Source organism: Xenopus tropicalis, chromosome 2 (genome assembly GCF_000004195.4).
Source record: "Xenopus tropicalis strain Nigerian chromosome 2, UCB_Xtro_10.0, whole genome shotgun sequence".
NCBI classification, from domain to species: domain Eukaryota; kingdom Metazoa; phylum Chordata; class Amphibia; order Anura; family Pipidae; genus Xenopus; species Xenopus tropicalis.
In genome coordinates, this window is record NC_030678.2 from 154,979,618 (window position 1) to 155,051,706 (window position 72,089).

General features: G+C 40.5%; 2 protein-coding genes across 2 annotated transcripts in view; both read left to right on the forward strand.

Moving 5' to 3' along the window:
* The first annotated feature begins 28,345 nt into the window (after nucleotides 1-28,345).
* On the forward strand, nucleotides 28,346-59,480 carry flt3 (fms related tyrosine kinase 3). Its single transcript, XM_012957932.3, has 23 exons — nucleotides 28,346-28,445; nucleotides 29,531-29,733; nucleotides 34,184-34,299; nucleotides 35,149-35,260; nucleotides 36,002-36,162; nucleotides 37,229-37,356; nucleotides 40,501-40,663; nucleotides 41,845-42,007; nucleotides 42,702-42,805; nucleotides 44,971-45,085; nucleotides 45,976-46,145; nucleotides 46,362-46,465; nucleotides 46,885-47,017; nucleotides 47,099-47,203; nucleotides 48,401-48,511; nucleotides 49,775-49,928; nucleotides 50,344-50,471; nucleotides 51,505-51,626; nucleotides 51,983-52,105; nucleotides 52,771-52,882; nucleotides 53,195-53,294; nucleotides 56,561-56,666; nucleotides 59,017-59,480. Exons 1-23 carry the CDS (start codon nucleotides 28,350-28,352, stop codon nucleotides 59,119-59,121), a joined length of 2,934 nt encoding a protein of 977 aa, XP_012813386.2. The 5' UTR covers nucleotides 28,346-28,349; the 3' UTR covers nucleotides 59,122-59,480.
* Nucleotides 59,481-65,030: 5,550 nt separating this feature from the next.
* The window catches only part of urad (ureidoimidazoline (2-oxo-4-hydroxy-4-carboxy-5-) decarboxylase), a 15,747-nt gene continuing 8,688 nt past the window's right edge, over nucleotides 65,031-72,089 (forward strand). Inside the window, exon 1 of the mRNA XM_012957933.2 lies at nucleotides 65,031-65,257. Within this exon, the coding sequence (XP_012813387.1) occupies nucleotides 65,083-65,257 (175 nt within the window). The 5' untranslated portion in view covers nucleotides 65,031-65,082. The remainder of the gene's footprint in view (nucleotides 65,258-72,089) is intronic.

The following is a 72,089-nucleotide window of genomic DNA, read 5'->3' on the forward strand; positions in this document are numbered from 1 at the left end:
CCATTGTATTCTACACAGTTTATCTGTTATCTTCTTATGTAACCTGTGCCTTTTCTCCTTTTTTCAATTTAAATGGCTGCCCCCATGGCTACACAGCAGCTATTTCTATTAACTACAGTAGTCTTTCTGAAGCAAACACACAACTTTTACCAGTGCAGGGCAACAGTACATTATATTTTAATTATTTTAAAACATTTTTATTTTTTAGTGTTACTGTTCCTTTAACTTTAGGGACCAACACACAATGTACTGTAGATACAGAATATAAATGTCACAATATGAGGCTAATTAGTAGTTAATACAGATTACTACATGGCAGCTCGTAAACCAGTGCAGCTAAGGCTAGTGCAACCAGTCCTTTTTCACATTGTTGATATGGTTTTTAAATAGGTTTATTTGATATTTAATTTGTTCTTAAATGCAGTAATTATTTAAAATGGTATAATGTGTTAACTCAGGTTCCCTTTGTAAGAGGTCGTAGAAAAGCTTTTGGCAGTCCCTCACTGCCATTAGAACTCAACAATATAGGCAGTCTCAGGCTTCACCGAAATAATTGCAGTTAGTGATATACACAATTATAGGGTAGGGATTATGTGAATTTGCAATATCAGTTTATGTAAGGTATCTTCATGAAGATTGTTTGGATGGAGTCACCTTCAAAGAATTTCATTTTTTATTATGCCCTTTAAAAAGAAAGGGCATAAAAAGAAAGGGACAATAGTAAGCAAATGACTGAGGGTACTAAGCTTTCCTGTCCAACTTTTGCTGTTTTTGTATTGTATATTAAATCTTCTGTTTTCCACATGTTAAACAAAAATGGCAGTAAAATAAGAACTTTATGTACACAGCTCTTGTCCTTTAGAGAGCACCATATTTATGGTTGACATAACATCAGCACCAAATGTTCTGTTCTGTAAGCATTGGAATGGGCCAACAGCCCCAAAAAATTTAAAACATTTTTATTGGGACTGGATATATATGAGGGTGGTACAGTCAAAATGGTACTAAATCCACTAACAGTACTAATTTCATTTTATGCAGCAAGTCAGAAGTTAAAAAGCAGTATGTTAGGCCGTCCATGTTTCCCACATGTTAAAGGGATACTGTCATGATTTTTATGGTGTACTTTTTATTTCACAATTACACTGTTTACATATCCAATAATTCACTCTACCATTTAAAATTGTATTTTGAACCAACAAATTTATTTTTTTAGTTGTAATATTGGTGTGTAGGCGCCATCTCAGTGCATTATGCCTGAGTCTCAGCTTTCAGAAGGAGCCAGCACTACACATTAGAACTGCTTTCAGATAACCTACTGTTTCTCCTACTTACATGTAATTTAAGGAGATCAAAGCCGGACTTGGATTTCTTACTATTGAGGGCTATTCTGTTATCTACTGGGAGCTACTATCTTGCTCCCTTCCCATTGTTCTGCGGTTCGGCTGCTGGGAGGGGGTGATATCACTCCAACTTGCAGCTCAGCAGTAAAGTGTGACTGAAGTTAATATAAAAAAAAAATCTGTTTACGCTTTTGAAAAATGGATTTAAATGCAGGATTCTGTTTGAGAAGCTCTAATAACTTATGCGTTTTGAAAAGAAAACTTGTTTTCCCATGACAGTACTACTTTAAGCTTAATGCATTGTGCTTCTTGCATTGTGCTTCTGTATGTGGTTTTTGCAGGGTGGTCCAGAGGATGACGAGCTGGGGATCATTTGGCTAGCAACAGGTAGGTGATGGCTTACATAGCACTCTGCTGTATAGCCCTTGGTGCAGAGGCAGTGTACTTAACTCTATCTTATGATTTGAGTAAAGTACAAGGCACTCCTGCCCCATTGTGCAGAATAATACATACACCCTGTGTCCAAGTTAAATGGACCTCTCTTTTTATTGTGAATGCTTTAAACCAAGGGGATGCGGTGTTCTATGTTTTAGCACTTGTACAAGTACAAGTGCTACAGTTGTCATGTCTCGTATACTTTCTTTGTGAAATCATATCTTGTGGATAATAGATTAGATCACAAGCAAAGAAATCGGACCACTGTATGAGAAGGGCAATGATAAAGCTTAAAAATGGATAAGTACAAATTTTAATTGCAAAAAAAAAACCCTGTTATTTTAGGTACAGGCGAAATAGCTTTATTGACATATGCATGCATCTAGCGGGTATAAAAAATATATACTTTTTCCATGCACTTTGGATATTGCATGATATATTTGCAACCCTATGTCATTTTTATGTAAAGCACCACAAAAGGGTTGTATTTCCTTATCGCTCTTGTTTACGACTGACTGATGCAGACCCCAGAGGGTTTAGAAATAGAGAAGTTTCTTGCTGTCTAAAAAAAAAGAGGTGCTTGTGGGTTTTTTTTTTTTTGACGTCTCAACTGAACAGAGGGGGATAGGGAGGTGACCTGCAGATGACTGCCATACAGCTTATTGTCGCACTAGGCTGTATGTACAGAGCAAGCAACATGAAGAATATCTGCTCGGCAAGGCCTGGCTTTTGGCTTCAAGGTAAGATAAATCACAATGGTACTGAGAGAGACTAATAGTTACTTGCTTATTTCTATATGGGTTACTTATGGTTTGGTTTGCTCAGAAATTCATCTGCATCCCTTCTCTGTATTATGTTTTTTTAAGTGGTAATATTAAAAAATGATTATAAGGTTTTAATCAGACTTGTGGCTTTGATGCTGCAATTGCAAATTCAATTGCAATTCAAATCTTGCCACTTGTGAAAATTAAGGAAAAAGGCATGAAAATGGCAATAGTCAGTGCCACTATACTGATTCCCCTGGTAAGAGACAAACAAAAATACTGCAATCTCTTCCCTCACATTTTGCATTTGGCTGTAACAATGCAACAGCCGCCTAGGGAATAATGAAATTTATTAAGGCAGTTTCATTTTCAGTGGAAATTTGCTAGTGGACAAAAGCCACAGGCCAAGGAAGTTTGTGTATGTTGGATTTTTTAATTGGTAATAACGTTGTAATGCTTAGTGTTGTAGGGTCTTAGCTATCAGAGCTCATCTCTTGATTCTTGATAGACCACTCTTAGCTTTTTTTGGGGATTTTTGAAGTGTATTTATCAAATGGTAAATTCTCCCCATTGATAAATTAGCTTCTAAAAATCCCATAGGAATGAAAAGAAAGTGGGTGAATGTTTCTGTGTTGAGCTCTAATCTTACATTTTGACAAACCTGCCCCTTGGTGTGAAATTTTATTTGATCTGTGATATTCTTGGAACTTTAGCCGAATGCCTGATATTGCAATGTTTTCCAATAAATGCAATCTTGGAGGTAAGAGGAGACCAAAAGTTGGAGAGTTTTACCCAACCCTACTTGGAGGTCCAACAGTCACTGCCCTAGGGCCATGGCCCATGGGGGGATTAGTCACTCCTGGTTAATCTTGGCTGCTGCCGGCAATTAATCTCTCAGAAGTCTCACAATTTTCCTGCAGGGAAGCCAGAAGCGGTAGCCAAGATTAATTTAGGCAACTTATTTCCCCATGGGCCATGGCACTTAGAGAGACAGTAAAGAAGCTGAACTTCTTTATATAAGTACATGCAAACTGTAATTAGAGGTTCATTAGAAAAGCCATAATTTAACCATTTTCTTTGTTCAGACACATTTTCTGCCATCATTCACCTGTCCAGCATCTGTAAATTCCATTCAGCTTCCAAAATTAAACTTTTTCAATGCCAATGATAAAAAAAATTAAAATGTGTTGGTCTTTATCATGACTTAACCACAGTATAAGGTGTTGTAAATCACAGAACATTGTATAACTGTCACTGTGCAAGTGGTTCCATTGCAAATGTATGTGTCTCAAATATGAAAATGATTTAATATGCATTTTTTTGGGTCATTTAGTCTCTGTGTTAGTATTGTGGTCACCCAGTTGTTCTAAGTTCAGCAGCTTCTAAAGAGCAGTGTTTGCTAGGATAGCATGTTGGCTCAGTGGTTAGCACAATTACCATGAAATAATATGGTCTGGCGTTTGATCCTGACCTGGGCAGTGTAAGCAAGGAGTTTGTATGTTTTATCACTTCTGTATGGGTTTCCTCCTGATTCTATCCTTTCACATTCCAACAACATATGGGCACCTTGATGAAGTTGATCCTAGAGTTTGTCCTTAACCTTTGTATTCTGCCTCTTTCTAAAGAATAGTTCTTATGGTCAGTGACCCCGGCAAGCAGAAAGCAAACTCCCTTTTAGCTTAGAGTTCTAATGTTAATTTTATTTGATTTTCCTCCTGCTTCCACATTTATCCTTTATTGTGGCATTCAGCATAACCCCAGTGTGTTACATATGCCAACAGTTTAAATTGAATACTGGGGAGCTGCAGAAGAAAATAAAACATTACAAAATAAATACCAACCATTATATGTTCAAGGATGTAAGTGGTTGCCAAAATGTTTTAGTTTAAGCCCCCTTGGAGGTCCAACAATTGGGCAGGCTCACCCCTCAGCTCATAACATGGTTACAAATGACTGTACAAGTCATATTTCCAAGAACATCCATGACAGAAAAATATGTTTTCAACCCAAATTGGCTGTCAAACTAAGATTTCAGATGTGTATAGAAAAACAAATTGGCATTCTCTCCAAATCTCGCCCAAACTGGCTTTTAGACATATTTACACAGTTCCTCATCCTGAATGAACGGGACAATAGAAAGGTAGACATACAATGTATGGCCCCTTGTATATTTTCTGTCCATTCAGCCTGAGGACCAGTTGTTTGTATAACAACAGATGTTGGCCATTGTATGGGCAGCTTTAAAAGAGGAATTTCAATTTAAGGTTCATCTACTTTTAGTTGTAACTGCCACTTTTGCCTTGGCCTTACAGAATGGAGGGTTATAAGCCAAAGTGTTGCAGTCTGCTTATGCAGAAAAGGGGTTAAACGCCAGTTTATATTTCTTTCTTTGGTGCTTCTTTGTCATGATATTGTGTCATTCTGAAACTCTCATAATTGAAGTAACAGTTCCTCATAATGCTAAAAATTCTGGTTTTCAGGTAGAACTGAGCACTATTTCATGGTATTATTACTTTCTACCAGGAGCTGATTTTAAGGAAATGCCTTAAAGGGGCTGTTCATCTTTGAGTTACATTTTAGTATAATGTAGAGAGTGATGTTCTGAGAAAATTTGCAATTGGTCTTAATTTTTTATTACTGTATATACTAGAGTATAAGCCTAGTTTTTCAGCACCCAAAATGTGCTGAAAAAGTCACCCTCGGCTTATACTCGAGTCGGGTGCCATGGGTCCCTCCAGACTAGCACCCTCTCTCCTTTGTGTGCAAATTAGGCCACCCACAACCAGACCCTCCATTGCCCTGGTCTGCTCCCAAATTCATCTTCATCTACCATCCTCACCTGTCCCATTCCCATATAAACTATATATAGTTTTGAAGGATTTTAACTCTTTGTGTTTTAGCTTGGTTGCTGATTGAGCTAAGGTGGGTAGTACTCTTAAGGTATCATTGATACCATATTGTTTTTGTTGACCCTCTTCTCCACTAGAGCTAGTTTACTGTTTAAATAAATATTTAAAAACACATACCCCACTCATTTAATGTAATTTTATTGGTATTTATTTTGATACTTGAAACTTAGCAGTAGCTGCTGCATGTCTATGAAGATTCTCATTCATCCAGGTCATGATATACAGTATCTAGTAGAATTAAGTCTAAAACAACTGGACTTTTCTGAGTTTTTCTTGAAAACGTTTCACCACTCATCTGAAGAAGCCACTCGGATGAGTGGTGAAACGTTTTCAAGAAAAACTCAGAAAAGTCCAGTTTTTTTAGACTTACTGTATATACTCGAGTATAAGCCTAGTTTTTCAGCACCCAAAATGTGCTGAAAAAGTCACCCTCGGCTTATACTTGAGTCAGGTGCCATGGGTCCCTCCAGACTAGCACCCTCTGTCCTTTGTGTGCAAATTAGGCCACCTGCAACCAGACCCTCAAGTGCCCTGGCCCACTCCCACTAGCAATACTTATTTGCCCTTACGTGTTCTCCGGGACTGGGTCTGCTGCCAGTTTGCCAATGTGCAATGAGCGTGGGGTAGTACTCATATTGTTTTTGTTGACCCTCTTCTCCGCTTACAGAGCTAGTTTACTGTTTTTCTTTGAAATAAATATTAAAAAACATATACCCCACTGATGCCTCAATTAATGTCATTTTATTGGTATTTATTTTGATTATTGAAACTTAGCAGTAGCTGCTGCATTTCCCACCCTAGGCTTATACTCGAGTCAATAAGTTTTTCCAGTTCTCTTAGGTAAAATTAGGTACCTCGGCTTATATTCGGATCGGCTTATACTCGAGTATATACGGTAATTCTACTAGATACAGTAGCTGCTGCATTTCCCACCCTAGGCTTATACTCGAGTCAATAAGTTTTTCCAGTTTTCTTAGGTAAAATTAGGTACCTCGGCTTATATTCAGATCGGCTTATACTCGAGTATATACGGTATTTATAGTTTTTTAGTTTATTTTTAGTTCAGGAGCTCTCCAGTTTGGGGTTCAGCAGCTATTTGGTTGCTAGGGTCCAAGGTACCTTTGCAACCAGGGAGTGGTTTGGTTGAGAGACTGGTATATGAAAAGGAGAGAGACTGAATAGAAAGTTCCAAACAGTAACAATAACAATAAAACTGTAGCAATAGTTTTTGGCTGCTGGGGTCAGTGATCCCCATTTAAAAACTGCAAAGAGTTGGAAGAAGAAGGCAAATAATTTAAAAAATATAGCAAATAAATAATGAAGAGCAATTGAAAAGTTGCTTAGAAATGGCCATTCTATAACAGACTAAAAGTTAACTTAAAGGTGAACCACCCCTTTATAGTACAGGTCAACCTAGAATATAATATTTGCCTAATAAAAGAAAACAGAATTCTAAGCAACTTTGAAATATACATTCCTTACAAGTTTGCAATGGTTTTTGAGGTACAGCTATGGGATCCCTTATACGGAAACCTGTTAAACAGAAAACCTGTTAAACTCCAGGTCCCGAGCATTCTGGATAACAGGTCCCATACCTGTATTTGTATATATAATTGCTATTAAAAGTAGTGTTTGTCTGTCCTTTTCTATTCTCTGCCCTGGTGGCTCTGACAGACCTGTATTGCTGGAGGAGACTGACCTTTGCAACATTGTTTAAAAAGTAACAACCAGGTGTTCAGCAAGTGCTGCTTTCAATAGCAACTACATTTACAAATAACTTTTAAAGCACTGAACATTTTTATTAAATTCATATTGGAAAGTTGCTCAGAATTATGTTTTCTGTTTTACATGGTTTGCATGTGCTTTAAGGTTTGGGCTTCCATTATTCTGTTTAAAGAAGGGTACACTAATTAAAATAGAGATAGATGTCTACACAGTTGTAATTAATGTAGAGGCAGGCACTGGCAAAGCTAGAAGCCTAATGCCCTGTTTAACAAAATAATGACATAACCCAGGTATACCCAACCTCCAGTGGTTTAACAACAGCAGGAAAGCCATAGAACACACCCAATATATATATTATTATGGCATTTGTACTATTATTTGTCAACAGCCCCACTGACTGGGGGGAGGTCTAGAGTACATGCCCTTTCTGTCCCATTCTAGAACTCATGCCTGGTCAAATGCTGCATTATTACTGAGTGCAGACCTGCTTGCATTGGACAGCACTGGATTCAGAGGTTGTGGGTAGCAAGTGCGCATCCCCTGGAATGCAACATAGCTTTCATGTTATGTTTTTCATGTTGTGGGATTTTCTGTCCATTCTCTGTGATTCTCTGTCCATTACTAAGCCTAGTCACTGTATGACAAATTAGCCCTTATATGTGTTAGTTTAACTGATACAAAGCCATGTTCATTCGTGTTCAAGTTTGCCAATGGAGGTTCTACCATAAATAAAGCTTTTGGAACTTTTTAAATCTGCTGTTCTGGAACTCGATGAGTGCGTGCTAAAATGTTGGGTTTCTCAAGTTTTCCAATGGCACAACATTGGTTAGGATGACAAGAGGCGTGCCACAACTGCTGGAAATACCAGGAAGGAGACCCACCAGCATCCTGGGTTTTTTTTTATAATTGTTTTTGTTTAAGTTTACAAATAAACAAGATCTTGAGATAAAGTAACATTGGTTGTTCAACAGATTGTTCCATAAAAAAAGAAGAGAGTGGAAATAATAAAACTTGTGACCTTTTGATTGGTAAGATGTATCTAAAACAACCCTAATTATAGTGGCGGGGAGGCGATTATAGAAATTTGGTTTTAATGATGTATCTATAGGCTCTCAGTTCATGGCAATCATTCTAAATAGTTTGTTAATCTGTCAGCATGATGACTTCTGGGGGTTGCATATGTTAAAGGTTACCTTGGGAGGTTTGGACACAAAAGTGCCTGTTTTGCCTTGTGGACAGGTGGGTTGTATTTCAGCACCAAGTGGTGTATTGAAAAACAAGTATTGTGTTTGATTGGTTGAGGTAGGGAGGTAATGTAAGAGAGAGGGAAAAGAGGGAAAAAATTTGTGATTGGAACCCCCCTCTCCTAAATTTAATGCCATTTTTTGTGCGTGTAATTGAGGGTAGACAAGTCATAAATTCAAAAATCCATTTTCTCTCCGTGATGTGACATCACTCATACTGGAAGTAGCGTCACACACATTGGAAGTGATGTCATGTGCAGTTAGTGACGTCATTTCCGCTGTCTAGGGGCATACTTCCCTGTAATAATTAAATGTATATTAGGTCTAGTTCAGCAACAAGTGCATATATAATAAATGTAATGGCACAACTTAGGGAACCTCCATGCTGTAAACTCATTTGTAGCAAATTATAAAACTAAAAGGGTTAGGTAAAAAAAGGCACTAAGTTTGCCCAGGAGCAGTAACCCATAGCAACCAATCAGCAGGCACATGTTAAAGAGCAACATCTTATTGGTTTCTATGGGTGTCTGCTCCTGGGCAAACTTGCTTCCTTTTATTACATACAGAGATAGTGTCATAATTCATGCCCTTGTTTGTGAATCCCATGTTGCAATGGACAATATAGCATTTACTGTCTGGTCAATTGCAGGTATAAAGTGCAGGTTGCATGCGCATAATTGTGCCTTAATCACACTAGGGCTAATGTCAGATGAGGCACAGTCTTGACTTCTCTCCACCTGGGTTTTTTCTGCGGGCAGCCCCCCACCCCCCTTTCCGCCATGTCTCTGCATTGACAGTTGCCTTACAGGTACACTAGGAAACGCACCCTCATGCTCTTTCTAAGTTTAAAGGGCACCTATCACCCCTATATTGTTTCCCCCACCAGAGGTGCGACCTAATGGAGTCTGCACTCCAGAAACAATAGTCTTTTTTTTTTTTTAAAAATGCCTCTGCCAACGCTGGGCTACCCACACCGAGGAGGTGCCACCGGTGCGGGCAGCCATATGGGGCACACATAATTAGTGTGTGATGTATAAGGGTGATTGACATTCACTGCCCCTTCGCCAGGTGCATGTGCATAGTAAGTGAGCAGGGAGATCACTTATTATGAGCATCCGCACCTACCAACATGGCTGCCCGCACCGGCAGCTCCTTCGTGTTGTGGGTAGCCCAGCGCTGGGGTGGGGAGCTTTTTTTTAAAAAAAAAAAAAACTATTGTTTCCCCCAACCGGAGTGCAGGCTCTGTTAGCCTGTACCGCTGGTTGGGGAAATATTATAGAGGTGATAGGTGCCCTTTAAGTCAGCCTTGTAACAAGAAATGGCAACCAGAAAGGGCTCCAGGGTGGGCTAAATGGAAGCAATAAGGCTTAAATAACTCATTAACTCAAGAACTCACTCACTCTGTTTTCCTCTTTCTTTAAAGTCTGATCCATTCTTTTCTTTGTCTCTGTTGTGCGAACCACAATGATCTGTGGTCTATAATATACACCCACATAGACCAGTACAGAAATTCCCTATCTTCTATCTAATCGTTCTCCTGGGTACGAGCGTGCTAACTGCAGTTTTAGAGCCTTATGTGAAGGAATGATTGGCCCGTTGCATTTAGATGGAAAATGCCGCACAGCTAGATTTGTAGATAAATGTAAATTTATTGAGAGAGCTCTTCTTTGACTACCAGTTTGGTAAAATGCTGCCACCTCTTGGTCAGATTATGCACATCCCAAGGTTCTAAAGAATTTTGTTACTTAATGTTTTATTTTTGTAGCAAAACATTTCACATGAATTCCAAGTTTTAGCTGTTACATTTCTTAATTTATAGTGCTTGAGGTGCATAGCTGCAGTGCCTGAGCTTTATAGAAACTACTTTTATAGGAAAATTATGTCAGAGTGACAGAGCTACAGTAAACTTTGCAAACATCTCCATCGTAGGTGGAGACGCATCAGAGTTTCAAATCTTCTGTTTTTTCCGCCAAATTTTGAATGGGGAAATGCACTTCTCGTATTTTTTAGTCTCCTTTTATCTTGAAAAAACCCCAGACAAGATTTTTGACTACGGTTAGAGTTTTGGTTAATGATAAAGAACATAGATGTTTCAGAACAACCATGGAGAATTCATAATTGTGGTGGACAAAGAAAGATTTTCATTCAACCAATGACAATGTGCCTGTGTGTTTAAATGGATTTCAGCAGGTTCAAGCTCCAGAATATTTTAGGCGCAAACACCTTCAAGATGACATGAATATAATTCATGAATAGAACATAAACTAGATTTGATTTTTAAAATAAAAATTTGGCTCTGATAGTGCAAAGAGCATATTAGCACTAGAGATGCGGCCCCCTCTGGACCCGCTCTGATGCTAAAGTTGTAAGCGGTAGAGAGGGAGCAGCATCCCCAGAATTGCCACTTTCTTTGTAGAAAGAATAAGATTTGCGTCTCCTTTGATAAATGACTATAAATATATGATTACAGTAGGGCCACCATATTGAGTATTTTAGGGCACCAAAAAAATCCAAGAAATGTAAAATCAGGGAAATGCATTATGCATTATATATATTGGTGGGACCATAAACATACAGTGTAGCATGAGTGTAAAATGGAGGTTTCACTGTATATATACATCCCTCAGCCAGAGGATTTAGACATTTCTAGGATGCAGCTGTCTCTTGTACGGTTGCCACCTTTTTATTCCATGAAGTATTGGTGGGATGGGTGATGCTTTATGGGCAAACCAGTGATGTCAGGGGGCAGGGCTATGATGTGGCAATTGGCTGATTGGCTGGACAGGTGGCAATTCTAGTCTCTGGTCTGACATAAAGTGCCAAAGGGGAAATACACACTTTACCATCTGTCCAATAAAAAAACCCTTGTTTTAGAAATACATTTTTGCTTATTTTTTTTTTTGAAAAAAATCTAAAGTTTTCCTTATATGTTGTTCCAAACTGAGCAGAAAAGGGAAACTGAAGACCACATGCAAACTGCTACCTCCTTGTTTATTCAGAGCAATTGTGAAAGGAGGAAAGTCATGTAATCTTATTTTTCCTTTAACACTGTCCTCAGTAAAGGGCAATGGCACATGAAGTGCTTCCCCCAGACCACAAAGTGCCAAAAATACTTTTTTTATGCAGAATAATATAAATTGCCACATGTAAAATACTGTCCATTTCCCTGTGATTAGGCTGGATTACTGCATGCAAAGCATGATGGTACATTGAGACATAATAAATGATGATGACTAGCGCTGTATTTTGTGCCGGACCGCAGTGCACCCACCCTCAAGCCCCAATGTGCATACACAGGAAGTGACGTAGCGTGCATTCATGTTAGGAAGTGATGTCACATGTAAGTGACTTCCTACCACTACGGCCCTCCAGGTTCCCTACTACCTCTCATTCCCCTACTCTGCCACCAGATTTAGAAGGCAGGTATTCGCGGCAATAGGGAGGATACCCAAGGGCATTCTGTATCAAAACTGATTAATAATCATCCCTATAGTATCACCTTCTGTGATAGATATAACTTCACTTTCTGCTAATGCTTTTCAGCAACCCCTAAACTAACCTTAGCTGCAGCCCAGAGCACACTGAGCATGTGCAGTGTCACTGACTCTTAATAGATGGCGTAACAAGATCCAAGATAGGGAGCTGCTATGCTCAACATTATAAGGCTGTTGAACCTCTGGGCTGGTATAGTCATTTCAGTACAGTACAGTAATGAGATAATCTGTAATACATTAGACAGAAAGCTTCAGATTATGGGGTGGACATCTCCCATAGATACTATATGAAGCAAAGGATTCTAGTTTATTAAAATGTACCTCTTTTCTCTGTAATAATAAAACAGTACCTTGTTCTTGATGGTAACTAAGCTGCATAAATCCATATTGGGGGCAAAACATTCCTATTGGGTTTATTTAATGTTGACATTTATTTGAGTTACGGAAAACCTGGATAATTCTGGATAATAGAGCTAACACCTGAATATAAAATACAGAATTTCTATCCATATTCTATTGGGCAGTAAAAAAAAACTGCTTTCTAATGGTTTCTGTGGACACACTTTACCAAACCCTCATAGAAGTATGGGAAAGACAGAAGGCAACTCTACTGTAGGCACTCTGATTTGCAGAGCCTAAAATAACATATTTTGCTCAAGACTTTGTGATCTTAAAAAATTATTAGCACTTGGGTCCTGCAAACACCGAAGGAAGTAAAACATTGTATTCATATGGAAGGTGTTAAGACTTTCTGCACCATTTACATCTGTCTGTGGCTATTTTTATTAAATGTGTCTTTATCAGCCTTTATATAACGATGTTTGTGCTTGCGAGCTGTGAGTGTTTAAATAGATTGTGTCATTTTGCATTATGAATAACACATCTTCTTTTCTATTTATGTCGTAGGTATATCCCCCTCCCTTACACACACATGCTCAATAAACTGTTTGCTTCAGAAACACTACTATAGTTTATACAGTATGGGATCTGTTATCTGGAAACCCGTTATCCAGAAAGCTCTGAACTATGGAAAGCTTGTCTCTCATAGACTCCATTTTAATCAAATCATTTAGATTTTTGAAACTTTTCTCTGTAATAGCAAAACAGTACCTGTACTTGATCCCAACTGAGATATAATTACCCCTTATTGGGGGCAGAACAGCCCTATTGGGTTTATTTAATGGTTAAATGATTTCCTTTTCTCTGTAATAATAAAACAGTACCTGTACTTGATCCCAACTAAGATATAATTACCCCTTATTGGGGGCAGAACAGCCCTATTGGGTTTATTTAATGGTTAAATGATTTCCTTTTCTCTGTAATAATAAAACAGTACCTGTACTTGATCCCAACTAAGATATAATTACCCCTTATTGGGGCAGAACAGCCCTATTGGGTTTATTTAATGGTTAAATGATTCCCTTTTCTCTGTAATAATAAAACAGTACCTGTACTTGATCCCAACTGAGATATAATTACCCCTTATTGGAGGCAAAACAATCCTATTGGGTTTAATGTTTTATTGATTTTTTAGTAGACTTAAGGCAGGGATCCCCAACCTATTTTACCCATGAGCCACACTCAAATGTAAAAAGAGTTGGGGAGCAACCCAAGTATGAAAAATGTTAATGAGGGTGTCAAATAAGGGCTGTGATTGGCTATTTGGTAGCTCCTATATGGACTGGCAGCCTAAATTAGGCTCTGTCAGTACAAGTTTTTTATGCAACCAAAATTTGCCTTCAAAAGTTATGAAGATCCAAATTACGGAAAGACCCCTTATCCGGAATTCCCTTGGTCCCAAGCATTCTGGATAAAAGGTCCTATACCTGCATAAAGCAGCTGCTGTGTAGCAAGGCAATGAAAATAAGGCTAAATAGCACAGCTTAAATCATGGTTAACGGATAAGCTCTGTAAAACACCACTGTATTCAATAGAGTTTATCTGTCATTTGCTATGTAACCTGAGCCTTTTCTCTAGCGTGAATGGCTACCCCCATGGCTATACAACAGTTAATTATTTAAAATATACTAACACTTCTGGAGAAAACACACCCAGTGTACCAATGCAGGGCAAAAGTACATTATATTTTAACTACTTTAAAACACTTTCAGTTTTTTGGTGTTACTGTTCACATCTAAATATATTGGATTAAATGACTTACTTACTTGCATCTACCCTAAATGACCTGAAACGCTGCCACTTTGCTCAAATTGGCAGAGCAGCCCACTTTGCAGACTTATCATGTGAAACATGCAAAACAGAGTGACGCAGCAATATATTTATATCTATGGGTGCCCAGTTATATGTGTGCAGCTGGGCTCCTCTCACTTTCTGTGAAATGCATCACATGAAGGAGCTTTTGTTTACTAAATGAAATGCAGTGGGTACAATGACAATTAAATGTGAATTCACACTTATATACCTTCCCCCCCCCCCCCCCCCAGTGACTATAATAGCTAACCTGGGGTGCTGGGCAGCAGTTCATATTACCACCCCCAGTGAATTTGTGTCACAAAGTCCTTTAAACATATATACAGGTATTATACTGAATGCTTGGGACTTCAGTTTTCTGGATAAGGGGTCTTTATGTAATTTTGATCTCTATACTTTAAGTCTACTTAAAAAATAATTTAAAGGAACAGTAACACTAAAAAATGAAAGAGCTTTAAAGTAATAAAAATATAATGCACTGTTGCCCTGCACTGGTAAAACTGGTGTGTTTGCTACAGTAACACTACTATAATTTATATAATAAGCTGCTGTGTAGCCACGGGGGCAGCCATTCAAGCTGGAAAAAAGGAGAAAAGGCACAGGTTACATAGCAGATAACAGATAAGTTCTGTAGAATACAATAGTGTTTTATCTGTTATCTGCTATGTGCCTGTGCCTTTTCTCCTTTGAATGGCTGCCCCCATGGCTACATAGCAGCTTATTTATATAAATTATAGTAGACTTTCTGAAGTAAACGCACAATTTTTACCAGTGCAGGGCAGCAGCACATTATATTTTAGTTACTTTTATACACTTTCATTTTTTGGTGTTACTGTTCATTTAAGCATTAAATAACCCCAACAGGATTGTTTTGCCTACAATAAGGATTAATAATATCAAAGTTGGGATTAAGTTCAGGGTACTTTTTTATTATTACAGGGAAAAAGGAAATATAATGTAAAATTTTACATTATTTGATTAAAATGGAGTCTATGGGAGATGATCTTCCCGTAATTCAGAACTTTCTGGATAACAGATCCCATACCTGTATATTACAGTGGTGTCAGGAGCATGATTACACCTGCACATGATGTTGTATTTATATAGAGTGTATAGATGTTTTATCAGTTTAATTGTAGATCAGTCAGTTTTCTATGTATTTCACATTGTTATGAAAGCCATAAATGTTGGGTTCATTTGATAAAAGAGACAAAATGCTGACGACTCAAGGAGAGAATAACTATATTCCTAGCTGTAACAACCAAGAAGTCTAAAGGTGGCCATACACGCTAAGATCCACTCATTTTGTGAGACTGCAAAACATTTGGTGGGAGCTGCAGTGATAAAGACTCACCAACTTGCAGATGTATAATGAGGAGCAGTGACTAAACAGATGCTAGAATGGAAGTTTGTGGGAAAGACAAAATGGACTTTAAGCTATCGCTTTGCATCAGCTATAACAGGCTTTCTTGACCCATAAACCATAATATGGTAAAATTATCAGGCAAGAAAACTTGGAGGCTAGTGATAGGATTTTCAAGACCTCCCTTCAGTTGGAAAAGGTAGTTAGTGTCCGTCAAAGTGGGGTTTGATATCTCCATGGACTTCACAACTCATTCTGTCAGTTGCTTCCTTTTCCAAAGTCCACCAAAAACTACTCAGTCTCTCACAGCCCCCCCCCCCACCCGCCAAAAAAGAGGGTGCTATTCCATCTTTTTATCTAATAACCTTTCTGGGCTGTAGGTGTGAAGACGTAGACAGGGTATGGACAGAAAAGTAGAGGATGAGCTCCCATATTGAAAGGTCTTAGGTTAAGTGGATGGAATGAAACCAGTGACTCTAAGGCAGGGGTGGCCAGACCTTTTTCCTCCTCGATCGACCTGGGGGATGCGGATGTGGAAGCGCCGTGTGAATGCATATGTACGCTGTGTTGTGTTTGTATGCATTCACACAGCACTTCCGCATCCCCGGCTTCATTGCGGTCCACCAGAAATCCACGGGGGAACGACTGGTGGACCAAGATTGACGTATTGACCACCCCTGCTCTAAGGGCTATAACGATATACTATCCAAATTTTAGAATAATTTAACCCTTTATAGCCTGTGACACATAGCACCAAATCACCCACATGAAATGAAGTCTTACTGTAAATACAGGATAACTACAAGCCCATGACATCAACATGAAAGCACTAATGGTGAAGTAACTGTGAAGATGACTACAGAAATCCATCTAAGGGACCAAAGGCAAAGCTATTAAGAATTTTGCAGAGACCGATACTGTACTACAGTGAAGTGGCAGTCCTAAAACCTCTAGCAATATGGTTATACTCATAAGCATTACTTTTCAGATGAAGCCCACAACTAAGGATGGAAGAAAACCTGCCATTCTCTGCCTTCCCCACCCTGTCTGTGTGTGCCATACTCTGCCTGCCCTACCCTGCATGTGTGTGCCATACTCTGCCTGCCCTACCCTGTCTGTGTGTGCCATACTCTGCCTGCCCTACCCTGCCTGAGTGTGCCATACTCTGCCTGCCCTACGCTGCCTGTGTGTGCCATACTCTGCCTGACCTATGCTGCCTGTGTGTGCCATACTCTGCCTGCCCTACCCTGCGTGTGTGCCATACTCTGCCTGCCCTATGCTGCCTGTGTGTGCCATACTCTGCCTGCCCTATGCTGCCTGTGTGTGTGCCATACTCTGCCTTCCTTACCCTGCGTGTGTGTGCCATACTCTGCCTTCCCTACCCTGCCTGTGTGTGCCATACTCTGCCTGCCCTCCCCTGCCTGTGTGTGCCATACTCTGCCTGCCCTCCCCTGCCTGTGTGTGCCATACTCTGCCTGCCTTACCCTGCCTGTGTGTGCCATACTCTGTCTGCCCTACCCTGCCTGTGTGTGCCATACTCTGCCTGCCCTATGCTGCCTGTGTGTGCCATACTCTGCCTTCCGTACCCTGCCTGTGTGTAGCATATTCTGCCTTCCCTACCCTGCCTGTGTGTGCCATACTCTGCCTGCCCTCCCCTGCCTGTGTGTGCCATACTCTGCCTGCCCTCCCCTGCCTGTGTGTGCCATACTCTGCCTGCCTTACCCTGCCTGTGTGTGCCATACTCTGTCTGCCCTACCCTGCCTGTGTGTGCCATACTCTGCCTGCCCTATGCTGCCTGTGTGTGCCATACTCTGCCTTCTGTACCCTGCCTGTGTGTACCATATTCTGCCTTCCCTACCCTGCCTGTGTGTGTCATGTGAACAGTTAAACAATGTGGGGCTTACAGTATAAACCTGAGGTGTGAACAATGCAGAGGGTGAACAATGTAGGCATTAAAAGGTGTGAACAACAGCCTGAATCAGAGGTGTGAACCATGCAGGGGGGCAGTTAATCACAGTCCTGATACCATTTAAACCTTACACAAAGGTAAGCCATCAAAGCAGCCAGACAGGTGGGGGGCCACACAGAGAGGGTCACAGGTAGAGATGTAGCGAACTGTCCGCCGGAGAACTAATTCGCACGAAAATCGAGTGTTCGCAAGTTCGCGAACTTTTAGAGATGTTCGCAATTTTGGGTTCGCCTTAGCTGGAGCCAAATTTTGACCTCTCACCCCAGAGCCAGCAGATACATGGCAGCCAATCAGGCAGCTCTCCCTCCTGGACCACCCCCGGACCACTCCCTTCCATATATAAACCGAAGCCCAGCAGCCATTTTACATTCTGCCTGTGTGTGCTTGATGAGTTAGCATAGGGAGAGAGCTGTGCAGGGGTTTGAGGGACAGTTTAGGTAGCTTTGCTGACTAGTAATCTACTTTCTACTGCTCTGTATGTAGCTGCTGTGGGCAGCTGTCCTGCTGATCTCATCTGCTGTAACCCAATAGTCCTTGTAAAAGCAGTTTATTACACAAGTTTAGAAATGTAGTGTGATTTCTGCCCTTTACAGCACAAAACGCAACGCTGTGTCAACAACGTATTTTTCAGAGAAATTTTTGCCCTTGATGCCCCTCCTGCATGCCACTGTCCAGGTCGTGGCACCCTTTAAACAACTTTAAATTCAGTTTTCTGGCCAGAAATGGCTTTTCTAGGTTTTAAAGTTCGCCTTCCCATTGAAGTCTATGGGGTTCGCAAAGTTCGCACTTTTTGGCAAAAGTTCGCGAACGGGTTCGCGAACTTTTTTTGTGAGGTTCGCTACATCCCTAGTCACAGGGCGCCGGTTGGGCAGCTCTGCACTATGGGAACCCTGGAAGTACCACTATATGCGGGGCTGCCTATAATTCCAGGGCTCCTTTGTGTCAAATTGTGCAAATGTGTGGTAATTGTGAGCAGGCGGAAGGTATGCATTGGCACTTACTGCAAGTTGCAAAGGAGCATCAGGATAATGATAGTTGTTAATTACTGGGTGTATCTGCTTTTAAATACTTGTACTCATTTTCATTAGCAGCTATTGATTGCACAGTACAAAGCTGTAATGTAGCCTAGATTTCCATTACCACTCTTTGTACTTTAGTCTGCAATTACATTTTAAACCTGTAAATCACATTCCAGCTAGAAGAAACTGCTTAATAGTGATGAGTGAAATTTTTTGGCAGGTATGGATCCACTGCGAAATTCCACATTTCACCATTGGGGAATACTTTATCAGAACTTCAGCAAAAATTCACCGAACTTTTATAAATTCTGAATTAATTTCTATCATTTTATAAAACTTATTGTCACCACGCCATCAAAAAACTGCTTAATGCGGGGGTTAAACTGAACAAGCTGTTGAGTTTCTGTCGGCTCAGTCCTTCTCTTCCTGCTCGCAGAACGCGGTTCATTCTCTAGATCCCACAGGAAATCGCAGCGTCTTCTGAACGGGAAGTGTGACCTGCTGAAGGACTCGCTGGAGTAGTGACAGTTACAGCCGCCTTGTCTGAAAATAACCCAACGAAAGGAAGTCCATCACAAAGGCATCATTTCTTGTTTCATGTAATTTATGACCTTGTACAAACATGGTAATAGTAATATGTATGAGCGGTAATAGTAATCTGTATGAGCGGTAATAGTAATATGTATGAGCGGTAATAGTAATCTGCAAGAGCGGTAATAGTAATCTGTATGAGCGGTAATAGTAATCTGTATGAGCGGTAATAGTAATCTGTATGTGCGGTAATAGTAATCTGTATGAGCGGTAATAGTAATCTGTATGAACGGTAATAGTAATCTGTATGAGCGGTAATAGTAATCTGTATGAGTGGTAATAGTAATCTGTATGAGCGGTAATAGTAATCTGCAGGAGCGGTAATAGTAATATGCATGAGCGGTAATAGTAATCTGCAGGAGCGGTAATAGTAATCTGTATGTGCAGTAATAGTAATCTGTATGAACGGTAATAGTAATATGTATGAGCGGTAATAGTAATCTGCAAGAGCGGTAATAGTAATCTGTATGAGTGGTAATAGTAATCTGTATGAGCGGTAATAGTAATCTGCAAGAGCGGTAATAGTAATCTGTATGTGCAGTAATAGTAATATGTATGAGCGGTAATAGTAATCTGTATGAGCGGTAATAGTAATATGTATGAGCGGTAATAGTAATCTGTATGAGCGGTAATAGTAATCTGTATGAGCGGTAATAGTAATCTGTATGAGCGGTAATAGTAATCTGTATGAGCGGTAATAGTAATCTGTATGAGCGGTAATAGTAATCTGTATGAGCGGTAATAGTAATCTGTATGAGCGGTAATAGTAATATGTATGAGCGGTAATAGTAATATGTATGAGCGGTAATAGTAATCTGTATGTATGTTGTTAGCTATTATACATGCTACTAGCAAAATATTATAAGATGAAATGAATTTCTAAATAAATCCAGGGCACAAAAATGTATTATGCCACCTTCCAGGAACATTGTTGATTAGATATAGCGTTCTAATAAGTTCTAATAAATCTTAGGGTGATGACACACAGAGCTACTTGTCACAGCTACAAAACGCCAGACAATACCCTTCATAGACAGTATTAAGAATAGTTTCTGTTGAAACACACTTGGAGACAATTAAGAGTATTGTCTATTTTATAGCCACGACAAGTAGCACTAGGTTGCCTCTTGCTTGCTTTCACAAGAACGGGTCCATTACATGTGAGCCTGATATTATTGACTTTCTTATGGATAACAGGACCATCCTTGAGCTTTGTTTCATGCAGTTATAAAGAATAACATTTCTTCTTTATATATAAGATATATATGCTGTATGTTTATTGGCTACATGGTTTTAATTCTTTACAGAAGTTAGGGATCATCGCTCTTTGTTAGAGAATACAAGTGATACTGAGCTGGAAAGGGATGTAGCTGGGCCTATTCTAGTCTTTAGGGGTCATCCCCATGTATAACACCATGGTGCTGCCTTCACTGCTACCTATTTGGGTAATGGATTCATCATGGTTTCAGAACTGACAAAAAGACCCTTGTAATGTTTCTAAAAGCCCAATTAAATGAAATACATATAACTTTTTATAGACCCCCCCCCCCCTTTTCTACACACAGATACTGTTTCTAAAAGAATAGGACACGTGACAATCACAAGCCACACATTGAAATGACACCAGAGAGAAAATATTTGGTGCAACTGCACCTAATTTGCAACAGAGCATATGCACAGTTGTGTTAATTTTGGCAAACCGAATGCAATTGTGGTTGGCGCAGTGCAATCGTGTCACGAACATTGCCCTTTTGGAACTGCGGTGACTTTGGAATTCTGGGAAAAAACTGCATTATGGGAAATGAAACATGGCAGTTGCACTCAAAATTACACTTTGCTTATTGCTCTTGCAATATACATGTGCCCTTTTATCTCACTGTTTAGCACATGAAGGGCCACTTTCAATTTTGATAGAAAAACATGGTTTATCTCTTATGGTTTATCTCATAAAAACTCAAAAGAAGCCAATGGGGAAATCTGGAATTAAATTAAGAGATGCGTTTCTATCATCATATTGAATCTGATTCGAAACTCTATTTAATTGTATGGAAATTAGGAGTTAAAACTGAATTAGAAGGAAAGTTTTTTGTCCTCAAGTTAGATTGTGCCCATAAGTTTTTACATGATATAACATAGTGTTTTCTCACAGAACTGAACCTGGCCCAAAGTGTCATGGTGTTATGACACAATGGCCCCAGCATTTCATGACAAAATAACTGCAGAATTTCAGAGAGACATCCCAGCAATATATGGCACAGTGCCCCCAGCACTTCATGACATAGTGGACCCAGCAATATACAGTACATAAATTCTCCAGCAATTCAAGATGCAGTGGCCACAATATAGCTCTCCTAATAGGCCTTCAGCTGCTCTAGTCTCTCAAAGTTTTCTCAGTGTGCTAAAATTAAAGGTGCAAAAAAGCCCCCATAATAAAGTAGAAAAATAGCTGCCTCTTGTCCACTGGGATGTCATTTAGTGGGGTAAAAAGAAGGGAGCAGGCCACTAACTTGTATGTGTGTTTACTAATATACTGCTTCCTATGCTGAGATAAAATTATTTATATATGTCATAAAATGGTATCGTGTTGCTAAATGCCACAGAAACTGTGCCACAAGCAGGTTGCACCATCATGAAAAATGACAGACTGCTTGCATACGGGTACCGCACACATTGTGGTGTGAGAAAACCATTTCAGATGTGGGAATCCTGTGGTTTATTGTTTCTTTAACCTTCTCACCCAAAGCCTGTCTCATGAGAGAGAAGAAGGAACGACTGTGGAACCTGAGGTAACCTTCGTAGCAGTGTGGTTATCACAGTCACCAGATCTGCAAGGTTATCTGAAAAGAACACACTTTCTCTACAGTGAAGCAAAAACAAAACACAACTGATCAGAAGAATGAGATTTTGGGCTGCTTTATCCTATTCTGGTTTGTAGCATAGGGGCTCCAGCCTAAGAATGACCCTGGTGATAAGATCAGATTAGTGAGTACAATCAGATATCAGCCATTTGAGGTCACTATGTTTTCATATTCTGTTCTTTTCTCAGAGCCAATATGCTTGTGCATTTAGAATTACTGCACATTAATCACTGTGTGACAAAGTATAGGGATGTCACAATCGTGTGACTGAAGGGGTTGCTGTTATTAAGATGTTTGATGCTTTTAAAGGAACAGTAACACCAAAAAATGAATGTGTATAAAAGTAAATAAAATATAATGTGCTGCTGCCCTGCACTGGTAAAAGTTGTGTGTTTACTTCAGAAAGGCTACTATAATTTATATAAATAAGCTGCTATGTAGCCATGGAGGCGGCCATTCAAAGGAGAAAAGGCACAGGCACATAGCAGATAACAGATAAAACACTATTGTATTCTACAGAACTTATCTGTTACCTGCTATGTAACCTGTGCCTTTTCTCCTTTTTTCCAGCTTGAATGGCTGCCCCCATGACTACACAGCAGCTTATTATATAAATTATAGTAGTGTTACTGTAGCCAACACACCAGTTTTACCAGTGCAGGGCAACAGTGCATTATATATTAATTACTTTAAAAGCGCTTTCATTTTTTAGTGTTACTGTTCCTTTAAGATACTGTATTTATGGGGTTATGTAAGAAAAATGCACTAAGTTTGCTAGCATTTACTGGTCACCTGTTTAAAAGCAAAAATGAAAGAATGAAGAAAACAGCAGCACTCCGGTTGTTTTGAAAATTGTGAATCTTTACTAAGTGCCAAAGGCAACGTTTCGGGCTTCACTCCAGCCCTTTATCAAGCCTATTAGTACAAATACAAACAAGTGTTTAAATACCCACAGGAAGAGGAGGATCAGTCCATATTCACCTCCATTTAACCCATAATATTCTGTGAATATATTTAGTGCACACAATGAAATGCAAACTAAGTGCCTATGTATACAATATAAGAAGTGCCCTGTGGCATGTATCACATATAACATATATAACAAATTAAACAAATCTTGAAATGGACAGCATCCCACTGCAGTGTATTTCATCCCTCAAATATCTTTCTGGCTCCAATGCCGAATTAAGGGGACAATTAACCCCATATTCACTTCCATTTAACCCATAAAATTTAGTGAATATATTTGGTAAATACAATAAATCACAAGATAAATGCCTGTGCATGCAATATACTAAGTGTCCTGTGACATGTATCACATATAGCAAATTGAACAGCTCGTGAAATGGACAGTATCTTACTGCAGTTTATTTCATCCATCAAATATCTCTCTGGCTCCAATGCCACATTCAGGGGACAATTAACCCCAGAACTAATATGGATCAGGAGCTCCCACATCTTTAAATCCTACTGTCCTAAAGAAAAATGAAACAAAACATATAAGCAAAAATTTAAGACATAAAACACAAGTATTTGTTAAAACCAAGCACTTAACATCAACTTACTCATATAAACATCATAGGGGTATATTCCCTATTGAGACCGCCAGGTGACAGGGTACCTAATGCATTAATCCAACGCATTTCCAATTTTTTTAGTAATCGCTGTCTATCTCCTCCCCGTCTAAGTGGATCAACATTATCTATCACTTGATATCTTAACTGTGAAATAGAATGTTTCATTTGATGAAAATGTGCAGGTATAGGTAATTGCAATTGTTTACAACGTATATTGGATTTATGTTGCTTAATCCTATCCTTTACCTTCTGTGTAGTTTCTCCTATGTATGCAAGGCCACACGGACACTTAATGAGATAAACTACATACATGGAGTCACATGTAAAATATTTTCTAATTGGCATAGTTCTACCCGTGTGTGGGTGTGTGAAGAACTCACCCTTTGTAATGTTATTACAATGTGCGCAGGATAAGCACGGAAATGTTCCCATTTTTGGGGTACCCAAAAACCGTTGTGTATATTTCTTTTGTGGACCTATATCAGCCCTAACCAAAAGGTCTTTCAAATTTTTATTCCTTTTATAAGCCATTAGAGGTGGTATAGAAAATTCCTTAACATTAGATATGCCCATTTTTAATACCTGCCAGTGTTTCCTAATAATGTTCCTTACGTGTTCACTGGCTACTGAGAATTGGCTCACAAATGCCAACCTTTCTCCCTTCTCTCTGGTTCCATTATCAAGGGGGATTCTCAACTGTGCATCACAAACACCCTTAGCTGTATCCAAACTCACTTGTAACTCCCTTTTTGCATACCCCCTTTCCACAAAACGCTCAGACATCTGGTTCAGCCTCATATCACACTGTTCCTTATTAGAAACTATCCTTTTCACCCTTTTTAACTGTGTAATAGGTAACGATTTTAACAAAGGTCTCGGGTGAAAGCTAGTATTATGTAACAAATTATTTCTGTCAGTGTGCTTTTGATATAAATCAGTTTCAATTTGTGTACCCATTTTTCTGATAGTAACATCCAAAAAATTGATACTTTGTGTATCATGCACCAAAGAGAATTTGAGTTTGGGAACAACCCACGACAGTAAGATTTAAAGATGTGGGAGCTCCTGATCCATATTAGTTCTGGGGTTAATTGTCCCCTGAATGTGGCATTGGAGCCAGAGAGATATTTGATGGATGAAATAAACTGCAGTAAGATACTGTTCATTTCACGAGCTGTTCAATTTGCTATATGTGATACATGTCACAGGGCACTTAGTATATTGCATGCACAGGCATTTATCTTGTGATTTATTGTATTTACCAAATATATTCACTAAATTTTATGGGTTAAATGGAAGTGAATATGGGGTTAATTGTCCCCTTAATTCGGCATTGGAGCCAGAAAGATATTTGAGGGATGAAATACACTGCAGTGGGATGCTGTCCATTTCAAGATTTGTTTAATTTGTTATATATGTTATATGTGATACATGCCACAGGGCACTTCTTATATTGTATACATAGGCACTTAGTTTGCATTTCATTGTGTGCACTAAATATATTCACAGAATATTATGGGTTAAATGGAGGTGAATATGGACTGATCCTCCTCTTCCTGTGGGTATTTAAACACTTGTTTGTATTTGTACTAATAGGCTTGATAAAGGGCTGGAGTGAAGCCCGAAACGTTGCCTTTGGCACTTAGTAAAGATTCACAATTTTCAAAACAACCGGAGTGCTGCTGTTTTCTTCATTCTTGAATTTATCTGCCCGGGCAGTGGGTACAGCGTGCACCTGGGGCTGCAAGAAGCTATTTTCACTGTGTAAGCACATGTTAACCGATTCTATCTGTTTAAAAGCAAACATCTTATTGGTTGCTATGGGTTACTGCTCCTGGGCAAACGTAATACCTTTTCATTCATATGGGGGTATGTTTGTTGAACAGCTGCCTGTGTGGTAAAAAAATTTTTAAAAAAGTTCATATGCACCAGAGATATGTGCACAAAAAATAACAGTGCAAGAAACGGCTATAGACTCCAATGTATTCTGCACAGAAAAATCGGCTGTGGAAAAAGTCCACCACTAAAAAAAAAGTTGCCATGACTTCAATATATTTTGTATGGAAATGGTAGTTGGTTAAAAAAAAAGTGGCCACAAAAAAAGCCCACTAAACACATTTAGTGAAGTTTCGCCAGTTGGCAAATTTTCCCATGGTTTCCTGAATTTTTTGGTGAAATGAAACCAGGCACATTTACTCACAGTCTACTTTGTTGCGAATAGGGCACAATTGCGCCAAATATTTTCTAAATCTTTCTGGTGTAGTTCTGGCATGCAGGTGAGGTATGTTCCCTATTCTTTTGACATAAATGTGCTGCAGTGACTGACGCAGGGTGCTGAGGGAACTCTTGAGCAACCATGGGATACTTGGATGACACATGGATGCTCTGTCAGTGCTGCTGAAACTTGGGTGCGGTAGTAGTGTATCTCAACTGCACCAGATGTGACTTTAGTTGACCTGACTAAAAGTGTTGTACACAATGTCAGAAATCAGTATTGGGGCAATGAATAGTTTAATATCATCTGCTCCTGGTCTTGGAAGCAACAGCAATGGGGCAATTTAATGGCAGGAATAAAAATTACTCTAGGACTAGTAAACAACAGCATGATGATTAGGTGTGTGCTTACAAAGAGCAGGTAATGCCACCATTTGGGTTGCTGGACCTAGAGAAAACTTTGCACTTGTGATTATATTTTCCTTCAAGGGTCCTTATTCAAGACTGTGATAAATACAAGTCGATCAGTCCACAAGATGGACACAAGCTTCACCTTCAGAGTTTGAAAGACTGGAATTTAGGCCAAGAATGGTCTCAAGCATCACAAAAATAAAACTGAGCTCAATGATTTGTAGACAGACTTACGTTGACCATATGCGAGAGAGGTTAGGTGTGTGTAGGTTTATTTTTAAAATTAAATTAGCACAAGGACATTGCTATGTAACAATGTAGAAAGAAGTAGAAATAGTTAGTGTAAATAGTGTTATTTATGTTCCAGCCACTAGATCAGGGGTCCCCAATCTTTCTAACTTGTGAGCCACAGTCATATGTAAAAAGACTTGGAGAGCAACACAAGCACCATAAAAGTTCATGGAGGTGCTAAATAAGGGCTAAGATTGGCTATTAGGTGCCTCTATGCACACTATCAGCTTACAGGGGCTTTATTTGGTAGGAAATCTTGTTTTTATTCAACCAAAACTTGCCACTAAGTCAGTTATTCAAAATAACTACCTGGTTTGGGGGCACTGAGAGCAACATCCAAGGGGTCGGTGAGCAACGTGTTGCTCATGAGTCAGTGGTTGGGGATCACTAGATGGTGCTGTTGGATAGAGGATCTTCCAAAGGAGGTCTGAGACTTGCCCCTTCTGTGAGGTACCATTGGAAGTCAATAGTTAGTGCAGATAGTGATAGGTTAGAACTGTGGCGCTCACTGTAGGTGGTGAGTGTTGGTGGTATTCCAATTAGTCAAGCAGTTGAAGCTCCAATGAGAAGAAAGGAAGAATGATAGTGCCTTACCATTACCTCGCTAGACAGGGTTCCAGCAAAAGAGGGAGCTAGGTTAAAGGAGGACTACACCCCCCCTCAGGTCGAAAAGCCCCCTTAACTGGCCTGCATAGACCCCACCCCACCTCTCCCTTCTCGCATAGTGTATAACTTTAAAAACTGGCCCTATCAAAAAACCCAACCTAAAAAAGCACAGCAGCAGTGTATCTGGGCCCCGTCTTCCATTAATTCGGATATGCTTGGGGTCTCACCGCCGACACAGACCCTACATGAGCATGCGCAGTTGAAGCTGATTTCCGGCTAGCCCCAACTGCGCATGCTCAAAAAAAAACATGATTTTATGTGTAATAGGTCTTGCCAGACTAATTTAATTGCCTTTGCTGAGGAGATGAGTAGAAACCTCGATGCTGGAATAGCAGTGGATGTCATCTACTTGCACTTTGCTAAAGCTTTTCATACAGTACTGCACAAAAAGTTAATAATAAAATTGACGAATATTGGCCTAGAACGTAATATTTATACTTGGATACAAAGAGTGGTGGTTAATGGAACATTTTCTAATTGGACCAGTGTGGTTAGTGGAGTACTGCAGGGGTCAGTCCTTGGTCCTTTGCTTTTTAACTTGTTAATTAATGACCTGGAGGTGGGCATAGAGAGTACTGTTTCTGTTTTTGCTGGTGATACTAAATTGTGCAAAACTATAAAATCCATACAAGATGCTGCCGCTTTGCAAAATTGGAAAAATGGGCAGCAAAATAACTTTTATTTGAAGCAGCACAGGGGATTTCTCACGGTGAGGGCAGTGAGGTTGGGGAATGCCCTTCCTAGTGATGCTGTAATGGCAGATTCTGTTAATGCCTATAAGAGGGGCCTGGATGAGTTCTTGAACAAGCATAGTATCCAAGGCTATTGTGATACTAATATCTACAGTTAATACTGATGTTGGTATATATGGTTTATGTATGTAAGTGTGTAGATAGGTTGGTATTGGTGTGAGCTGGGTTCACTTGGAAGGGTTGAACTTGATGGTCTTTTTTCAAAGCAATGTAACTTGGCACCTTGGGGCCAAGGTAGCAGCTTATTGACTTGTGTATATACCCTCCTGATGGTTTCGCCTGACAGAAATGTGGCTTAAAGTTGGTAATACACTGACTGTGCATATTAGAAAATCTCTTTGGACATGAAATGCATCAGACAGTAGATCTGCAGCAGCATGGGCCTCTGTTATTATACTCTCATTGGCCTGGGGATCCACTTGTTTAGTGAGGTCATACCATGGATTTCTTAAGCAACTTACACATGTGTATATTCATATAGCTTTTCTGTGCTCTTGTTTTTCAGTTGCCATCATGCTAACTCTGTTGTGCGTGGTTAGGAACCAAAGCTCTTTGGCAATCAGCTGTAACATCATAAAGGACTCCACACTAGCACAACCAGCAGCAATGGTAAGTATGAGCATATACTCCTGCTTTTATATATTTTTTTCACAAATCAAGCACTTTGCACTATATATTTTTGTCTCAAAGATGTATCATTAAAATGTCATATTCCATTGTTAGTATCCCAGTTAGGCTTTTTTTCCAAAATGATGTGGAAACTGTTGCATTATAATCTCATCAGGGAGGATTTGGGGTTATTTTATATGTAAGGACAACAGATATACTTTTTTTCCTCTAGGGTTCCTACAGGGACCAGCTGTCCACATATTGTGTGACTCATTTGGCCTCATTTTCTAATGAAGCCAGAACTTTTGAGGGGGGAATATACTTGGAACCAACATCTAGGCTGGAAAGTGGGGCTACTTGTTGCAACTTTTTTTCTCTTTATGATACTGTATTTAATGGCTACTTCATGGCTCACTGTAAATATTCACAATATCCACTCCGATACTTATTATCCAATTAGCCAGTTTCCAGATGGAAAGGACAGTTGCATAAAGTAGAACTAAACTTTAAAAAAATATGGCTAGAAATGGTATACTTTATTTTATATACTGAACTTTCAGTACCAGCCCACAGGTTCAGCAACCCTATAACAGTTATGATTCAGGCCTTCAAGTTGTCCACAGCAGCTCCGCATCTTGGATTTTGTTAGACCACCTTTGGGAGTCAGTGACACTGCACATGCTCAGTGTGCTCTGGGCTGCTGTTGAGAAGCGAAGCTTATGGGTTGTGGGACATCATCAAATACTAGCAAAAGGGGAGGTTACATCTGCAGGGAAAACTGATGCTACAAGGCTGTTTAGCAGTGAAGCACTTTAGCCCCTGCCGTGCAGGCTAAATGAATTGCTGCAGGTTTTTGTGCTCCAATATCAATTCCCATGAATACCGCTCTGCCTGCATTCATTAATGAGGCACAGCGGTTGGGCACTGTCCTTATATGCTTGCTACATATATAGAAGTGCTTTATATATAATTCCACATTTCCATTCTATAGGCACTACATGACACTTATTGCTGTAGTTCTCATAGATTTTTTTAAAATATAATCTATTTCCCATTCTGTTCATTTTTTTTACCATTAAATGTAGATTTCTAATATGAGAAAAGCAACTGACTTAGGCTGTTACTGGAACTCAGAAAATGTCACCAGAGCAAAACTGCCCGTGGAAGTAAATGTATTTGACTCTGTAACACTGGAAGTGACCCAGAATGTAAGTGGGATTGTATCTTGTGCCTGGGTTCTCCGAGACAACAGCGCGCCATGCAGAGTGTTACAGAATGGGAACAGCAGGTAAGGAGAGAAGTTCTTATATTGATCATATGAATCACTCTGTAATATAATATGTACACACAGGAGAACCTCCAGGGAAACAGTTATTAACATTCTCATTTTTGTGGTTTTAGAGGTTTGTTAAACCACAACTAAACCCATTTTCTCTAAAACTATGAATGTCTACACATTTATTAAAAGATCCGACTTGAAAAAGCATGAACGGAAAAAAAGAAAAAACCCGAAAACCGTGACTTTCCGTATTGTCGCACAAATGCATAAAAAGTGTCATAAAAACCCCAAAAACTTCTAAAACCACAAAGCATAGAAAGATCTTTCATTTGTAAAAACAAAACCTTCCATTGGCTTCTACAACTTTTAGATGGCGTATTTTTACTTTCGGATTTGTCACGGTTTTGTTGTATAATAAGTCTTTTTTTTCCACAGCAAAATTGTATTTTGCCGCAAAAAAATCTGAATTGTTAAAAAAAATAGAATGTTAGTAAATGTGTGAGTTAACTTTTAGTATGATGTAGAGAGTACTATTCTGAGTAAGTTTGCAATTGGTCTTCATTTTTTATAATTTGTTTTTAGTTATTTCATTTTCAGTTCAGGATTTCAACAGTTTGGAGTTTCAGAAGTTATTTGGTGCTAGGGTCCAAGTTACCTTAGCAACTAGGGAGTGGTTGGGATGAGAGGCTGGTATATAAATAGGAGAGGGGCTAAATAGAAAAAAGTTACAAAACGTAACAATAACAATAAAACGGCAGCCTCACAGAGCAATAGTTTTTTTTGGCTGCTGGGGTCAGTGACCCCCATTTAAAAGTTGGAAAGAGTTGCAAGAAGAAGGCAAATAATTAAAAAACCAACTGAAAAATCGCTTAGAAATGGCATTCTATAACATACTAAAAGTTAGCTTAGAGGTGAACCACCCCTTTAATATCACCACCTCAATCAAATACTATAATAAGCGCTCTGCAAATGAATTCTACATTATAGTACTTGTAGAACAATGATATAAACTGCTAACAGAACCAACATCAGCCATATAACCATATCATCAGTGTAACCCTTTCTTGGCACATTCACTTATATATGGGCTGTATTTTCAGGAGATGTGTGTTCTCAAAGAATATTGATACTGGGAACTGGGAACAGCGCAGTGCCTCCACCTAGTGGACACTGAGGAACACACCTCTAGGGGATTTCCACTAGGAAATAATCACACACAGGTTTGGCAGAAATGTTAAACTTTATATAACTGTTGGAGTTGGAAGTTAACACTTTATGTATAACTGATTTTCCTGCTCTGAGGAACCGATGTAGTTTATCCACAGCTGGCACAGACAGTCTCTATAGATGCCCAATCCCCACTTGGATCCGGATAAACCACAACCCTTAGGTTAGTTCAGTCCCTTCCCCAAGAGCTCTTTAGTCCCCCCAGGTAGCGCTACCTGCCCAGAGTACCTTCCCTTTATAAAGGTGGCTGCTCCCACATAGCAGGCAAATGAGCAATACCTGTTCACAGCAGGGGACACACACTAGAGACACCACAGAGGACTGATTCCTTCCTGGCAGCCCAGCAGACTTTTATTCTTTCAAGTCTAACACACAATATGGCTGCTCACACTGTATCTCTTTCAACTCTGGCAAACAACAGCAGGGGCTCCCTTTATAAGCTGCTGGGCCCGCCCCTAGATTTTTGGCTCCAAAGCTTAGGCACACCTCTCCCAGACGTGCACTGGGGCAGCCAGCCAACCGGATCCCTCCCCAGGCTGTAGCTAGGCTGGATGAGATCACAGACTGAGAAAGAGGGGACAGGGTTCTCTGATCCCCTACATTCTCCCCTTGGAAAAACCGGCAACGGCCTCGCTTGCCGTACCTCCTTACACTCAGAAACAGTACAACACTCCACAGGGTTCTCAACAGCGGTCTCCCTTTGACTCAACCCCTCATCTCCTTCAGGGGAGTCACTTTTAGATATGGAAGGCTCATAGTAGGATTTCTGTACTGTTGGGCCTTTGTAAGTCTTACAGTTCCGGGCCTGATGACCCATCACATGGCACTTGTAACATTTCCCTGGAAGTCTCTTACGCCGCCGGCGTACTTTACACAGTGCAGACTGGACCTGAACCTCATCAGGAACAGGGCAGTTTGGCTGTATGTGGCCTATCCTGCCACACCGGTAGCACGTTGGAGGTTTCCTCGTCTCAGTTGGGGTTTTGGCTCTCTCAGACAGTTGAGCTTTAAACGCTTCCAACTCTTTGCGAAGTCTCTTATTTTCCTCCAGCAGCTTTTCATTAGCAGGGGACTTCTCTGCATGCCCTAGGGTGGAACTCCTCCTCACCCTCACATAGGCATCAGCCTCCTCCCGCCGAACTCTCTCCATCAGAGCAACATAGCCAGGGGTTAGTGTATCCTGGTAGTAAGCTCTAATTGTCACGGCAACAGGGTCACTATTTAAAGTCCCTCTCCTCATTTGGCGAATCCTCAGGGAATCCATTTCAGAGCTTTGGATTACCCCACGACTCACCAGCAATCTCAGGCCTTGCTCCACCCGCACCAGATAGGCAGACAGGGCTTCCTTCTCTTTCTGGAAGGTAGAGTGGAAGTTGTGGAGCATCTCTGTAGTACTTGCTACAGGGCCAAACGTCACCTCTAGGACTTCTATCAGGTCGCCTGAAGTAGCATCAGGGTGACTAACTAGGTAGGATTTTACCACATCCACAGCAGGGCAGCGAAGGCTCTCAAGGATCTTCCTTCTCATGGTTGCCTCAGGGCCGGTCCAATCTCTCATGGACACCACAGTGGAGTCTCTCCAACTCTCAAATGAGTCCTCACCCGAGGGTACCGGATCTGCACCTGAAAACACTTTAAGTCTTTTAAAATTACCATTCCAGGCCAGCTGAGTCAGTTGGTCAGTCAGTAGTCCCAGCGCACTCACAATATCAGGGGTATCCAGCTGGCCTCCCGAGCTAGGCCGACTCCCCTTGGAGACCACGCTCTCACTGGATGGACATTGCTTTACTTGACTCTGTTCAGCTGGCGAATCAAACAGTCTCTTACTGGGCAGCACACCTCCCGGTGCTGTAACTGCAAACTGGGAAACAAGGGTGTCAACATGGGTAGTTAAATCATCTGCGTCATCAGACAGATCTGGCAGAACAACCTTCCATGGCCCTTCATCTCCCGCATCAATATCAGGGGGAACCCTCTCACGGTCTATCTCTCTGGGGCTGTCTATAAGGACATTCAGCAGAACCCCGGCAGAATCTCGCCGTGACGCAGCCACCCTTGGGCGGAAAAATATGGGCTCCCCATCAAGGATTTCATAAATAGAATCTTCCTTTACTCTTGGCATCATGGGCCCCACAACAGCAACCTTCCGGGGGTTAAGTCCCAAAGCATTGCACCACTGACGAACAGTTTGTGGGGTTTCATGTGCAGCCATGCTTTCATCCAACATTCCCAGCTTCCCAATAGACTCTCAGCAGTGCCTCCAAAATGTAACCCTTTCTTGGCACATTCACTTATATATGGGCTGTATTTTCAGGAGATGTGTGTTCTCAAAGAATATTGATACTGGGAACTGGGAACAGCGCAGTGCCTCCACCTAGTGGACACTGAGGAACACACCTCTAGGGGATTTCCACTAGGAAATAATCACACACAGGTTTGGCAGAAATGTTAAACTTTATATAACTGTTGGAGTTGGAAGTTAACACTTTATGTATAACTTATTTTCCTGCTCTGAGGAACCGATGTAGTTTATCCACAGCTGGCACAGACAGTCTCTATAGATGCCCAATCCCCACTTGGATCCGGATAAACCACAACCCTTAGGTTAGTTCAGTCCCTTCCCCAAGAGCTCTTTAGTCCCCCCAGGTAGCGCTACCTGCCCAGAGTACCTTCCCTTTATAAAGGTGGCTGCTCCCACATAGCAGGCAAATGAGCAATACCTGTTCACAGCAGGGGACACACACTAGAGACACCACAGAGGACTGATTCCTTCCTGGCAGCCCAGCAGACTTTTATTCTTTCAAGTCTAACACACAATATGGCTGCTCACACTGTATCTCTTTCAACTCTGGCAAACAACAGCAGGGGCTCCCTTTATAAGCTGCTGGGCCCGCCCCTAGATTTTTGGCTCCAAAGCTTAGGCACACCTCTCCCAGACGTGCACTGGGGCAGCCAGCCAACCGGATCCCTCCCCAGGCTGTAGCTAGGCTGGATGAGATCACAGACTGAGAAAGAGGGGACAGGGTTCTCTGATCCCCTACATCAGTATGTCCAATGTTCTAAACTAAATCCTTTTGCAATTACTGTGGATACTACTCATATGTGACAGATCAGTTTCCTATAGATATATATATATATATACAGTATATAGTTTCCAATATATAGAACATCTTCTCTTGAATATATACAGAGGAAATGTTCACTTTTTATGCACAACGTTGTATTTCTGCAGCCTCGTCGTTTCTTTGGAACTAGTAAGAATGTCAGAGAAAGACTCCGGGGAATATAAACTCCTCATTAACAATAACAATGTCAGCTACTCTGTGCATATTGAATTAAAGGTTAAAGGTAAGTAAGCCACCTAATTAAACATACTTTTTATCGCACTGCTATAATTAACTGCACCCAGGAATGAAATGCTTTCCTAGACAAGGGCATAATGAACCATTAGATCTTGCAGTCTTTGGTGCTGACACAGAAGTACCAGTCTGCCAGTACCTTTACTTTCCTCCCTTTCCCAGTGGCATTGCTAGGCACCACGAGCTGTGGCTGGCACTGAAAAAAAGGTAAAAACTGAAGAGAAATGGGGTCATTTACAAACTGTAACAAAGTGTGCAGACAAGGTTGTTTGGGACGTGTTTTTGCACTTTTGCATCCTGGGGGCATCCCCTTTGAATACAGTGTTGCCTATACTCAGCAGCATTATTCATATGGGGGGGGGGGGGCAGGCAGGGGAGGTATGTAGGTATTATTATTATTATCATCATTTATTTATATAGCGCCAACATATTCCGCAGCGCTGTACGATAAGTGGGTTTCATACATTGGACATACAGAGTAACATATAAAGCAATCAGTAACCGATACAAGAGGTGAAGAGGTATCCTCACTCTCTCCCTTACCCACCTCTTAACTTGTGTATCATTCAGGGGGTGATGGTAGTGCATTCACTCTACCTAACATTTTGGGGGGAATTTATCAACATTCAGATTTTCAGATTTTTTTAATTCAGAAATAAATCACCTTATATTTTGAATAAACGTGGAAAAAATACAAACTTGTTTTGAAACGGATTTATATATAAACTATATAATACTTGAGTTATTACCTTTGGATAATATCCACGGTTCCTTTGGGGGTTGATTAAGTCATTATTTCTGTGGGATCAGACCATGATTTTTTTCTGTTTTATTTCAGGCAAACCAAGGAAACCATTTTTCACAGAATCTCAGGGAACTGTGTGCTGCATATCTGATGGATACCCTGAACCCACTGTTTATTGGTTAATGCCCTCATCCCCCCACGGCAGGTATCATAAGATTTTCCTTGTCAAGTAGATCAGTGAGCTAGTATTTACTGTCTCATACATGTAAGCAAGCTGTGTTTAAGGGGAACTAAATTAAAACTATGGGGTAGATTTATTGAGTAGATTTATTACTGTTGCCTAAATTTTGCTCCAAGCCACATGAGCCTCTAGTAGGGTTGCCACCTGGCCTGTATTTTACTGGCCCAGCTGGTAAAACACCTGCCAAGGCCGGGACAGTATTATAAATGTACCTTCAATGTAGATGCCAATAAGTTGGACACCGGGCCCACAGTGGCACTGCTGCATTGAGAAACCCACCTCAGGTGGCAGCGACTGGCAGAATTGGACTGGGGTGCAGGGCCCACCAGGGCTTCCACACCCCCCAGGAGCCCCAACCCCCCCCCCCACAAGCATGCATACCTCATACTTACCACACCATGATCGGGGGAGGGAGGTCAGTGGTGGAGTGCCAGTACTTACCAGTGGGGATCGGGTCTGGGTCAGCAGGGCCTGGTTTGACCCTGGCTCCTAGCAAGTTACCAGGGTCAGTAAAAAGCCACTCTTAGTAACTTAAAGAGCCAAAACTCCAATTTTTAAATCAGAGTTTCTGGCCACCCACTACGCCCAATGGGTGGTGAATGGTATTTAATCTTGCTAGCACTGTGCACTGAGGAAATTACAGGTCTTGTGTATATGCATAAACGTGATAATAACACAAAGCATTGTTGTAACTGATGTCCGCAGGTATGAAATCAAGAATGGCACACACCAGTACAATGGCACCAACACTGATGGCAGTCACAGAGTAATGAATGAACTGGATTCTCGCTTTCTGCTGGAAGAATATATTTGGTGTTGTGCAACTAATGCCTTTGGCACAGAATGTACCCAAATGTATACATTAGGTAATAAGAACTGTCAGATATGTATGTTGTGTTCCATAAAATTCCTTGCTGCTTGTGTTGTGAATGGGCATAAAATAAATGTAATCATAATAATACAAGAACAAAATAATAGCCTCTGCCATTGCACTGTACTGCAAGTAATTCTTCTATATCAGGGGTCCCCAACCTTTTTTACCCGTGAGCCACATTCAAATGTAAAAAGACTTGGGGAGTAACATGAGCATAAAACATGTTCCTGGGGTGCCAAATAATGACTGTAATTGGCTATTTGGCAGCCCCTATATGGAATGGCAACCTACAGAAGACTCTGTTTGGCAGTACATCTGGTTTTTATGCAACCAAAACTTGCCCATAAGCTAGGAATTAAAAAAAGCACCTACTTTGAGGCCACTGGGAGCAACATCCAAGGGGTTGGAGAGCAACATGTCGCTCACGAGCCACTGGTTGGGGATCACTGTTCTATATCATTAATGCCAGTCATGTGAAACCCACTTTTCTTTATCTCTAGTATAATCATACAGGTATGGGACCTGTTATTATGAATGCTCGTGACCTGGATCTTCGTACCCTAAGTCTACTAAAAAAAGATCATTTAAACATTAAATAAACTCAGTAGGATATTTTTGGCTACAATAAGGATTAATTATATCTTACTTGGTATCACGTACAAGTCACGTATTACAGAGAAAAAACAAACATGTTTTAAAATGCTGAATTATTTGATTAAAATGAGCTCTGTAGGAGATGGCCTGAATTACAGATTTCCTGATAATGGATCCAAACTTTGTTTATAGTCTTTCTTAAGCAAGAGAACATTAACCTTTGGCTATCAAATCTATTCTCCAAAACAACAAACATTTTTGAATTAGGAATGCCTTTAATAAATCCCATGTTTTTAAAATCATTGTGTAAATAGGACCAATCAGTCGATGAAATAGTGGTGGGAAGTTCAGTTCAGAAGAGGCAGACAAAGCATAGGCAATATTTTACATTTTGTTACTGTACTCATAGAGTTTCTAATGATATCTATGGCTTATACAGACATGTTTACTTTCCCTTCTGGCAGACCTTAATTCTGAGAGAGACCTACCCAAAATATCTGTTACGGTTGGGGAGCCCTTTATTATAAGGTGTCGTGCTATACATGAATCCTTTAAATTTGGTGTAAAATGGTCCTCTAACAGTACAGATAAGGTAAGTGACCTGTAATTCTAGTTCTATTTATTATTATTAACACATACTGATTATACACAGTAGAGGGGTGTACACATCAAACAAACCGATTATACGCAAACACTGATACAGGAACCCTGCTCATTAGGGCCGTAGCAGACGGGGAGATTAGTCGCCGCGCAAAATGCCATCCCACCAGCTAGAATCTTAAACGGCAAATCGCTGCGGCGCGTATGCCATCCCACCAGCGATTTACATTCTAGCCGGGTGGGATGGTATTTCGGAGATTAGTCGCCCGCGAAAAGGGAGATTTGTCGCGGGCGACTAATCTCCTCGTTTGTCATTGCCCTTAGAGCTTGCAATTTAAGGCTAATGTCCCATGGAGAGATTAGTCGCTGCGATTTTTAAAAAGTTTTGTCTCTACATAGAGAGAACCGACGATACTCCGAATCACTATGAGACCTTTTTTCAAGCGATTTTACAAGAAAGCATTGTCATTCAAAACTATTGGAATCGCTGAAAGTAAAACCCACTGAGCAGGAAGTCGCTGCGATTCCCCCATTGCACTAAATGTCAATTTTAATTGTGGGTGGGGAATATGACACCTGAGGGCTGATTCACTAAGGTGCGTTAAAACGATCACTTTTTATAGCATGCGGTAAAAATTTTATCGTGTCTTATTTTTCGCATTATAACGCACGATTCACTAAAAGGATATTTGCATTAATTTACACGCGATGCTGTTTGCGTTATTTAAGTCGCGAAGACTATTTTCGTGCGGTATTTGATGCAACGCACGCTAATTAACGCAGCGCGCTACTTGTCGTCATATTAGCCATACACAGCATTACGTTCATAAAACTACTTTTTTTGAAAATGCCCATTTCCCTGCAAACTGGAGGCTGCATCACTCTAACACAGACTTGAATAAATCCCACTGCAAAGTCGATATTGTGTTGCCAAAAGCTCATGAACTGTACTTTTCTATAATTACCGCCTGCCCCAAGTAGGTGTTAATTTTTGCATAGACTAATGCGATATTTAGCGCATCTAAGTGTTTGTGAATCATGCGTTAGTATTATTTCTGCGCGCTAATTAACGCAATGCGGTAAAATTAATGCATGTGGTTGCGCGCTAATTAACCCACGTGATATGCGACTTAACGCATGCGATAATACTTTTTTCGTGTCTATTTTAACGCAAAAAAACATGCGATAAGCATTATCACACTTTAGTGAATCAACCCTCTGGATTTGTGGAAAATAGAATCGCTCCGTTGTTGAAATCTCTAGTAATTGTTTGCTAGTAAAAGACTTTGGAACTCGCTTTTTAAAAATCACAGCGACTAAATCTCACTGTGGGACATTAGCCTAAATGGAGACGGTGTATGTTTTACATTTAGCCTAATAAACACAGGCCAAGAATCAGCCCCTATGCTGGCATTAGCCTTTTCCTGTGCCTGCCTCCGGAGCGTTTGTGTTGGCCCCGGTGCAGGGACACGGAGCAGATTTTTGGTGCAAAAATACGATCTTTGACTGCTGCTGAGCTGATGTAATGGCTCAGGGTGCAAGCATTGGGAAAGGCTGATGCCAGGTTGGGGCTGATTCTTGGCCTGTGTTTATTTGTGAAATGGCAAAAATTTGCAAAATGCATTGAAGTCAATGGGCATCCCATCACTGATCAGCCTCATTTATACACTGCAACAAACAACAGGATTCCAAACTTAAGTCCTGGACCAGGACTTAAGCCAAGAAGCATTGTTGACTTTTGGACCTGGACCTGGATCAGCTTGGTGTTTCCTGGTTAACAGAAAAAGCAGTATTTTTGTTACATCATGTTAAATTTAAAGCAAAGGTGTCCTAGAGCCTTTAGGTATTAGTCAAGCAGAGAATCTTGCACTTGGCCCTACTTTACTTCTTAATTACTGTGGATCACCAACAGGTTACAGAGTCAGGCCCTTTATGTCCATGTACAAACCTGACTGGGGTGTTGGGTATATACTGTATATATGTATACACTGTATATACTGTATATATATATATATATATATATATATATATATATATATATACAGCAACAAGAGATCTTCTGCACTCTCCCATTATCAATTTATAGGACATTAAGACATTCTGTGAATTAAAGGAGAAGAAAAATGTTAGGCACCCCCAGTGACTGTAAGCACTTAGCTTTTACCCCGGGCTGGTTCCCCTGTTATGCGAAATCTCACCAGCCCGGGTACCTACGAGCGAGTGTTTCCTCTTCCTTCTGTCAGTAGAGTGAAAAGCCGAACAACTTTTTCACTCTACTGCGCATGCGTTTGCCCTGGGATTCAGACGAAAGAGGAAACACTCGCTCGCAGCTACACTGGGCTGGTGTGGTTTTATCACCAGCCCGGGGTAACAAGTAAGCATTTGCAATCACTGGGGGGGGTGCCTAACATTTGGCACCCCCCAGTGATTTTTACCTTTCCTTCTCTTTTAAGCTACCAGGCAATACCCTCCCCTTTAAGCAAAACAGGGATTGTTTGTCCATATATTGCAATATACTTCAAGCTGGCCAACTGCGTCAGTAATTCCCGGTCTGGTCAGTCCTACACTCACTTTTATCTGATTCATTAGGAATTCTACTGCTTCAATATACATTTAACAAAGGGACTGAGTTTTACCTGCAACTTATTTTCTTTCAAGGTTAAAACCCCCAAATAGTTGCCCTTTTATTGGCTCCACTGGGATCACCTGACTGTAGTTGGGAAGCGTGGGAGCTACAACATGAATCTTGCCAGTGCTAACTATAGCAAACAAGGGAAAGTCGTGCTCACCACTAAATTTTAAATTATTAGGAGGGAGTGCAATGAGGTTGTGACCACAAAATTCATACAGAGAGCAACAAGAGATCCTCTGCACTCACCCATTATCAATGTATATAGGACATTAAGACACTCTGTGCATTAAGCTACCAAGCAATGCCCTCCCATTAACCAAAACGGGGATTGTTTGTCCATATAATGTTTGGCCAGTCCTATATATATATATGCAGTATTTGTGATATTATTTAAGTGTATACTACTGTTTTTCCTTTTGACTGCCTGATTATGAGTCACTAAAATGTAATGCAGGGAGAGGAGGGAGGTTTCTATTAATCTATTTATTCATATATTGAATATAGCTGCACACCTTTGAAAAAACGTCATATGTTCGAAGCCCACAAGAGTCACGTATGGTCAGAGTCTTATTCGCAACATCTTCACAGATAAAGAAAGCAAACAGCGGCATTTATACCTGTTCCTCAACCCACCAACAAAGCAAGTCAGTCCAGGTTATCCTCTTAGGTACTGTTTCATTTTAGAGCTACATGTTTTTCCTTGCATTGCTGTCAGTTTCTCTATAACAAAGAAACGCCAAGTTGTTTTCCCCAATAGTTTTCTATCTGAATTTGCCAACCAAAGTAATAAGGAAATAGAAGATAAATGGGAATTGTAATATGTGTCGCTATTGGAAAAAACTGTCGCAATGGGACAAATGCAACAAATTTTGCGCTTGCACATTGTATGTCATAAAACTTCTTAATGAAAAAGTTGCTATTTTCTTCTGCACCTTCAAGCACACCTTTCGCAATGTAATAAATGTTTAGTGAAAAGTATTACATTGCGAGCAGCACTAAACATTCGCAAAAACGCCATTTTACACACTGCTTTCGATTTTAGTACAGACTTGACTGAGCAGGGTTTTGAATAACTGGTAAAGACCCTTAGGAGTGTATCATTAAGTATGTCACCAGGGTCGGACTGGGGGGTGAAGGGCCCACCAGGGCCCGCGCCATTGCCTCCCCCCCCGGAGGGGCCCCCCTAACCCCCCTCGCAGGGCCCCCCACCCGACGTCCTTCCCCAAGCGCGTAAATTCAACACGTCGTGGCAGGAGCAGTCGGGCAGGGGGAGCGCAGGATGGTGGAACGCAGGAGACAGGGTCGGGTCTGGGCCACCAGGGCCCACTAGAGCCGGGGCCCACCGGGATTTTTCCCGGTATCCCAGCAGCCCAGTCTGACCCTGTATGTCAGAGAGAATGTGAGTAAGAGCCGCTGAAAAGAATTGGTTGTGATTCTGTGTAAAATCAAGTTTTAACATCAGTGCACACAGCAAAAGATGGCCGGCACATAAAATTTTCCATGTAATTACATAGATGAGAACATTTTTTGAACTTCTGTGTCATGACCAATGGGGCCACAGATGAGTTTCAGGGGCTACTGGTTTTGAGTAGAGACCTAGGAGGAGGCTGAGCTGGGAAGCAGGTGGTTGGCAAAGAGGAAGAAGCTATATTACAGGGACACATGTACTTGCCAAAAAAAGTCACAGTAGAAAACAAAATAAACCAGATAAAATATAGAATCATAAACCAATTGTCTTCTCAGTACATAACACAGTAAGGAAAATGCAGTGTTAGATTTCATATCATTTTAGGGATACTTGGAGTTGCTTTATGTTTTGCCATCAACAGTCCTTTTCTTCTCTTATAGATAAAGGTTTCATTCGCCTGAATACTTCAAGGGAAGAGTACACTATTGACCAGAGCAAAGAGTTTTGTTTCCATGTAACATTCGAAGCATACCCAGCAGCACGGTGTACGTGGCTTTACCAGTCCAGCCATTTCCCATGTGAAAACACTACGGAGGGAGCAAGGTGATTACAGCACTGTGATTGGGCCCAGCACTGCTTATACTGTTGGCTTGGCTAAAGCTAATTTCTGCAACCATGAGGCGAGTTGAGAAGCTCACCTCAGGCGGCAGCGCTACTGAAGTAAACAGGGGCGGCAAAAAGCCTTACCATAAACTAGGCTAGGATAAGACTTTGTACAAGTATGTCTTAGTTGGAAAAACCAACTATCTTTCTGAAATTGTACTTCTGCCTTCTCCTATACCATAGCCAGAATGCATGATGGTCCTCAGGTCATGGGTCTTGGACTGGGCCCAATCCATGCCCTACTAAACTGGGGATATAGTCACTCCATGATATCTGTTTTGAACATTTTTAATTCTATCTTTCTGCTGCTCTCAGGCAAAGTCAAACGTTTAAGGGAAATTGCCTATCATGCAATCTAATTTGTAGGGAGCACAGTAACCCAGTGAGTAGCACTTCCGCCTTGCAGCGCTGGGGTCCTGAGTACATTTTTGGCCAGGGCTGTATCTGCAAGCATTTTGTATGTTCTCCAAAAACATACAGACAGGTTAACTGGCTCCTAATATAACTGACCATAGATTGTAAGCTCACTGGGGCAGGGACTGATGTAAAGAATGTATAGCCTCTATAAAGTACTGTGAAAATGTAGAAAGAGTCATTCATAGAATAATGTCTGTTTCTTGTTTATGAACAACAGCACGTCCAAGTACTGCAACCATAAATATATGCCTGGAGAGTATACGTTCTACATAGAAAATGAAGATGTGCAGCTCCACAAAACATTCATTTTACATCTACTGAGTGAGTTCATTTGATATTTATTGTTTGTATTTAAGGCTCTGTGTAAAAGAAGTCACACATCTGAATAAAAGGTGGTTATATCCCTTGCACCTAAATCTATATTATTATTGATTCATCCATCTCTGCCTCTGTATAAGGCAAAAGGGTCCCAATGACTTTTTTTAAATGTAGAGGGCACCTTGCTTTTGTAGCAATGCATCTGTAGATACCACTTTTGCTAATCAAGCAGTGTGACTAATACTTTTTAGGTGGTCAGTAATGACAAGGAAAAGCTGACATATAATGATGATTTGCCTGTATTAGAAACAATAACCCACTTGGTGATATCAAATAAGTGTCACCTTCTTTTTCAATGTAACAAGTGTTTTTACTGGCCCTTTTTTGTAAAGGAGGTGCTGCCTTTATTATGTGTATATGGTATGGGAGTTACATTATAATTTTATTCTAGTCATCAAGTTTGGGGTGTTAAGGATGCTAAGCAAACTAGCCCAGTCAAGTGTTGTTCAGCCTATCAGCATTATTTTTTTAAGTTATAGATTATTTTTTTTGTGAGTATATCTTGCATTCTGTTCCCTGTATATCAGGTTTTCTGATGCTCCTCCTTATTGCTAATTCCTCCTAATCACAAATCCCTTGATGTATATGATTTCCTCGTTTCTGGCCCTGCCCATTATAAACAACTCTCTGTAAGATCTTTTGGCTCTTTTGCCTGAAATTCCCAATTTTTTTATGTAAATAAAGCCCAGTGTTGGCATAGCTCTGTTTGAGCCCATTGGTACCTGAGCTGGGGTGTAAGAGTGAGTTGTCAGATAAGCCTACATCTGCGCACTCCGCAGTCAGCTCACACAGAGTTTTTGGGTGTCACCCTGTTTTGTGCCTCCACCACCCAGGCACCAATTACCTGCTTGCACTTGTATTAGTATTTACAATTGCCACAATAGAAAACCATAAAAACAGGCAGCACTGGGCAAAGCAGGCAGGAAGCGGGACAAGGGGGCATGATCGGGGTGAAATGGGGCATGGTCCAGGTGGAACTGGGTGCTGCCAAGACAGAACCTAAATATTACATTTCACAGTTGCCACTTGGCTTTCCTGTTGGTGTCAGTACCTGTAAGCCCAAGTGACTTGCTTACTTCATCGGCTCCTCTGCTATGCTTGCCTTTAGGAGTTGGTAAATCTTCCCAGACCCACTGCCTGTGTCCTCTTAGACTATAAAGCCATATGTTAACCCTAGTATTACTCTTGCTCTGACTTGCCACTTACTTTCTCCTTTACTCTGAGTCTTACAGCCACTAAGGTCCCACCAGTATTAATGTAAGTTACCTTTCCTTAAGGTGGCCATACAGGGGAAGATTTCAGATACTTATTTGGGTCCTTCAGACCGATTCGGCAGCTTATCTGCCCGTGTATGGCCACCCCTGACATGCCTACCTGGTTGATTTCTGGCCTAAAATTGGCCAGATCATGATTGGGCAGGTTTGATTTTCTCATTGGATCAGGGACCACATCAGCTCATTGATGCAGTCCTTGGTCCGGTGGCCCATATAACCGCCATTATATTTCAAGCGGATTGCACCATGTATGGCCACCTTTACATATTGATCTGGTCCCATGGTTCTTCTTATAAAAAAGAAATGCTGTATTAAAGGTATGGTGCTAACTGTTCAAGTACTTAATATTTCTTTTAAAATTCCATTGTCCTTTGGGAGTTTAAAATATTTATGTATGATGCTGACTGCCTAAAAAACAAAGCCCAGTAAATCCATGACCAGACAAAATTACTCAGCAGTCCTAATGCATGATGTTCTATTAAATGGGTGTTAGATCTAGCGCCTCGTATCCATGTTCCCCATAATTTGGCAGCAAAATATAAAAAAAACAGAATATTTTTGCATTGATGTATTTTTTGCATGTAGTTATATGCATAGATGCGGGCATCTTCCTTATCTTTGTTGAAAATTCTTATAGACTTCAAAAGAGGGGTGCAATTGTGTTGTCATAACAGGTGGCACTGCTTATGTGGGGGACTTCCGTAATGCTCTATACCACTATATAAATGGGGGGGGGGATCCCTTAGTTTTATCCAACAGATTTAAAGTCTTCAAGTAATGTGTTGTCATTGTTTTACTAAAATATGTATTGTGTTTGTCTTCAACCTGTTTTAGAGAAACCTGAGGTACATAAAACTGATGGATCAATGCAAGATTACATGTCTTGTACTTCTAGTGCCAACCCATTAGCAGTTTGGTCATGGAAGAGAAGCAGGGAAGATCTTTCCAAGTAAGTTGGATACAAAAAAACAATACAAAGTTTCAGAAAATTTAAAGGCTGCACGTCCCTTATCTGGAAACCCATTATCCAGAAAGTTCCAAATTATGGAAAGGCCATCTGCCATAGACTCAATTATAAGCAAATAATTTTTAAAAATTATTTCCTTTTTCTCTATAGTAATAAAACAGTACCTTGTACTTGATCCCAACTAAGATATAATTACCCCTTATTGGGGGCAGAACAGCCCTATTGGGTTTATTTAATGGTTAAATGATTCCCTTTTCTCTGTAATAATAAAACAGTACCTGTACTTGATCCCAACTAAGATATAATTACCCCTTATTGGGGGCAGAACAGCCCTATTGGGTTTATTTCATGGTTAAATGATTCCCTTTTCTCTGTAATAATAAAACAGTACCTGTACTTGATCCCCACTAAGATATAATTACCCCTTATTGGGGCAGAACAGCCCTATTGGGTTTATTTAATGGTTAAATGATTCCCTTTTCTCTGTAATAATAAAACAGTACCTGTACTTGATCCCAACTAAGATATAATTACCCCTTATTGGGGGCAGAACAGTCCTATTGGGTTTATTTAATGGTTAAATGATTCCCTTTTCTCTGTAATAATAAAACAGTACCTGTACTTGATCCCAACTAAGATATAATTACCCCTTATGGGGGGCAAAACAATCCTATTGGGTTTATTGAATATTTAAATGATTTTTAACAGACTTAAGTTATGGAGATCCAAATTATGGAAAGATCCCTTATCCGGAATACCCCAGGTCCTGAGCATTCTGGATAACGGGTTCCATACCTGTAGCATCTTCTAAGCATTTTTGCCTTTGTGATTTGTCTGTATGTATTTTCTAACTAATTACATGTTGTTTAAAGCTGCACAGAAGACATTACTGGTGGCATTTTGTATGGAATAGCAGAAAGGATGTCTGACACTTGGATATCCAGGAGCAGCCTGTATATAGGAAACATTACAGGGACCTTTTGGATCTGTTGCTGTGCAATTAATTCTGCAGGGCTGACTTGTGAAAGGATGCCTTTAATAAGTAAGCCGAATCCAAACTTTTCCATTCACAACAAGAAAATGTCTTATTTATGTCTTACTAAATGCATGTATATTTTTATTTACATAGCACCACTTGTGTACTTAATGTTGTCCATTAGAGCAATACATTAATAGAACAGAAAGGCTTAATACAATAATATAATAACAATAATAACAAGTAAATGCAATAATTTATTTTTTTCTCTTTTTTTTTCAGAAGCCATTGTTAAACAAAATTCATATTTTATTCCCGTGGTAACTTGTCTCTGTGCAATAAGCATCCTTTTCTTAATTGCACTGATTTATAGCAAATCCCAAAAGGTAAGAATACAGCTTAAAGGTCCCCATACACGTGAAGATTCGCTTGCTTGGTGAGGTCGCCAAGCGATCGGATCTTCACCCAATATCCCCACCTACGGGTGGGCGATATCGGGGAATGTGTAGGCTAATTCGATCGTTTGGCCCCAGGGCCAAGCGGTTGAATTATAACGAAGGGTATAGGCAAAGTCGGTTCGGGGACCGCATCAACGATCCGACTAGATTTTTTAACCTGCCCGATCGATATCTGTCCGATTTCAGCCCAGATATCGGTCAGGCAGTCCCGTCGGTAGTGCCCATACACTGACCAATACACTGACCAATATTGGCAGCTAGATTTGGCCCGTGTATGGGCACCTTTAGAGTAGATCTATGCTGCCTTTTGCAATCCTTCTGAACATTGCTCTGTCCTATGTTTACAGAAGAACCTCTATCAAAGCCAGTTACAAATGATTCAGTACATTGGCCCATCAGACAATGAATACATATACATTGATTTCAGTATCTTGGAGTATGATCTAAAATGGGAGTTCCCTAGGGAAAATCTGGAATTTGGTACGATAATGACAATCTCCAATATTGTTTTGTAATTTAAATAAATAATACACAAAACTAACTAAATATTTTTAATCCTAGGGAAAGTATTAGGTTCTGGGGCGTTTGGAAGGGTGGTGACCGCAACCGCATATGGTATTACCAAGCCAGGGGTCTCACTTCAAGTTGCTGTAAAAATGCTCAAAGGTATGCTGACATATCCACAGTAGTTCAATGCATTATGGGCTGACTGAAGGCTACTCTACTGGCTTAAGGAAGTTTTCAAATGAGTATATAGTATATTCACAAGTGTGCTTTTTACATCTGAAACATCCCCAGCTTTTATATTTTTAAGCTTCTCTACCCAGTAGATAGATAGAAATGGCTTAACTAGAGGCTACTGGGGCCCACTGCAAATTCATGTTAGGGCCCCAAAACATTGCTAAGTTGACCAACTCTACCAAGATATATTGAAATTGCTCATTAAATGAGAAATATACCCCCCCCCCAACAATGTAAGTCTCTATTAAAATACATTACATAGAACAGCCCATATGTAAAACCCTGCTTCATCTAAATAAACTATTTGTGCCATGGATTTAATAGCATTACCATTTCACAAAAGTGATACATTTTTTTGGTGTTTCAATACTTATTTGGAGGTCTGTTCCCTATAACCTTGAAACATCCAATTAGATCCCAAAGGCTGCTTTTTGCTCCCTGTTACTGGGACAAAGCTATTACACCAGTTACCCTCTTTGTCGGGTTGTACCAACATGGCTTTTAAATTGCAGCAGGAGCTTTATCACACAGTCCTAAATCCATCCAAAGACAAACTGCAAAAGGGCTCAGGTGCATCAATAAAAATCCCAACAAATTTTATTCACCTCTTCCACGTCTAACAGGGACCTGGTGCCAATTTCAATATTTCCAATACTGAACTTTATTACTTTTTAAGAATATGTTTTGGTTGTTTATAGTGTCAGTACAGCTCATGTGCTAGTATATGGTGAAGACATACCCAATGCCAGATACTGCTGTGAAACCTTTTGAAGAACATTTTAACATCATAAGAATAAGCATGAAAAGGGACAGGAACGTGTAGTCAAGTCACCTTAACCACCTCTAGTTCCAACATCAGTGACATTAGTGGACACAAAGTGGTTTATTATGAACCTGGAAGTCCTTTTCTTGACTGGTTTGACCCTTATAAATAGTCATCACAACACTTGTGTTACCCTGTTCCCATGTGACAAGTCTGAAAATAAGAATTATATATCCCTGAAAGACTAGAAAATCAGTGTTGTAGGATCCTTTATAACTATGGACCTGTTATGGTTCCATGGCTAAATACACAGGCAAAATAAGGTTTAAAAATATATTTGGCATTTTTTATTTTCACAGAGAATGCTGATGGTTCGGAAAAAGATGCGCTTATGTCAGAACTAAAGATGATGACTCAAATTGGGCACCATCAAAACATAGTCAATATGCTGGGAGCGTGCACAGCGGCAGGTAATTATGTTACTCTTCTATCCTGTTTGAGAATTGGGTATGTTTGTATTAAACACCCTTAAATGTTATTTCTGACCCACGTAAGGGCAAATTCTTCAGTACAGTAAGAGTGATCAGCACTTAGTCTGGTCTGTAAAATAAATAGTTCAACAAAAAAGTAAAACATTACACAGCTTGTTCCAGACTTCACCATGCTTAAAGGGATTCTGTCATGATTTTATGGTGTAGATTTTATTACTAAATTACAAAATGCACCAGGGGTGGGCCAAGCCGTGTACATTGCAAATAATTCACTCTACCATTTAAGATTTTATTCCTGAACTAATAAATCTATTTTTTACCTGTAATATTGGTGTGTAGGCGCCATCTCAGTGCATTGTGCCTGAGTCTGAGCTTTCAGAAGGAGCCAGCGCTACACATTAGAACTGCTTTCAGCTAACCTATTGTTTCTCCCAGCGCCGGATTTCAAAAGCAGCCGCCCCTAGGCCGTCCCCCATTCGCGCCCCCTGCGCATGCGCGAACAAGCCCCCCATGCCGCGCCGCGTCGATGCAAGCGCGCATGAGCAGGCATTTAACTCCCATACGGAGCAGTGGGGAGAAATCCCCACTGCTCCGTATCGGAGCAAAATTTCAAAATTTCGTTGCGGCGGGGCGGCATGCCGCCCCTAAATTTGTGCCACCCGGGCCTTTGCGGCCTCTCCGCAAATCCGGACCTGGTTTCTCCTACTCAATGTAACTGGAGTCAGGGCTGGAAAGTGTTTTACTATTGAGTGTTATTCTTATATCTCCCACTAGGTGGGGCAAGGGAGCATTTTTAGCAATGCAGGTGTCAGTGAGCTGTTATCTTGTAATCTGCTCGTTGATATCACTCCAACTTGTAGCATTAAAGAGAGACTGAAGCACAAGTCGCATGGCTGAGGGCACTTGGGAAACTAAGAATATGTCTAAATGGATTGCAATGCAGGATTCTGCTGGAGGAGCACTATTAACTGATGCATTTAGTAAAAAACATTTTTCACATGACAGAATCCCTTTAAGTTTTATGCTGGCCTCTGCAAAGGAATACCTTGGCTGTCCAATAGCTGGTGTACGCAGTTCCTCTGACAATTCTCTGCAGTTTTACTATGCTTTATACCAAGCTGGGGTTGTTCTGAGAACAACTGCTATACCCCATTTGTATACAGCTGCCTTGAGCCTTTGTAGCCTGATTGCTTATAATGCTGCCATGTCATAGTGATTTATACTCTCTTTAACCAACAACAGGACCTGTTTACCTAATTTTTGAATACTGTCGTCATGGAGATCTTCTAAATTATTTGAGAAATGAACGAGAAACATTTCACAAAACATGGACAGATGTTGTCAAGGACCATAACTTTAGTTTCTACCATAATTTTACTCAGCACCAAAAACCCAGGTAAGATTCAATCCAAGAACAAAAAACGTTTCTCCTAATTCAGTTCCAGTTTTTTCCCTTAGACGTCAATAGAGTTTTCCCATTTTAAATAGTGAATCTGCCCCATTTCGCTTCTCTGAAAAATTTGCAGATCTTTAAAAAGATTTGCGATACGGAGAAAAATTCTATAAACGTTGGAAATGATGCTTATTAAAAAAAAACTGAGTTTAATAAGATTTAGAATTCACATATTCAAATATTTGAACCAAATGAAAATGTTGACAAATAGGCCACCCCATGTTACATAAATAGCTGATATTTACACAGTAGATTGTATACTGAATAATGTACTCCTTTTCTCTGCCCGATACAATTACACCTATTTTGACTTTAATAGATGAATGATTTCTGTGATTCTCGCTTCACTTGTCTTTAGTGTGAGACGTGAAAGCCTCCTGGACAATGGCTCTTACATGGCCGAGAACAGAACACTGGTATCTGGGAACAGTCAACAAAGATGGGATTTCTCATTAAACTGTGAACAAAATGACAATCAGGAAGAATGTAAGAAATGCAAAAAAACTTTATTGTTTTATATAATAAAAAGAAAAGCTATTACACACTTGGACTGATAGTATACTGTATATGCAGTGTATACAATATAAATGTCATAATATAAGGAAGCTCCCAAACCAGTGCAATTAGAATCAGAATGTATTAATCATCTCTGCAGCATCAGCTACTATGAGAGGAAACCTAATTTTTTGCTTGGAAAACTGAGACAACCCCTAAGCTTAGCTTCTCAACAGCTGCCCAGAGCGCACTGAGCATGTGCAGTGCCACTGGCACTCAAATTCCAAGATGGGGAGCTCAAGGTTAAAGGCCTGGATCATTTCTGCTATAGAGATGCCGAACTGTTAGGCTGGTGCCATGGGTTTAGTTTATAAAATGTGGCATTTGGTATCCAGCTGAATCTATTGTGGAGGATTTGGTGTCTCCAGCTAAAATATATAGATATATGTCATGTCTGTGCCCTGAGCAGGTATAAATGTAGCTACCACTACTCCATCTATAAAGTTATAATCAGGACCAGAACTAGGGGGGGGGGGTGTGATTAAGGCACAATGGAAGGATGTGAAATAAAGCATAAATCATTGCTCCCACTGCTCTGAATTTATCCTGGCTTTAATCAAGTTCCTGGGAGACTGGAAGCAGAGCAGGTCCCTGGTAAGTGGGTGGAGGAGGTAGGGGGTGATGTTTTGGCAAGCCAGCCAATGGGCAGGTGGGCCAGTGAATGGAGGGTGACGAGCAGGGGGTAGTACAAGAGGTTTTGCCTTGGGCAGCTGTATCTCTTGACCCAGTACTGGTTATAATGATTGAATATTTAATACTGCAAAAACAGTGATATTGTCCCCTTGAATGGAAGTGTTTAGCAGCATTACTAGCCATGCCAACTCCTCTCCTGTGCCTGAGATATATCTTTGAAAACAAATGGGCAGACTAGTAAATTTTATTTGATCCAGTTTCTTTTAATCTGAAATAAAAATATTATTGCTTGTGTTTTATCACATAACACAATTATTTTTTCCCTCTTAAGTAATCAAATATGAAAACACAAGATGTTATGATGAAGAAGACCTGCATGTTCTGACATTTGAAGACCTGCTGTGCTTTTCATATCAAGTTGCCAAGGGGATGGAGTTCCTTGAGTCAAAACTTGTAAGTTTACTTGGTTTTAAAATATATTTCTTTCTTTGAGGATAAAATAATTATTGGTACAGTATAATTCATTATTTTATTTTGACTGATCTTTGCCATAGGTACCAGATTGGGTGAAACTATATGAGAGATTGGAATTTCAGATATGCCAACTAACTCCTGATATCTGATTATAAATAAATGACCCATATATGCTGAGATACACGGCCCAGAGAATTTAATGCTTCATGTGAACCTTCTCTGATCCTTACAAACCTCTGTAGGCCCCTGGGACTAATATTGCTGCTATGAAAACTGATAGTCCAATGAGTGGGGATGAATACAAAATTCTGATAACCAATCATTTCCTTGCACAGTGTATCCACAGGGATCTCGCAGCAAGAAATATCCTGATAACCAATGGGAAAGTGGCCAAAATATGCGACTTTGGACTTGCTAGAGATATTGAGAATGACTTAAACTATGTGGTCAAAGGCAATGTAAGTGACATTTTGTTATTATAATCTACTGTTCTTGAGGAAGGGAAAAGGGTTTGGGCAGGAGTGGTCAACCTGTGGCCCTAATGTTGTCCAAGCTGGAATGGAAATTTCAAGACCCCTATTTTACATTTTTAATGGGATCATAAAAAGTGGTGTAAAATCCAAGAAAATGTAAAATCTGGGAAATACATTATACATTATACTGTATATTGATGGGACTTCAAAAAAAAGTGTAAAATGAGAGAAAACTTAAAATCAGGGTATGTAAAATTGAGATGTAACTGTAGCTGGAACAAATGAAGACAAAATAGACAAATAATTCTTGGATGTATGGCTGCTGAGAATGACCATACGCCAAGGTGCAGATGAATAGGAAGTGCTAAACCAAAAGGCAAATGACCTATAGTCACAATTGATACCCAGATATAATTCCTACCTATCTATCCCTTTGATCTTCACCCCCATGCCTTAATGCCTCTCTGTGCAACTCAACTGCCAATAATCCTCCTTCCTTTTCTAGGCCACTCAAAGTCTCTCCCCACCGTACAATGTGAATAGGCTCTGGGAACAACATGCCTTTTTACTGCTATTAGTGTTATCTATAACTTAATTATATAATTGGCCTGTATCTCTAACTGTTTGGTTTGCTTCTATTTTTTTTGTAGGCTCGTCTGCCAGTCAAATGGATGGCACCAGAAAGCATATTTGAAGGCATATATACCATAAAAAGTGATGTGTGGTCATATGGCATATTACTGTGGGAGATCTTTTCTCTTGGTGAGAATTCTATAAATGATATAGACAAGTGTGTGCGTTATTTTAAAGAGTAGCTGCTTCACTTTCCTGGAAGATCCTTCTTTTTTCTTGAAACTTTATAGTTTTTGTATTTTTGACGCTGGTTTTTGTGCAACAGCTCGAAAAATTTGAGTTCTTTTGCGACTTTTCCTCACACAGACTTTTCCTATCTGATTTCTTTTAGTAAATTTTATACATTGAAGGAAATGAGTTCAGTCGAGTTCGAAAATGTAAAAAAATTAGAAATAGAATATTGGTAAATGTGCCTCCTTATATTGCTTCTTTTCACAACAGGAATTAATCCCTATCCTGGCATTCAGGTTAATGCCCAGTTCTACAAGCTCCTGCAAAGCGGATTTAAAATGGAACAGCCATTCTACTCCACTAATGAGATGTGAGTATGTATGCTTGCTGAAGGCTAGAACTACTGCGGCTATTGGCGTAACTTGGGATATGTAGAGCCACGCTACTGTCTTTAGGGGCCAAAAACATTATATAGCACAATGGCTTTTCCTTCTTCTCTCCTAAAGAACTATAGATAGGTAGCTGTAGATAGCACCATTCTATTTGCATAGTAACCTAGAGCAGAAATAATATAGGAGAGACCTCATTTTATACTATATTAATAAGAATTAGAAAATATAAAAATAGTAACTCTGAATGATTTATATATTAAGCAAAAGCTTAAGCGGCAGGGGTTGCAAAAGTATTAGTAGAAGTGCGAGATAATATTTTATTTTGGGTTTAGAGTTAACATAGAGCATGGTGCCACCTGCTGGATGTCTGAAGTCCAGCCCAAATCTTACCCAAACTCATTTTAGTTGTCATTGCACCTATTGTACCATAGTTTTCAGGCCTTGGCCATAGGCCTCTGGGCCCCAGAGTTTCAGAACCACTGATTTAATTAATCCTAAGATCACTGAGCCCCTACAGTTTGCACAAGTAGCAAATTAGCACATCATGCAAACTTTAATAGGCCTGGGAGTATATATCTATATATATATATATATATATATATATATATATATATATATATATATATAGATATATACTGGATATAGAGTGGAGCACACCTGCCACCAAAATAGCAGCCCTGGGTGCAGGTAAAAAAATAGACATATAGAGAAAGAGTACCGCACACTCAGGGACTTGGTGCAAAAGAAAAAAAAAAGGTTTTTTCTCTCTCTCTCTCTCTCTCTCTCTCTCTCTCTCTCTCTCTCTCTCTCTCTCTCTCTCTCTCTCTCTATATATATATATATATATATATATATATATACATATAAACATAGTACCATATATAAGAAGAAAGAGGACCATCATGCCTTATTCCATGAATAGTGATTGTCTTTTTATTTCACCATCATGCTGCAAATTCCAATGTGGATCTCGCAACTAATCGACTAAGACTGGAGAGTGGTCTGGGTGCAGACTTTTTCATTAAATATTTTTTTGTTTTCTAACAAAGTCCCTGTGTGTGCGACTCATTGTCTTGCTATACACATGGTTCTTGCAAGGCATTTGATTATTATTAGGGTGTGCTCTGTTCTTTTCTGTATATATATATATATATATTTTTTTTTTTTTTTTTTTCATTTTATAAAAGTCCTTTTGTTGTATGAGAAAGGTCCTAATAACAACCAAAATGTCAGATTTTTTGTGCAATTTGCTTAATAAAGGTATGAAGTTTTAATAAGGGTGTGCTAGTCTAATAATATTTATATATATACAGTGGTGTGAAAAACTATTTGCCCCCTTCCTGATTTCTTATTCTTTTGCATGTTTGTCACACTTAAATGTTTCTGCTCATCAAAAACCGTTAACTATTAGTCAAAGATAACATAATTGAACACAAAATGCAGTTTTTTAATGAAGGTTTACATTATTAAGGGAGAAAAAAAACTCCAAATCTACATGGCCCTGTGTGAAAAAGTGATTGCCCCCCTTGTTAAAAAATAACTTAACTGTGGTTTATCAATTTAAATTTTCAATTTCAATATCAATTTCTGTAGTCACCCCCAGGCCTGATTACTGCCACACCTGTTTCAATCAAGAAATCACTTAAATAGGAGCTACCTGACACAGAGAAGTAGCCCAAAAGCACCTCAAAAGCTAGACATCATGCCAAGATCCAAAGAAATTCAGGAACAAATGAGAACAAAAGTAATTGAGATCTATCAGTCTGGTAAAGGTTATAAAGCCATTTCTAAAGCTTTGGGACTCCAGCGAACCACAGTGAGAGCCATTATCCACAAATGGCAAAAACATGGAACAGTGGTGAACCTTCCCAGGAGTGGCCGGCCGACCAAAATTACCCCAAGAGTGCAGAGACAACTCATCTGAGGGGCCACAAAAGACCCCAGGACATCTAAAGAACTGCAGGCCTCACTTGCCTCAATTAAGGTCAGTGTTCACGACTCCACCATAAGAAAGAGACTGGGCAAAAACGGCCTGCATGGCAGATTTCCAAGGCGCAAACCACTTTTAAGCAAAAAGAACATTATGGCTCGTCTCAATTTTGCTAAAAAACATCTCAATGATTGCCAAGACTTTTGGGAAAATACCTTGTGGACCGACGAGACAAAAGTTGAACTTTTTGGAAGGTGCGTGTCCCGTTACATCTGGCGTAAAAGTAACACAGCATTTCAGAAAAAGAACATCATACCAACAGTAAAATATGGTGGCGGTAGTGTGATGGTCTGGGGTTGTTTTGCTGCTTCAGGACCAGGAAGGCTTGCTGTGATAGATGGAACCATGAAGTCTACTGTCTACCAAAAAATCCTGAAGGAGAATGTCCGGCCATCTGTTCGTCAACTCAAGCTGAAGCGATCTTGGGTGCTGCAGCAGGACAATGACCCAAAACAAACCAGCAAATCCACCTCTGAATGGCTGAAGAAAAACAAAATGAAGACTTTGGAGTGGCCTAGTCAAAGTCCTGACCTGAATCCTATTGAGATGTTGTGGCATGACCTTAAAAAGGCGGTTCATGCTAGAAAACCCTCAAATAAAGCTGAATTACAACAATTCTGCAAAGATGAGTGGGCCAAAATTCCTCCAGAGCGCTGTAAAAGACTCGTTGCAAGTTATCGCAAACGCTTGATTGCAGTTATTGCTGCTAAGGGTGGCCCAACCAGTTATTAGGTTCAGGGGGCAATTACTTTTTCACACAGGGCCATGTAGGTTTGAATTTTTTTTCTCCCTAAATAATAAAAACCCTCATTTAAAAACTGCATTTTGTGTTTACTTGTGTTATCTTTGACTAATAGTTAAATGTGTTTGATGATCAGAAACATTTTGTGTGACAAACATGCAAAAGAATAAGAAATCAGGAAGGGGGCAAATAGATTTTCACACCACTGTATATATATATATATATATATATATATATATGGGAGGGCATATCTTGGCAGCTTAATGCTTAGAATGTCTTAATGCCTGTTTCTCTGACATTTCGGCTGGTATGATAAATGCTGGGATACGTGCACTCACATTACATGATATGGGATGGTTGGGAGCAATGTGTGAGTTCCTTGGGGATATCAGCCCATTAGTAGGCCTTTTATTACATGTATTGCATGTTGACTCAATGTTGGCTCTAGTGACATGAACTTTATTATCAATTTTTTTTCTGCTTTTATTTTAAGATCTGTTTTCCCCCCACAGATATTTCCTGATGCAATCCTGCTGGGCGTTTGATTCTAGGAAAAGACCATCTTTCCCACAGCTTGTTTCCTTTTTGGGATATCAGATTTCAAATACGGAAGCTTTGGTATGTCAAAATGCACAGGGAAGGATAATGTTTTTTTTTTGGGAGGGCGGCAGCATGAAGAACAATAACGCCAGAGCGAATTGGGCACAATTGCATTTTTATTACTGCCTGGGGAACACAAGCAAATAGCTGAAGTCCGTATTCAGGGCCGGCTCGAGGTTAACTGTAGCTCTTTATAGAACCCTGAATCGGCACAGTTACAAAAACCAATAAATGACTATTTCTGTGCAAGCTTACCGGATAACAGGCAATAATATGCACGGCATGCTGCATACTAGTACAGTAATAGGACAGGCCTGGAATGCTACACAGCTGCCATGTTTCTTATTTGATCCTTACTGCTGCTTTGCTACAACCAGATACTATGTGGCACTCCTTGCTTGCCAAAGGGCAACTAGGAGAGAAGTGTAGAGGTTTCTTAGCAGCATTTCATTGCACCTTATTTACTGTAGGATCAATTATAGGTACAATTTATTCCAATTATCCCCCCCATAAATAAGACATGATGCAACAGAGCCTATACAGAAATGACTGCCCTACTGTTGTATTTAAGATTAGTGGTTTGCAGCAGTGCTTGAACTGGGTCAGAAAAAGTGGAGGGATTGTTTGTGCTCTGTGGGTCGCGCAGCCTTTAGGGACCCAAAATGAAAATAATATATATGAATTTTCATGGCTGGCAATTCAGCTTCTGCAAACACAGCGCCCTGCCTTTGTATTCTTTGTACCCTGTGCTGTAACACTACAACCCCAAGTATATACTATATTACCCCACATTTTTTATAGATCTCATCCTCTCACCATTCCTCAGGATGCAACCATTCTCTACCTTCATTTTCTCTTTTGTTACCCCTATTTTTCCGTACTATGGGAGGGTCCACCTGGGCCATGACCTTTGGAAATTACAGACAATACCACATTGTACCTCTCTATAAATCCCTCCCTTGTCTCAAGTTCTCCACTGCCGATCAGCCTTTATAATCACAGGCCCACCTCTGCCCTGCCTGTTTCTCTGCATAGTCCTCCATTTTCCTACCAATTTCCCTGGCCCTTTTTGCCTCTTCCCTGACCATTTTCCCGCCCCTTATATCATAGCCCCAACCCCCAGATAACATTATGACCCACCCCCAAACTAAAGGCTGGTATACGAATAAAAATAGGTGGCAACTCTAACTGTAGTGGGAATGTCTACAGGGACAGGAATGGCTACAAAACTGACATTTAGCTCACACTGCATTTAGCCACTCACTGCAGGGTAGAGGAAGAATTCCAAACCACGCGCACCAGTAATAATAACGTTTTTTTCTTAGCAAACACCACAATGGTGCAAATAAACAATTGTGCACTGTTGTTGGGCACCAAGCTGTAGCACTATAACATACCTCCCAACATTTTGAAAATGGAAAGAGGGACAAAAAGAAATGCTGCGCGTAGTGCGGCAAAATTTTTTGGCCACACCCATTTTTGTGACCACACCCTCTAAATACCACTCCCATTTGACTAAATTTGGCAGGTTATTTAAAGTTTGAACACATTTCTGGGGGTTTTAGCATCTTGTTTTATGCTTTACTACAGTTTTGTTAAAAAAAAACTGGAATTGCCCTTTTTACCATTCTGGGCTCTCTGCCAAAAGCCCACTTATTTAATTAAGTCTAAGAAACAATGTATCTAAATGCAGGTGAAGCTTGTTAAGATTTCTGGGCTTTCTGCCAAAAGCTACTTTTTAATTAAATTTGTATCTTTTTTAGCTCAGTGCAGGAGATCAAAGGGAAATGAGGGACTTTCAGTAAGAATCCCCTGCAGGTTGAGCTGTCAAAAGAGGGACTGTCCTGCAAAAATCAGGACAGTTGGGAGCTATGCTATATTGGAAGTATAATGGCGAGGGCACATGGTGCGTATATCTGCTTCTCTCAGCCATACGTTTTTCAGCCCAGCTGAGAGAAGAAGATCCACTTGCGTATGCTCCAACCTCTGGATCGCCAGTCGGCCTGGAAAATGTTCGGTTTTTTTTTCAGTTATCTGCTCCGCTCTGTGTGCCTTCACTCGGGCGGATCTACTTCTCTCAGCCTGGCCAAAAAACTCAGGACTGAGAGAAGCAGATATACGCACTGTGTGCCCTTTCCCGTAGGCCATAATGGGTTTTAACCCTTGGTATGGCAGACTAGGATAAACTTCACTTAGGGCTGGACCCTCTGTTTGTAGTGAGAGTGAGATTTGCTGGGGGTTTTACACCATAGGCAGGTTAATGACTGATTCTATGTCAATGACAGTTCCTTGTAGATCCCAAGAGGACGTACCCCCCTTCCACCTTTTATTAAATAACCCCAATTATGGTCTTTTCTTCCACATTCAGGTGTATCAGAATATGGACCAGCCTAACGGACGGGATTCCACCTGTCTGAAGAACAGTATCAATGAGATGAACAGCACTATTCTTCCTGCTCAGGAGTCTCCCTAAGCGGGATAGGGGAGTGGTTCACTTACCCTTCATGTCATTGTTCACTTCCAGATAGAGGTTTTACTTTGACAAAAGGTTGAAATTGATGAACACTTGTATTTTTTTCAACTTCAACTACTATGGCATTATAATCCTACTGGTTCCAGGAGTTTGAAGCGGAGTTACATGCCCCTTACTGGGTTTTCCTTTAAGAAACAGATTAATTAATTCAACCATCTGAAAGTGTTTCTTCTTTCCTAGGTTTTAGTGATGTGTGGGCCAATGGGTTAACCCATGGGTTAGCCAGGTTCGTGCGGACGCCTGTGGCATCAAAGGGGGCGGGTTGATGATAAAAGGGGCGGAACTATAAAATCACAGGAAACTCCAAGAAGATCGCGAAAGAGAAAAAGTTTCCACTAGATTGTGAGCAGATCAGGGGCTTAAGGGGCCAGGGGCTGAACTTAAGGAAATTACAAATTTACTGGCTATTACATTGCTAGTAAATTTGTTATACTGGCCCCGGCCTTGGCAGGTAATTTATCAGCTAGGCTGGTAACATACCGGCCGAGTGGCAACCCTAGTTTCATTGCATTTTCAGTTCTCTTGCTTTCAATGATACCCCAGTCAAGGGCAATTGGTTTATGCATTATTGTACATTTTTTGGTTGTGCTATAACAGTTTTCATATGATGCCCTTTAAATGGGAGGTATATTCTATATATATATATATATATATATATATATATATATATATATATAGATTGGATTATTTCTTAGTATTTATCTTCTCTCAAGAAAATGGACTGCATGGATAAGTAAATCAGACCCATACGCCAAAGGGATCTTTATGTTTCTCATTAGAAAGTATGTCCCCTCTGGCACAAGCATTATGGCTCCTCTGAATCCTACCTATATGAGTAGGCACTAATCCAATTATTTTAGTACTTTCCAAAAGCGATAAGGGAGAATAAATGGAAGATAAACACTACTCATAATTAGGATATGTTTCCCATTTAAATTGGTTACAAAATATGAATATACAAATATATATACATACAAATAATAATGAAGGCAAATGTGTGTCTGGTTACTAAGCAAATACCAAATCTGCAGTACATCTGTATTGGTAATGTTATTTGTATTTCGCTAGGCCCCAAAACTTTTTTCTATGAATATTATTTTGAATGTGTGTATATTTCCCTGATGCTGCTGCCTGGGAATGTGCGGCCTGTATCAGTGAAGATGAGCTGAGAGTGAAAGAGCGCACATGGCAAACAGACACAAGGTAAAAATGATGGGTATGTCAGCACTTTATGAATAAATAACAAAAATAATAACATGCTCTGAGTATTTGCAAGCAAAGACCTGAGCATTTCTCATAAAGCTTTGTCTGTATTCTGTATATTCTCTGGCACATGGGTGCACCTTTGATACCCCCTAACTAGTGCATCATTCAGATAAGCAAACTAGGGTGCACCAATGGGTGTAAGGTGCTACAGAGCCCTGTACTTACCCCCTGCCTATGGCACACATCAAGTACAGACAATTTTAGACTTAGGGGGCCACTATTTTTCTACATCTGCTTATTCACTTCATGTATTCTTCTAGTATCTTTCCTTAAGGTGTCTCCTCTTTAGGTACTCTCTTGTATCCTTTCTAATAGTTCTCCTCTTTCTTTTCATGTAGAAATGAGGAATGAATATGGTACAGGCATACAAGGTCAAACGGTTGGATGAGCAGGAGGGCCCACTGACACCTGGGCCCATGGGGAGATTTGCTAGCATCCCAGTTAGCCTTTCCCACAAATAATACTAGGATATCTCTTATGGTAACTACTATAAGGGTTGCCCGTAGCCCTATTATACTTGCGTCTGGGTAAATGAGCTCTCTTATTCAGGGGTAGTTCAGATAGTTCAGGGCCCCTATGTGAGGGGAGAGTATCCCACAAAGAGCTGGAATGTCCAACCTGTGGATTTTCATCTGTTACATTTCACAGACATTTGACCTATATACTATATACACAATATAATATGTTTTATATTTTATCCATGTTTTTCTCCCCAAGGGGGGCCCATGGTATTGGTTGCCCAATGCAAACTTCTTTTCACCTTATAGTCCAATCAAAATGTCTGTTTATATTTTATACCCAACAGAATAGCTGACTACACTGGAAGATCCAGTTATGCTAAGTACCCCATTTTTACAATAGATTTACTTACAAGAACATAGAAAGCACTGACTTTCCCCCACAAAGAATGCTCTTTCACTTCACGTACGCTCACAGCACACACACGTTGGTTGCTCTGCTGTTGGAGAAACCAGGAATCCATTCCAGTCAGGATGGGGCGGAACAGGGACAAATCTCCTTCTTTCAGCTGTTGGAAAAACCACTAAGTGTGCCATTAATGGTTTAATAAGCTAGTATATCATAGATAATCACAGAATGTGTTTTTTTAACTAAGAACATTAAAGCATTATATAAGAATTGTTTTTTCTTGTTTTAGTCTTAAAGGGGATGTTTTAGTATGTTATAGAATCTTCTATTCATATCATCTTTCAAATTGGTCTTATTATTATTATTGAACTTTCTCTTCAGCCCCTCTCCAGCTTTCCCCCAGCAGTCAGAAACCTTTTGCTCTGTGAGGCTAAAATGTAATTATTATTGTTATTTCTTATTACTTATGCTTCTATTCAGCCTTCTCCTATTCATCTTTCTGTCTTTCATTCACACCACTGCCTGGTTGCTAGGGTAAACTGGACCCTATAGGTGGTAAAATTACAAACTGGACTTGCCAAAAACACAAAAAAATTGAAAACCTATTGCCAAAAGTGAATTTACCCCTTTCAACCATTGATATTATTGTACAAAATAATTTTTTATCCATGTATGTCACTTTGGTCAAAGTCATTCTTTTTTTTTTTAAACTTTTCTTGTATGACTTCCATAAATCTCAAAAGTTAAAGGAATGTTGATTTGATTTCGTACTTGAAGTCTTTTTAATGTGTTTTATGCTGAGGTCCAGACTGAGGCACCATTTTCACAATGCCAGCAGGGTGTCTGTAAGGGAAAACATCAATTTATGAACATATCCCAAGGGGTAAAGGTTTTCTCCATTTCTGCTAAGCTTCTGAAACCAATCAACAGGAAGCATTGCTGGTCCCCTGTTTCAGCAAATATCTAATTGGTTGCTGTGGGTTACTAGACTTGGTGCCAGCTCTAAAACGTTTATTACATTACCCTAAATATGTGGTGGGCAGCTATAAGGTGGATTTCAGTGTTGATAAATGTATTGTTGGGTATGTATGCGCCCCCACTGGCCACGTCCCCAGTACCCCCTAACCCCCCTACAGGGGCCCCCACTGAGCCTCCCTAACCACGTCCTCCCCTGAGCGAGCATAAGTTTAAAGTGTCAGGGATGGACTGTCAAGGGTCGGGTCTGGACTGGCAAGGGTCGGTTTTTTCCCTGTGTCCCGGTGGCCCAGTCCGACCCTGGCAGCCACTTATACTCTTAATAGGAGTACCTTAGCCAAATCCTTTATGGAGAAGGATGTAGGAGGAAATTACACTTAGCTGAAGCAAGCTATGCCAATCAGCAGCAGGTAGGGCATCATGATGCAAAAAAAAAAAAAAAAAATAGTTTCCCCCCCCCAGAGGTACAAGATGGTACAGCCTGTCTTTAGAGTCTTAAAAATCTAAAAAAACATTTGTTGCTTCTACATTGTGCCATTTGATTGTAAATCCAAACCCGCGTGCCCCCATTGCGCTTAAGGAGAAAGACTGGCAGTACACGTACGTGACAATAAACAGTGGGCACAATGTCAAGGTTATAAGGAGCTCATTTTGGTGCCAGGGGTTGCTTTCATGCCTCAGAAGAGGAGGAAGTGTTCAGTAGAAGTGATTGCTGCTTTTGTCAAAGGGATTGTTTCATCTACATCCCAGTGGCTTGGCACCTTGTGTGCAGCACAAACAAAAGTTGCAAAGGAACAAAACCAGGTCTGGACCGGGAGTCAAAATAGGCCCTGGCATTTAAAGTACACAGAGACCAAAACAGCCCCCACCAGCCCAATAAATAGTGAGTGTCTATGGCATCTTACAGCAGCCCCTCTGGTATTTGCCAGAACCCTCAGATTCCCAGTCCGGACCTGCATTACAAGCAAATTCTAACCAATATATAAGGAAAACAGGGCCCTGCCCATTTAACTTGTGATCCATTTAACTCATTTAATTGAGTGGTTCAGCTCTTTCCCTAGGAGTCTCAAAGCAGCACGTAGGGTTCCAGCCTAAAGGCCACTATGGGTCAAAGTGCCATTGTTTATGAGAATCTGGGGGAACAAAAACAACTATAACTCTCTCATACTAATGTGCAGCCTTGAAAAGCTCTGGGGATGTGCCTGTACAGGCAGCCAGCAGGGGGCAGTGGTGGTTTGTGTGGCACAATATATTGGTTATCAATAGAGAATTCAATTTAAAGCTGGCCATGAACTGTAAGGGTTAAATCCTGTAATCTCTGTTTGTAACACCTGTAGCACGAACTGTTAGGGTAAATCTCTGTAACTCTGTCTGTGCACCTGTAGCACTGTCCCTATAAGCAGTTACGGACCGGTCCGATTTAATCTCTGTGTGATGGCAAGATATCTGAAATGTCTCTTCAGGCGAGCTGATCAGGGTACTTGTACAAACTATACAACCAGTATGTGTATTGCAAACAAGTACAAATTTATTTTGTTTTGTTATTACTTTTATAGTTGATAGGTAAACACATCCCATTATGCTTACGTAGCATGGGTGGGCACATATGCCTTACAGTAATTAGCAAATAACAGAAATTCATTAAAATGGCTACTGAAGCTTACTATGATTTCTTAGCCTTGAAAATTAGCTGAGATACCCAAGGCCAGAGCAACTTGGACAAAGACAAGATAATGAGGATAATCATAACAACTGAAGTAACACATACACAGGCCTTCATGATTGAAAACAAAATTGTGTAAATTCAGCATTAAGCAATTTAACCTCTATCACAGCATTTAGTAAGTTAATCCCTATCATACACGTGGCGATCTGACGATGTTTTGTGCGACCATCGGTAGCACGAAACATCGTCAGATCCGCCACACACAGTCAGGGCTGAAACAGCAGATAAGGAGGTAGAAACAATAGGATTTCTACCTCCTTCTGCTGATTCAGCCCTGATGGCAGATTTTGGTCAGGCGCCTTCTATGGCACCCGATCAAAATTTTCTAACCTGGCCGATCGGCGAGTCGTCCGATATCAACAGCTTCCTGCGATATAGGTCGACTCGCCGACATGCCATACACCCACCGAATATCGTACGAAACGGGGTTTCGTACGATAGTACCGGTGTGTGCATGGCCAGCTTTACACTTCTTTTTATTGTCTCAGCTCTAATAATAAAACCTTATCTGAAGTCCTTGGCCTTAGTAACAACAAAGCAGACTGAGGTTTTGGATCAGTTTTTAGGTTGAAGACACACAGAGCTACTTAGTAGTAGCTACTAAATGCCAAAAAATACCCTGCCATAGACAATACTGAGAATTGCCTCTGCTAAAACACACATAGAGACAATTTTCAGTAAATGATAATTCTATTTTTAGAATTATCTATTCTATGTGTCTTCACCCATACTATTAGAAATTTTCCTCAGGCCGAGAATTAGCCCCGTGTGGCATCAGCCTTAAGATCCAGTGCAACCAACTGCAGTGAGTTAACCAGTGGGGCAAAGGAGGCCTAAAGCAGAGCAAAGAGCTAATATGGAGTCATTGTTTATACATTACACTCAGTACTGTAGAAGAGTCACTTGTACAGTTGTACTTTCAACTTGCTAGAGCTGTATGAGTCAATGACCCGTGGTTCGGCTGGTGGTTAAAAATTTAACTTATTAACTGAGTCAGGCAAATGCAGATTCCCTGACAATTTGGGGATTATTTAGTAGACTTATTCTTTTGTCGCTGGTTCAGCAACATGGACTTGAACACCATAAACTCCATGAGCTACGAGGAATTTTTGGACATTTTCGGAAATATCATAGAAAGATGTCCCATCATCACTGCGGCAATTTGGTCCCAATTTCCATTTGCTAGTGTAACTGAGCTGGAAAACAGCGTCTATGACTTCATTGAATCCCTCCCTCTGACTGGTAAGTTTTCTTGGCACCAAATCTGTTTTCTAGCAATATTTATTTGATTTAGGGCACCGGAAACAGGGAGGGCCTATATATTCCAAAGGATTCCCAGCTGTGTTTGGCTGCTCGTGGCACACTGGCACTGTCGGGCAAATTCACAAACCTACAGTAGGTGTAGCCAATCAGAAATTTGTGTTCAGGAGCCTTATTGCTCTTCAGCCATCAGGAGGCTAGAATGAAAGTTAATAGGGTGCACGGGTGAGCACACCAGCAAAGGGCTTTAAGGCTGATGCCACACGTGGCGTTTTTACGCTGCGTATTTTCTAATTCTCTCAGCGGCTGAAGAACGCCCGATATCATCATCCATAGAAATAACTTGAAAAGACTCGAGGCAAATCACACAAAGCGTAAATACGCTAGAAAACACCTTAGCACGGATTTTTCAAGCGTTGGCTGAAATACGCCAGTATTTGCACAGCAAGCTATTCCTATGTATACACAAAGGCAGCTGCCAGACCTAGCTGAAATACACTGCGTTTTTTACTATTTTGCACTATTAGCACCATGGAAACGGGATTTGCTACGTTACCAGTACTAGGCTGAAAAACGCCATTGTGAGGGGCTGTGTGGCTTGTGCAGCATTTTTAGGCTGAGAAAATACGCAGTGTAAAAACGCCACGTGTGGCATCAGCCTCAATTTATTGTACACCACTCCCCCGCACACATGAGCAACACGTCTCCCTGAGATCTGATACTTGCCCAACTTTAGCCTTTTTATAACAAATGTTATGCTTACTGTTTTGGATCAGGGTGGGTGTACCCCAAAGGTTACTGCTGCCAACATTATGGAACTTAGTTACATGGGTACAACCTGCTATTCTGACAAACCCAGCCACAAATGTTTGGGGAATATTAATTTTGCTAATAATGCTAATTGCCCTGGCAATGTAGCACTAGATTGCTGACATTGCAGTGTACCCCTGCCTTAGAACAAAGCCAAAAAGGATATGTATTGAATACACATGCTACAAGCTGGATGGATAACTGCACACAGATCCTTGATCCATGAATACAACTTGCAGCATGTGTATTCAATACAGTTACCACCCCACCCCTTTAATATACATATTGAATCCACACCCTGCATGGCTAATAAGCAATTAATTCACCCCTAAATGGCATAGATCTATCTATCTATATATAAAGTGCTATCATATAACCCTTTATTTTTATTGATGACATTTTATAGTTAAGGGAGCTCTTGTGAGGCTGGGTGCTCAGGTATTAAAAGGATAAAGGTGGCAATACTAGCTCAGTACAATGAGACTGAGCGCCCAGCTCAGTAGAATGAGGCCGGGTTCTCAGGACAATAAGACTTGGTGCTCAGCACAATGAGGCTGGGTGCTCAGAACAATGAGACTGGGTGCTCAGAACAATGAGACTGGGTGCTCAGAACAATGAGACTGGGTGCTCAGTAGAATGAGGCCGGTTGCTCAGTAGAATGAGGCTGGTTGCTCAGTAGAATGAGGCTGGGTGCTCAGGATAATTAGGCCAGGTGCTCAGGATAATTAGGCCGGGTGCTCAGGATAATTAGGCTGGGTGCTCAGGACAAATGCCCTCTCTGCTCTGAGCTACAATCTGCACTAAAAGAATCGAAATCTTTCAAATAGACAATTCCCAAGGCTAGGTATGAAATGACCAATAATGGACACTAGAGGTCACCCCAGCATCATTTTCTGAGATGAGGTTTGGCACCTTGGTTCCTTATGCCTGTGTTAACTCCTGAGCTGCCTTCAGGACGTTGGGTTATCAAGGCTGTCATTACATGTGTATATCAGGCAGGTGGGGCAATGAGTCGAGCAGGTGAAGCTACTGATTGCTTAGAAGCTGATTGCTTAGAGCTCTGTCTTTGGGACTTTGGCAATATAGAATGTGCCATGTTGCTTCATCCTGAGTATAAATCTGATAACCAAGACTATGGAAAAACTATTATATATTTTATATCTGCTATATACTATATAATGTGTGCCCATCAATTAAAGCAACCATTGGCTGTCTCTATGTAATAATAACCAATAAAATATCCTAGAAACCAAGAGTTTATCACAGGCTGTAAGAGATACATCTAAACAGCACTTAGGAATGTAATCCCTCCATAGAAATCTCTGCAATAGGTGCCCACTGTTAATAACTGTTCCCACAGTATTTTTTAATGGAAACTGGTCCAATTTTACCATAAAGTGTGCAAAATAATCTTGGTGTCTCTCGTCTGCAAACACATGATTGGGCTGGAGGATGCGATGTCGCCAAGCGAGTGGATCTTCACCCGATATCCCCACCTACGGGTGGGCGATATCGGGGAGGCATGGAGGCGAATTCGATTGTGTGGCCCTGGGGCCAAACGATCGAATTCTACACGTGGCAATGGGGCAGTCAGTTCGGGGACCACATCAACGAGCCGATGCGGTCCCCGATCCGACTGGATTTTCTAACCTGCCCGATCGATATCTGCCCAATTTCAGGCCAGATATCGGTCGGCCAGGCCCCTCGGTTCTGCGCCTACATGGGCCGATAAGCTGCCGAATCGGTCCAAGGGAGGTAAAATAACACTCAGATTGAAAGATAAAGAACAACTCTTGCTCTGCGCAGGCCCTTATTTAAATGCAGCATTTATATAAGAGACATGAGACCTGATGATTAATAGAGAGGGCAAGTTAAGTTAACATAGTAGAATATTCCAAACCCAGCAAAATACTGGAAAGCTATTGCTGATATTGTAACTTACCTGTCCCTTCCAGATGTCAGTGCCGTTTTTTACCCCTAGATGGCGCTAAGCTGCTGGATTCAGGCAAACCCTAATGTTACACAGATGGTGGCTTCTCTGAGTTTTTGTCTAAGGTTATCAGATCATTTGAAAAATCAGGGACACATCTAATAAATACAATCAGTGCAGTCCACTTAAGCCCTTAGGGGCTGTTAACAACCCATTTAACTATCTTCTATCCTCCTAGGCACCCTTGTAAGTAAAATAATAGAATTCCTTAACATGAGCCCTTTTGCTAGAGAGTTTGTATTTTGCCTGAAGAATGGGCCTTAGAGCTCCGAAAGCTTGCAATGTATTTTTATTGTTAGCCAATATAGGTATCATTTCTACAATACTCTTGTATTTGTGTTTTTTTTATTACTGTAACCTTTAAACTCATAGATTAAACTTGTGTTTTTGGGGCTGACAAGGATTCCCCCCTCATTGCAGTCACTGAGCACTGGCACAGATATAACGTGTGGACAAAACTGTCACCTGAAAGCTTCTCTCCATATATTCATGTACCCTACATGGGGGCATTGGTGCTTTCTACTGCCAAGATCATTCTATGTTGAGTTAGGCTCAGGCAGATATCCTGATGATTTATAGCTGGATAGAGACACTGCAGTCTGGGGAAAATCCTTGAAAAATGCTTTTATAAAAGTCAAGGCAGACGCTCTCTGTATTTAAATGCATTCGGCAGCCCCTCACTCAGTTACCGTCCCCGCAATTCCTGTAAATAATGGTGCACCGCTGAGATAATAAAGGCTGTATTAACAGGAGAAGCCTTCTTATTCCCCAAGCTGTCCAAACATGCCAGAGAATCCCAGGACAACACTGGATTGAAGAAGATTATCTACTTAAAGGAACACTGTCATGGGAAACATGTTTATTTCAAAACTCATCAGTTAATAGAGCTTCTCCAGCAGAATCCTGCGTTGTAATCTGTTTTCAAAACACAAACATACTTTTTTAAATTTAATTTTGAAATTTCACATAGGGCTAGCCATATTCTTTATTTCCCAGGGTGCCACAGCCATGTGACCTGTGCTCTGATAAACTTCAGTCTTACTTTACTGCTGCGCTGCAAGTTGGAGTGATATCACCCCCCTCCCAGCAGCCGATCAGCAGAACAATGGGAAGGGAGCAAGATAGCAGCTCCCAGTAGGTATCAGAATAGCACTCAATAGTAAGAAATCCAAGTCCAGCTTGGGACTCCTCCAGTTACATGGGAGTAGGAGAAACAATAGGTTAGCTGAAAGCAGTTCTAATGTGTAGCGCTGGCTCCTTCTGAAAGCTCAGACTCAGGCACAATGCACTGAGATGGCGCCTACACACCAATATTACATATATAATATTGTAAAATAAAACAAATAAATTTGTTGGTTTAAGAATAAAATTTTAAATGTTAGAGTGAATTATTTGCTATGTAAACAGTGTAATTTAGAAATAAGAAGTACCCCATACAAATCATGACAGTATCCCTTTAATGTTTCGTTCCATTGGGCAGTTTGTTCAAACTTGACCAGCTACAAGTACTCCTACATACCAACTAGTGATTCCACAGCAATAAGCCACAATATGTCCCTCTTTGGACTTGGCAGAAACCATGCACATTGTCTCCCTTTCCCTCGCCTTCTGGTTTTCTCCATTCCCACCTTTTATTGAGGCAAAACCCTAGATTCACCCTTCCTGCAACACCTCTGTTCCTCTCTAATTAAATGCAGCCTTATTTATAAGGGTTAGCAAGATATTACTGCATCTTGCACTCATGTCTAATGCTAGTTCTGTGCATCCTTGCACTAGTGGTGCTGTTGTTAATTTTTGGAACACAAGGGAACTTTGTACTGAACACTTGGGGGCTGATTTACTTACCCACGAACGGGTCGAATGGAGTCCGATTGCGTTTTTTTCGTAATGATCGGTACTTTGCGATTTTTTCGTATGTTTTGCGATTTTTTCGGATTCTTTACGAATTTTTCGTTACCAATACGATTTTTGCGTAAAAACGCGAGTTTTCCTATCCATTACGAAAGTTGCGTAAAAAGTTGCGCATTTTGCGTAGCGTTAAAACTTACGCGAAAAGTTGCGCATTTTTCGCGTAAGTTTTAACGCTACGAAAAATGCGCAACTTTTTACGCAACTTTCGTAATGGATACGAAAAACTTGCGTTTTTACGCAAAAATCGTATTGGTAACGAAAAATTCGTACAGAATCCGAAAAAATCGCAAAACATACGAAAAAGTCGCAAAATGTTCGTTTTCAAGTCGGAACTTTTCCAATTCGGGTCGGATTCGTGGGTTAGTAAATCAGCCCCTTGGCGTGAGCAGGCAGTAAGCAGAGCCGCCATTGGGGCGAAGAGATGTAGTGTGATGGGCCCTGTGAAATCTTTCACATTGTGATGTTATGCAAATTGTGTAAGTTACATATAAAGTTACGCCAAAACTGTACGTAACTACTGCAAAAACTACCCAGAAACCTATGCAACTTGCCTAGAAACTGACGTAACTTGCATATCAAGCTAAAGACAATGCAGAGAAGTTTTGCAGGGGCAGGCAAGGGCAAACTCCACTGACCCCCAATGAATAAAAAAAACTTAAGGTTAATTTAACCGCCCTCAATAAACTGACTGACTTATTAGCACCATTTTAACTATTTATGTGAACTGCCCATTATAGCGTAACATCAGCTGTTTATATTGGGATCTGTTTACTGAATTATATGAGTTTCTCCTACATAAACTTTCCAGACGTGAAATTACTGTTTATTGAGCCCCCTACGCTTACGGAATTTATGTAACGTATGCAAAAACTTCTTAAACAAACTTAAGTATAAACTCCACTGACCCCCAGTTAAACGACTGACTTAGTAAGTAGCACATTATTTTTTTTTTTTCTGAACTACTACTGACTAGTTATTGGGCCCCTAAACTTAAGTAAGTTACTTATCAAACAATGATAGAGTAGGGGCAGGAAGGATTAAACTAGGGCAAACTTTGCTGACCCCCGGAAACTGACTAATATTTTAGCACATTAATCAGTGGAACTCTTTATATAAGGCTGATGCCTCGGCAAGCCGAAATACGCTTGCCAAGAATACGCCCCGCTACTGTGCACTTACCCTACCTTGTGCCTGCACCCGAACGAATGAAATACGCTCAGGTGCAGATACATGTAGCTGATATCCGCCAAAAAATGTGAGACTTCGTATCTTCGGCGGATGTCGGTTACATGTGGCTGCACCCGAGCGTATTCCATTCATTCGAGTGCAGGCACATATAGGAGCGTATGGCGGTATTTTAAAATATACGCCATACGCTCAGTGTGGCATCAGCCTGAACTGCTCATTATAGAGTAACATCAGCTGTTTATTTGGCATCTACAAGAGGAGTGGCCAAAATTTTGGTACTGTGCACTTGTGTTCAATGGGGGGCCCCATATAAATAACTTGTACAGGGCCCCAAAGTTTCTCATGGCAGTAAGTATGGCGTTTCCTGCATGACTTCCACCAATATATGCACTATCTAAGTCTAAACCATTTATTGCATAGGCTTAAAGCAAGGTAAAATCCCAGTGCTTAGAGGTTTCTCATAAACATTTTGTGACTTGAATTAGTAAATCTGAACCCAATAATTATCCAGTGAGTATCAGTTTTTGACATTAACATAAGGTGGAAATGCTAACCTACATCCAGATGTGGCCTTCCAGTTGGGCAGCCCATTCAGTGCCAACCCTAATGAATAGCAAGTCTGTTCACATACAGTCAGTATCAGCCCCATAGGCCGTGGGGAGGCATATGCACATGCAGTCAGTAATAGCCCGAATTGACTAACAGGCACAAAAGTAAAGGGCCAGCTCTCCAAAGAATTGGTAACAGATTAGGAAGAGGAGGAGCAGTGAGGAGGGCAAAGAATAAAGGGAAAGTATCTCTGTACACAAAAAGAGGAGGGGAATTCAGCAGGATGAAAGGGAGAGAGACAAAGATGACATCCTGTAGGAAAGGACCTGCCCTCTATTCAGGCACCTAATGGAGCAGCTGTCAGAC

Bases quoted from the DNA above. Each gene is read 5' to 3' on its own strand.
- flt3 (XM_012957932.3), top strand. From the start codon at position 28,350: ATGCTAACTCTGTTGTGCGTGGTTAGGAACCAAAGCTCTTTGGCAATC. The intron at 48,512-49,774 runs GTAATTATGTTA...AACCAACAACAG, and splicing joins GGGAGCGTGCACAGCGGCAG to GACCTGTTTACCTAATTTTT. The intron at 50,472-51,504 runs GTAAGAAATGCA...TTCCCTCTTAAG, and splicing joins AAATGACAATCAGGAAGAAT to TAATCAAATATGAAAACACA.